Consider the following 72,089-nt stretch of genomic DNA (forward strand, 5'->3'; position numbering starts at 1 on the left):
AGAGGGAAAGAAGGGATTAGTCTATTGGTGCATGTCTGCCATTCCACACTCTCTTTTTCTTTTCCTAATTCTCTTTTTCTTTTTTCTCCTTTTTGTTACTTTAATTCTTTCCCCACTCTTTTCTTTCTTTCTTAGTGCTTACTCGTGTAGTGTTATGGTGATGGTAGTGCTATAATTCTCTCCCAGTGGTTACTACTGTTGCGATGATGATACTATGCACAACGAGGGCCCTTTATAGACTTCCTGTTGTGACTAGTTTTTACCATTTTACCCTTTAATTGCTTTTGTTTGGATTTGGGTGTCCTTCTCGACCACCTATTGGTTTGTCAGCTGCCCAGCCACCACTACTTACCTGTGCTAGCTATGCCACTCCCCATTACTAGACAAAGAAAATTGTTTTGTTTGCTTGTTCACTGTGGTAGTATTCTCTCTTGCTATCCCTTATGGCATGCACTTAGTGGTTCCAACTCATCCTTCCCTTTTTTGGGTGGTATGTCATCCTAGCAAGACATCCTCCCCAAAAGAGTTTAAGCGCGAACCCCAGAATAGGCTTTCCCTTCTCCTCACTGCTAGACCATACCTTTTCTTATCTCTGACCTATAACCCACTACTCCTGTATTGTTTAGGTATAGGTTAGTGGTGCTTGGGCTTTGTGCGTGCTCCATTTCCATGTAGGTCCAAAGCTTGTCTGCTGCTCATGTGTTTGCCATAGACTGAAGGTTCGTCTGCACATTCTGCTACTCATTCTTGACCTCTTATGGCATGAACTATTTTCTAATCCTCCATTCTTTATGGCTTGCTTCCTCCAAGGGCTGAGCCTTTCTTGATTGTGGACTTTTCTCCCTTTTAGCCCACTATTTGTTCCTTCCATTGGCATACCAGTATTCCTGCCATGCCATTTTGTTATTCCTGCTATAGCGCTATTTGATCCATGCTTGTTGGTCCTTTTTCGGGCCTACTGTATACTCTTATCTCAATTGGTTACAATGACCAATATGGTCATTGGGTTTATACTTATGCTACTTTGAGCTTTCTTGACTCATTACATTACTTGTGAGCTCCTTTGGCCCATTTCTTTCTCCTTGGGCTTCTTCGGCCCATTTTCTAATTCTGCATTCCTATAGGCTTTTATTAACTCTTTTGGGCTTCCTTGGACCATTTACCACATCCTTCATCCTTGGGGTTTATGGGCTTTCCACCAACCCTTTACTTTCTTAATTCATTACTTTGGGCTTGCTGTGGCACATTTTTACTCTTCTACATCACATAATGCCCATGGGTTTACTACTTCTTTCTATGGGTTACTTTGGGCCCATTTGCTTTCCACAAGGCCCATTTGTTTACTTTATGGGCCTATGACCCATTATTCCTGCCACTCGGGCTTAATAGGTTTTTTCTCAATCCTGCTAACTCTTTCTTGCCTATATTGCTTGGCTTCTTCCTGCTGTTGGGCTTTTCCAAAATGAGCTTCAACATGATTTAAGCCCATTAGTCACCAAACTTTCAAAATTTCACAAAGATCCTTCAAGTCATAAAAATGTATTTTTGGTCCCAAACTTTATCAAAATAAAAAGATTTTCTTTAAAATTAATAAAATTGTTAAATGACATTATTTTTCACATTTTATTGAATTTAAGCCCTTGTTGTTTCTTTGTCTTTTGCATGAAAAAAAAAATTGCTTGGACAGGGCTCGCAATACTATGCAATGTTATGGAATGAGGTAAGCCTCATTAAATTTTTGTCATGTAATTTGCTTTCCTAGTAAATGCAATGCAATCGCATGCTTAGTTATGCTTTCTAGTCTTGTTTTCTAGAATAAATTGTTATTGTGTTCATGCATTTTGCATATGCTTGCATGCTCATGCATTTGCCATGTCATCTCATTAGATAAATTTATGTGTTTATATAATTACATGCTCATGCATTTTCCCATGTCATTCTCTAGGGTAGATTGTACAAGTTTCACATGGTCAATAATGGACCAAATGCCAAATTCTATAGTTATCCTTTATATGTTGAATCTTTGGACTAATTTTGAAACAATGTGCTATCCTTTGAGATAGGTGTTGTAGGGTGTCTAACCAAGATTTTGAATTCTATTAGTTATGGAGATTGTTTCAAATTGTCAATTGGAACAGAATATTTTGATATCGATGCATATCAATGCACTATTTCGGGATTACACGCTATATATATATACACAAAGTTTGGCTACAAACTTGGTTGTAACCTAAGACTACAATTTTACTTAATATCTTTTTATTGAATGTGAATTCTGACAAATCCATCATTGGATTACATTTTCTTTTTACATCATTTATATTAAATTTCCAAAAGATCAAAATTCAATAACTATGTCATCAATCAATTATTAAAATTCCAAATTTTTGTAGTCTTAAATTATGCATCATTCATTTTTCATTGAATGTACACAATTTTATTAAATCAATGCACTTAAATTTATTGAATCTAGACAATCTGTACATCATATGTACTCAATCTATAATAAAATTTATAAAATTCTATTCATTCAACTCATCCATTTTTCCCAGAATGTACACAATTCTGGGTGATCAATGCACTCAAATTTCTCTAAGAATTTAGACAATTTGTATATCAAATGTACACAAATTTTTGTTGAATTTACTCAATTTTGTACATTCAACATATCCATTTTTCTCTAAATGTATACAATTGTTTGTTGAATTTACAAAATTTTGTACATTAAGCATATCCATTTTTTACAATTTTGTACAAAGAGCGCATTCATTTTTTTATAAGAATCCATGAAAATTTTGTTACATCAAATGTACACAAATTTTTTTTTTTTTGGTTGAAATTACTCAATTATATACATTTAAAGTATTCATTTTCACTGAATGTATACAATTGTATACTATGAACGCTCTCAATTTTTTTTAAGAACACATCAAATGTATAAAATTTGTAATTGAATTTATATATTTAACAGATCCATTTTTTACTAAGTACACACAATGCTCTACATGAACGCACTTAATTTTTTTTTTTTTTAAGGATATAAAAATCTTTAAGTTAGGATATTGGGCAATAAGGAAATTCCAAAAATAATTAATTTGGAGAAGATTAGGGCCCGTTTGGTAGAGGAGTTTGAGTAATGTTATTTGTATTTTTTTGAAATACGTGTGGGTGAAAAAATGTGTAGAAATGTGTGTAATTAATGTTGTTAAAAAACTGAAATTGAGTTATTTAACAACTCTACCAAACGGGGCCTTAGTCTATTAAAAATGAATGAAATATCACATTTCCATAAGTGAGCTACGTCAAACGAAATTGGAATAGTTAATTTAGAACATATCTTGGGGCACTTAAAAATAAAATCTTTCATAAACAATGAGAATCAAATCAGTTTTAAGTTATTTTCAAAATTAAAATTCGGAAAGATAATGGTTTTAAATAAATTAAATGCTAAAATATTTTTTAATAAAAGATATAATCAATTAGGTTTAAATTTCAAATTTGATTCTAATTCATTTTAAGTCAACATAAGTTTTGAACTCCTCTCTCTATCTAACTCTACGTAGTCTTTGATAGTAAAAGTTACGTACTTACCTTTCCTTGTGAGTTTTCAACCTCTCTATTCTGCTTTCTTATTAGATTAGAATCTCATAAAGTAGCTGTTTCCAAACAGCAGGCTCAATTTAGCATTTTGTTCAGATAATTTGAAATCAAACCATTAATGTCTCATTTTGTCAATCTTTCTAAGTTTAAACATTATGCTTTGTTACTGATAATGGGCTCAAATCCTGACAAAAGAGATCAAATGAACCACATACCCTGCCCATGCAACTTGTCATGGACTTAGGAGAATCTTCATATTTGGGGAATAAGATTGGAAGCTCTCAATGTCGCATGTAGTTGCACAATTAGAGCTTATCTTTTAGAACACTTCCATTAGCAATTTCAATGTTTTTTTTTTTTTTTTTTTTTTTTTTTTTTTTTTTTAAAAAAAAAAAAAAAAACTCTGATTAACCTTTTATATTCAAGTTGAAAGATTTTCCTTTTCGTACTTGGGAAAGTCAAGTATCAATGTCTGCCTCCATTACCTCCAGGAAGCTTTAGGGTATGTTTGGTTAGAGGTGAAATAGGAAGGATATATATATATAATTAAAAAGAGAGAGAGAGAGAGAGAGAGAAGTGGAGAAATGATGTTTAAGTTCTATCTTCCTATTGGATTCTTGACTCCTTATGTTATGTTTCAGTAAGGGCTTTAGCCTTTAAGTCTTTCAAAGAGCAGGTTAAAACTGTTGTGTTGGCCCGAAGTTCCAAGGCATTTTGATTGTAATCTTCTTCTTACTTCATGGAAACCATGGATTAAATTAACTAAGTAAATCAAGTTCAATTCCTTCAACCATTGCAAGGTCAATGTTCTGATATCAAATGTAATGAAAATTTTGTAAAGTTGGACTCTTAGGAAAATTAGTGGTAACTAGACCGATTTGAGGTAGTCGCCTTCAAAGAAAAGAGAATGAGAGAAACCAATAGGTTGAAAGGAAAGAAGAAATGTATATGACTAGTTTCTTATTGAGGTTCAATAATATTGACACATATTTATACAGGCTGGTTTACATCGAGTTCCCTAGCTAGTTTACTCAAACTCGTGAAATTAATTGAGAGAGACAACTAGCTAACTCACCAGCCAACTAATTGTAATAAATTCTTAAATCTTAACAACCCTTTACAACACCCCTCACCCCCTTCCAACAATTAGAATTAAATATTACAACATTTGGACTCATTAAAAAAATTCATCTATAACCTACCTATCCTACTTTGTGCACTCAACAAGGAGTTCTATCATCTATGAAATTTCAATTTCTAAAGGTGGGGAGGCCCGAGTAATATTGTTAGGAATGTCTATAGTGTTCATGTCTTTCCATCTTAAAGAAGTCCAACTATGTAAGTCTGGCATAGATGAACTTGAAGCCCTCGGTGGAGTAATGTGCAACATGATATGGGAAAGAAACAACTGGACAAAGTTTTAAATTTGAATGATGATGGGGTTTGGGTTCTGACTAGTAACAAGATAAGTACTGGGATGGATTTCACGGAAAAAGATGTCGACAATATGGAGGCAGAAGATTGTGAGGTAATTGTAGTTGATAATGATCAAAAACCAAAATTTTTGACTGGAATAAATAAACAATCTCTTGAAGAATTATCTGTTAGAAAAAGTCTGAGAAAGTGGAAAAAGCATCTTCGTGGGTCTAATGAAGCGGCTATTCCACAACCATCTGAAAACTCACAAATTTCTAATAAAAGATTGTCTGTACATTATGGTAGTGTTGATGGTGAAGATCAAACTCTTGTAAAAAAGAGAGCTATGGAAGTGTGTGTTGCCTTAACTCAATGCTCCATAGTTGAGGTTGGTCTTCAACCTTTCTGACTAAAATGAAAATTCTTAACCTTTTAGCGACCTTCATTGTTTGGTGAAGGAGGAAGGTTCAAAGAATTTTATTTATAGAGAAAAAAAAGCAAAAAAAAGAAAAAAAAAAAAAAAGAAAGAAAGAAAGAGAACTTGGTTTGTGTGATGTTGAAAAGTTTGAAGCTTGCTTGGGGAGGTCTAGCTTCGCTTTGGATGGAGGACAACACTTCACTGATGGACTTTGGCATGCTATATTACTTATCTATGGAATTGTTCGGATGGAGTGGTACTACCGTACTACACTATAGCTTGAAGTTTTTATTTAATTTATTTTCATTTAGGCTGCGTTTGTTTTGGGTGAAAACTACTTCTAGAAATGCTTTTCTGTAAATGCGGGTGTTTAGTTGCGCATGGAAAATAGCATTTCCGGAAATTCATTTCAGTTGACCCACAGTCAAGGGTGAAATTCTTTTCCCCTTTTATTTTCACTTCAAAAGCCATTTTCTAGAAAACACACAGAGAGAGAGAGAGAGAGAGAGAGAGAGAGAGAGAGAGAGAGAGAGAGAGAGAGAGAGAGCACGAGCTGCTAGCTAGAACCGTCGCTCCAAGCTCGGAGCAACCGCCGACAACCTTCGACCCACGAACTGACGAACCCATTGCCTTCGACTTTCGACCCAGACCCAGACCCATCGCCTCCTCAATCTTGCCGATCCACGAACCTCAACCTCGTTGTCAACCTAGACCCAAACCCATCGCCTCCTCGATCTCGCCTTTCCACGAACCTTGATCTCGTCGTCGACCCAGACCCAGACCCATCGCTCTCTCTTCCTCGATCTCTCAGTTTCTTTTTTTTTTTTTTTTTAAAGTTTAATTGTTGTTGTTGTTGTGGTGGTGTGGTGGTGATGTTTTGGTGGTTGTGGCTTTTGATTGCCGAAATTTGCTGCCGGAATTTATTGTTGAATTGGCTATGATGTTGAAATTTTTTGTAATAAAATTTGTTTGGATGCTGAGAAAATAGCTGAGAAAATGTGAAAAATTTGTAGGAAAATAGCATTTTCAAAATAGAACCAAACACATGAAAATATTTTCCACAACAATTTTCATAGTACAACCAAACACTTGAAAATATTTTCCTTTTCCAGAAAATAACATTTCCGGAAAATATTTTACAGGAACCAAACGCAGCCTTAGTTCCTTTTTATGACTTTTTTAGTAGAGCTATTCTAGTTTCTTGCTAGTGTTGCACAAGAGAAAGAGAAGGCTATTGTTTGAATTGAACAATGCCCCTATTTCTCTTCCTAATTCTATACCTTGATTATGAATAAAGTCTATTATCGTTTTCTCTCAAAAAAAAAAAAAAAATCCACTACTACAATTATACATAGTTTTTTTCTCCCTTTGTTCTTCATTCTACATATCTCTCCATCTTTAACATTTTCTCTTTCTTCTTCTGATTCTAAAAAACAAATAAAATCCTACACATTTATTCCCATAATCCCACTAATTTCGAAAGAAGGCAATTACTCAAAACTCAATTAGGAAGGTATGAACACACCATTTGTTTATAATAAAATTCATTATATTGCTTTCTCTTTCTCTTTATCTCCCTTTCTTTAATCGCTCCACAAAAAGAGAGCCTGAATTGCATGCACAAAATGCGTGTGATGTGGCTAGTGTGTACACACACACACATAATATATATATATATATATATACATATTTTCAAGTTACTCTACTAAATATATATTTTTATTGGGTGCGAGTTTTAATAAATTCACTATTAAATTAGATTTTTTTTTCTTATCCTTTACATGTTTAAAATATTTCAAGATAATTGGAAATCAATAATTATGTTATAGATCAAATGTCTAAATTTTAAGTTTTTTAAATTAAAATTCCGTTTAAAAGATGGATTTAGATTTTTAAATCGAATAATAAATAATATTTGATTGACACAAAACTTAACATGCAAATTAAAAACATGAAGAACATATAATCTAACGATGATATTTTTGAAATATTAATTTATTTAAAAAATTATTAGATAATATAATTTTGCTTAAAGTTATACCAAGTGTAACAGTCCAATCAATATTTATGAATTCAATACTTAAATTTCAGCTTCTATTTGATACAATAAAAGGAAAGAAAAAAACCTTTGATGCATGGGTTGATTGATATAAAACCGGGCCAGCTATTGTTTTGAGACCCGCTCCAATTCAAACCGGGCCCATAACCCGCCCTCGCCCCTTTTTCCTTTCCAAAACGAACTCGCTCAGAGCAGAATTCAAAAAGAGAGTGGCAGCAGCAAGCAGTAAGCAAGAACCGAAACGACGGCGTAGTAGCAAGAAAACACAAAAAACAAAACGACAATGTCGCATTTCTGGAAGCCCGGAGCCGAGAAGCCTCGCATAGTCGACGACGAAGAAGGCGGAGTTCTGTTCTTGTCCACCGCTGCCTCTTCCTCTTCCTCTTCGGGATTCGGCTATGGAGGCATGGAAAAGCAGAGGCAGAGGCTTCCCGTGTATAAATACCGCACCGCGATTCTGTATTTGGTTGAAACTCACGCCACTTCTATTATCGTTGGCGAGACTGGTAGTGGCAAAACCACTCAGATTCCTCAGGTTCTCTTTCTTTTTTTCCCTTTGCTTTTTTTTTTTTTTTTTTTTTTAATAGTAATAGTGAATTCAATATGTTGATGGTTATTTTTTTTTGGTGAAATTGGCAGTACCTTAAAGAAGCAGGTTGGGCTGATGGTGGGCGTGTTATTGCTTGCACTCAACCTAGGCGTTTGGCTGTCCAGGTTATTTACTTTTTAATTATTGTGGTTTTTTTTTTTGTTTTTTTTTTTTTTTGTTTTTGTTTTATAAGATTGATTATTCAATTATCTGAAAAGTACTTGATTTTTCTTTCTGCACATAACTAATTGAAGAATGATGGTGTAATTTTAGAACTAGTGTCTGTTAGGAAATGGTAAATTCAAATTATGGGTAAAATACTATTTTGGGTCCCTAAATTTTAAACTTTAATTAAGTTCTTTGTTCATCCTTAAACTTTGTAAAGAGTTTTTTTCAATAATTTAGGAATGAAAAAAGATATTTTTTTAAATGTTTAAGTACAGAATTAAAATATTTTTAATAGTTTAGGAATGAAAAACAAATTCTTAAAGTTTAGGTTTAGGGTTGAACCACGAACTTTTGGTAAAGTTTAGGGACTAAAATTTTATTTTACCTTTAAATCATTTAATCAAAATTTCGACACTTTCCTCACACGTGGGGCTCAAACTCTACCTTAATAAGTGGGTCTCAATATGTGGCATTTTTAACTTTTTATATGGGAATTAGAGTAGAGACATGGTTCGAACTAATAGTCTGTTTGGATTGAGGGTGAGTAGAGTAGATTTGGCCCACAATTAGCCTATTTTTAGCCAGCTGTACTCTGCTCCCCTCCACTCCTCCTCTTTCCCTTCTCAATCCAAACGGGCCCTAAGGATCACATGCTTTTATACCATGATAGATTGTTAGCTATGGTAAGAGCTTAAACTTTTCAGAAATGGCATATTTAATAATTTAACATATATTATTTACACCAAACAATCAAAATGAGAAATGAGAAAGGATCTTCATCAATGAAACTTCTTGTCAGTGAGGTCCTTCTTGCATTGCATCATGACAATAATCAAATCGTAGCATCTGTTGGTCAAACTATCTATATTGTTTATGCACGATAATATTATGCCTAATTAAGGAGTGCAGTTGGAATAGTGTGTATATGCATCATGACATGCTAGTTCATTGGCTGAGTGGGGGAGGGAGTATGGGTATGCTACTATTTCTATTGTGCTATAGCAACCTTTAATCTTTTTGCTTCATCTGGTGGGAGATAAAAAGGTAACTTTGATAGGATAAATAGGATAGGATAGGATAGGATGCATGATGCCTAATGCATGATTCTCAACAGAAGTCCTCAAGAAGGAGAGTGTATCTTCATAAATGTGCAGAAATTCAAGGAAAGCTTATTCTTTGCAATTAAGTTCGGACTTTCTAGTTTGAACATTTAACATCAGTTTTACCATATGAGAGGGTATTTGCTTATAAATATTTGCTGTATTGCCTCATAGTCAGTTGCTGCAAGGGTGGCTGAAGAGATGGGGGTCAAGCTTGGAGAGGAAGTTGGCTACACAATTCGATTTGAAGATCTTACAAATACAGTGAGACCTTTTACTTTCTTTTCAAGTTCTCACTAAATCTTTTATAGGATAATCTTCTATTGTGATAAAGCATAATCTACATCAGAATGCTGTATCTTGCACATATCATATGATTCTTAGAAAATTTTTGGTGTTTTAAACTAGAATTTGTGCAACAGCTTTTGTTGTTTTTTAGTTCCTTGTCATGACTGCTGAGAATTTCCATGTTTTGGCAGCACAGAATACAACCATGATAAAGTTTCTAACGGATGGGGTGTTACTGAGGGAAATGATGGATGATCCTCTTTTGACCAAGTATAGGTATTGAGTACACTTCTAGAAATTTTTATTATTCTCCTTCATGTTTTCAGCCTATCTTTAAACTCAATCTACTTTCGTTCCCTTGTTCCTTGCGTATTGGTTCTGTAAAAATTTTTGGTTTTAAAGATTAACTTATGTTGGTCAGTTTTAGCTGGTCTGCAAACGTTCATACATGTGCATTAAGATTTTACATGCAAAAACCAACTACTAAAATTAGCGATGAAAAAAAATTATTCGATTGTTTGTCGCTTGCACTTGCTTGTTAGTCCAGAAAGTAACAATAATTTATTAGTTTTCTTTTTCCTTTTTGTGACCAATTCTAACTAATCTATTGAGGATGCATAGCTGACCCCATAAATTTGGGATTAAGGCTTGTTGTTGTTGTATACCATGTTCAGCAAAACTATAATGGTCTGTCTTTTTAATAACTGTTGTTATAAATGTTGTTGTATTATTTATAATCATATTTCCGTAATATTTTCCCCTTCAATTTCTCTACTGTTTCAGTGTCATAATGGTTGATGAGGCTCATGAAAGGTCCATTTCAACTGACATATTACTTGGTCTACTAAAAAAGGTACCACAGGAAATTTTGAAAACTAAAAAATTCCCCCCCCCCCCTCCCAATATATATATATATATATATTTTTTTTTTCTCTCTCTCTTGAGTTTATAACCTTTTTGTACATTTTATTATTACTTACTTCCAGATTCAACGCCGTCGACCTGAGCTGCGCCTGATTATTTCCTCTGCTACAATTGAAGCAAAATCAATGTCTGCTTTCTTCCAAGCCAGGTTTTCTTCTAAGACTTAGAGTGAAGTTAGATTCTGCACTGGCTTGCTTTGGTTTATGTTGCCATGGTTCTGGTTTACAAAAAACATTCCAGTTAATTAGGTGGAATTTGAATTTCTTGTCCAATCCACCCCAAAGAAAATCCCTTAGAATATTCTTTCAATCTTTTTGCCGCACCTACAGATAGTGGGAATAGAGATAAAAAAAAAAGTTGGGCTAGATAGTGAACTTTTGATAAGAGTGAGTCTCCTCCTTTTTGATGAGTGCTATTTCTTCCAGCCAGCCAGTTGACTATGTGTTCTCTCTATAATGGGATCCTAGGTTTGCCTTGCCTTGAAGTGAGCTCCCAAAGGCATATCCAAGTATTACATAGGAAGGGATGAAACATGACATCCAAGATCACTTGTAAACTCATCAACGCTTAGAACTTCTCTAATTGGCACAAGTTCAGATATTCTCAAACTAATCCTTTTCTATAACCATATTTTCATTTCCAATTAATTTTTTTTTCTACAACTCATTTTTACGAACTAGGGCAGGTTCCACTCATTTTATGAACATCCTAGAGTCAATGATCTAACCTTAAAATCCAAAAATCCATCAAAGTATGATATTTTACACAATCAAATGAATCAATTGACTTAAATGCTTCTAATCTTGTAAAATCCCTAATTTCTAAAACCCTAGACTATAGAAATTTTAAGAAATTAGTGTGATTAGGAAGAAATTTGTACCTTTGAGGCACTTTAATGATCTTGGCTCCAAAGATTCAACCTTTACTCTTCTACCCTTGTAACTCTTAAGAAAGACCCTCTCCAGAGTCCTCTATGAGTGTACACCAATTTTGATGAGTTTGGTAACTTACAGGGGTAATTAACTATATTTTTCTAAAAGAAAATAGATATTATTATTTTTTGATAGTTAAAATTTTTTTCTGAAAAAGACTACTTCATGTACAACGGACATGAAGAATCATAAAGAATTACAACAAGAAAAAATTGTATAAAAAAAATGTGGGGGCTCTATGAACAACACTATGGAATTACTATTCAGAAAACCCCACGCACGAGACCAATAATATAAGGAGCTAGTGAAGGTTGCTAACAACTGAACCCTTGTACTTTTCACATCTTTGTAAGTGTGTTGATTGCATTCCATCCATATAGTTCACATCAAACATAATAGAACAAGGTACCAAATATTTGGTGAATGATTACAAAATCAATTCCTCCATTTAAACATAAGGTCGATGACCTTTTTCAATAAAACCTTTTTCTTTTTGATAAGTAAGTAAATTTTACTAATAAAAAAAAAAAACAACAACCTGTTCTCAGGAAGTGTACTAGCAGTGTATCAAGATTACAAAAAATTACAAGAATCCAAAAAATCTAGTAAACTAGAGAAGGGATGACCATTCAAAGTTGCCCACTCATATAAAGTGGAAAGGGGTCCAATTTAGTACTATAGATTTTTAGAGTACCTAGATAACTTTTGAGTTTTTGTTAACCCTTTTTGTATTTTTATTTTTTCCCTGCTTGGCTTTTTCCTTTGTATACTTCCCTTGTACTAGGGTTGTGCCCCTTTTGCACTTTTCTTTAATGGATATTATTGCTTATAAAAAAGTTCCTGTGAGCTATAAGATTCTTTTTATTGTATTTTATTGGCTCTTGGCTTGTACAAAAAGTTATTAAGTGAAAGTAAAAGTATGCTAGTTGTTACTGCCAAAGCATGCTTCCTATTGTTATTTTTCATATTCTTTCATTAATACATGTTATCACCTTTATCATATTCTTGTATAGGTTCATATTTTTTTGTTCCAAAATTATCTTGATTTTCCTTTTTTTGTTGCCTCAACTTAGGTTGACCAACAGTAATTGTTTTCCTTAGTATGTGGCCAACAAACATAGTCTTTTTTTGACTATCTGAATTGAAAAAAATTATTATTATTATTTTTCTGTAACTAGCAAAAGGCGTCGAGGATTAGAAGGTGAGGAGCTTGGACCAAGGATGGAACCTGCGATCCTATCAGTTGAGGTATACCGTACTGCCATTTTATGTCTCTCTCTCTCTGCCCACCCTCCTTCCTGGTTTTTCTAATTTGGAATACCAATTCATTTAATCATTATTTTTGTTACAGAACTACAGTAGTTTTCTTCAGGTAACATTATGATTTCTTATGGATATATCATTGTAATCTGCTTAACTTTAGGGTAGAGGGTTTAATGTACAAATTCATTTTGCTGAGGAGCCGTTTCGGACTATGTTCAGGCTGTTGTTTCAACAGTATTGTCAATTCATAATCAGGTACTCATAATTTTCTTAAGGTCTCTCTCTCTCTTCTGTCCCTTTCTCTCTCTGTTTGCTATCTTTATATTTTGGATTGGTAAGTCACACTGCACCCAGTGAGTCTTGAACCTACAATCTCACCTATACCTGTTTTTATTGGGGAGGAAGTGCAAATTTTAGCTAGAGCTCATTAGCTTTAAGGATTTCTTGTACACTTGCTGCATACTAGAGTGTCCTTTCAAAAAAAAAAAAAAAAAAAAAAAAAAGAAAGAGGAAAAAAAGCAGAAATAGTACATGTTCCAATTTAGATGTCTAACCAGCTCTCTTTTCTTCTTAAAGATCCTTGATTCTTTGCATTTGCTAGTTTTTCCTCCTCTGGTGCCTTAGGTGCGCCCTTCGTGTAAGCTTCATGTCAGTTGGTGGTGCATCCTTGGAATGATTCCTAATAAATTCCTAACTGAAATTTTATGGTGTAACCCCTTGCTACTTCATACATTAAGTTGTAGCATCGATTTGATCTACCATTACATCACATATGCAGCAGATCTACATTGAATCTGTGCTAGTGATGTATGCTTAGGGTGATGCTCCTACAGCAAGGAACTACATAAGAAAGGTCATAACTAAACTGTAAACTGGAGGAACCAAATTATTTTCTCCCCACAATTCATTAATCTTTAATTTTACAAATGAACTGTACTGTGTATTGACTTCCTTACCAAGGATTCATAAGTCCTTTGAACTTATTTATTTATTTATTATTATTTTTATTGAATGAATTGTAAATTGATGTACCATGTTATATTCCCTGAAAGCTTGTTTCTTCTTTATTGACCATAGTTATTTATCACTGTCCATGTCCATGTGTTTCCCAGCTGCTACTATACATAGAACCTTGTAGGCAATGGTTTCATTTTTTTGTGGAATTTACTAATAAAAAAATTATTGTGAAAGTTGATGAGAGGCTGTCCTTTTTTTTTTTTGAGGATTAACTTCTTAATATGCATAGAGAGTGGTGTATTGTTTCACGAATATTTATTGTCTAAATTATATTTGTTGTTTTTAGGAACCCATGGGTGATATTCTGGTATTTCTTACTGGTCAAGATGATATTGATACTGCTGTCAAGTTGCTTAATGAGGAAGCTCAAAGCAATGGAAAGAAATCTTCAGGTTTGAATGACAAAGCAATTATGTCTAGACTTTGTAGTTTCTACATGTATACATCCTAAAGTAGTTGTAATTTGCTGAAATACACACACAAGCTATATTTATAATGTGTACATGTTTGTGTCTATATGCAATCATGCGGCCATGTGTATGTGTGCGTGTCTATATGTTGTGATTTATTAGATGCTCCATGATTTGTAGATGGTTCTGTATTTATTAAATACAACTGAAGTTTTGTGTCATAATATCGTAACTGATCCACATCCTCTGCTGGTATTGTCCATTTCTTATTATTATTTTGTTTCCTCCCTCTTCCTTTGATCGGTATTCACATGATCATATTACAATACATGATACCATGGTTCATGAACCACTGGAATTGACTTGTATTAACAAAGAACAGGGGAGCTTGCTCTTTGCACTGCATCACTTGTTTAAGTTTGATTTTATTGAGTTGGCAGTATTACATGTTTATCTTGTAGATTAGTATTTAAGATTATATTCTATTAGACATAATCAAAATCATTATGAAAAGTTTTGTTGGACATAATCATGAGTCAATCTACATTTTCAGGATTAATTGTTTTGCCTCTGTACTCGGGACTCTCACGTGCGGAGCAGGTTAGTAATATATCAATATGGTGTCTTTGTTTGTCAAATTTCTGATTCACTGACTACCTTTTTGCTTTCTATAAGGAGTTGATTTTTACTCCAACTCCTAGAGGGAAAAGGAAAGTAGTGATATCAACAAATATAGCAGAGACATCGTTAACTTTGGAGGTAACATCTCTGCCCTCTAGAGCAGTTTTTGTTGGATGTGATTAGTTAAAAGCAACCAGGAAGTGCATTGTCATCCAACCTTATGCTTCTATTATGTGCAGGGAATTGTGTATGTTGTTGATAGTGGGTTCTCAAAACAGCGATACTACAATCCGGTAACGAATTTGTTGTTTGAATGTTTAAATTTATGTAGTTGCACTTGTATGATTAGTTCTCATACTATTTTTTTTTTTTTTTTTTTTTTTTTTTTGAGGATTAACTTCTTAATATGCATAGAGAGTGGTGTATTCTTTCACGAATATTTATCGTCTAAATTATATTTGTTGTTTTTAGGAACCCATGGGTGATATTCTGGTATTTCTTACTGGTCAAGATGATATTGATACTGCTGTCAAGTTGCTTAATGAGGAAGCTCAAAGCAATGGAAAGAAATCTTCAGGTTTGAATGACAAAGCAATTATGTCTAGACTTTGTAGTTTCTACATGTATACATCCTAAAGTAGTTGTAATTTGCTGAAATACACACGCAAGCTATATTTATAATGTGTACATGTTTGTGTCTATATGCAATCATGCGGCCATGTGTATGTGTGCGTGTCTGTATGTTGTGATTTATTAGATGCTCCATGATTTGTAGATGGTTCTGTATTTATTAAATACAACTGAAGTTTTGTGTCATAATATCGTAACTGATCCACATCCTCTGCTGGTATTGTCCATTTATTATTATTATTATTTTGTTTCCTCCCTCTTCCTTTGATCGGTATTCACATGATCATATTACAATACATGATACCATGGTTCATGAACCACTGGGATTGACTTGTATTAACAAAGAACAGGGGAGCTTGCTCTTTGCACTGCATCACTGGTTTAAGTTTGATTTTATTGAGTTGGCAGTATTACATGTTTATCTTGTAGATTAGTATTTAAGATTATATTCTATTAGACATAATCAAAATCATTACGAAAAGTTTTGTTGGACATAATCATGAGTCAATCTACATTTTCAGGATTAATTGTTTTGCCTCTGTACTCGGGACTCTCACGTGCGGAGCAGGTTAGTAATATATCAATATGGAGTCTTTGTTTGTCAAATTTCTGATTCACTGACTACCTTTTTGCTTTCTATAAGGAGTTGATTTTTACTCCAACTCCTAGAGGGAAAAGGAAAGTAGTGATATCAACAAATATAGCAGAGACATCGTTAACTTTGGAGGTAACATCTCTGCCCTCTAGAGCAGTTTTTGTTGGATGTGATTAGTTAAAAGCAACCAGGAAGTGCATTGTCATCCAACCTTATGCTACTATTATGTGCAGGGAATTGTGTATGTTGTTGATAGTGGGTTCTCAAAACAGCGATACTACAATCCGGTAACGAATTTGTTGTTTGAATGTTTAAATTTATGTAGTTGCACTTGTATGATTAGTTCTCATACTCGCATCATATCTTGAATGTTTCACCTTGCAAAATTGTTTCTTGTAAATGTATCAATCTTGCCAACTCCACTTGTGTCTATGATTGAGTGTTGTATATTTTTCTCACAACCAATTCCAGGCTTGAGCAGCATAAATTGTCACTTTTCATGATTGGATCCTATATAGATATATGTTAGGGTGTCCCCTTCTAGGAATGTGTTGCATTGGATTCCCATATGTAATGACAAGTGGGTTAGGGTTAACAAGGGTGTTACCCGTAAGCGACACACTACATAGGCACTTGGGTGTACTGAGAAATGGGCAAGGTTCCCTCACATTGGTGAATGGTTTTGGATAGAGAAGTTAATCCAGGAGAATAGGAGGATATTTAACAGGGAAACTAATGGAAATAGTAGATACTATAATTAGGAGGAGAATAAATATGGTGTGCTTGCAAAAAATTAAGTGGACAGGGGATTAATCTAAAGGAATTGAACATACATATATCAATTATGGTCTTCAAGAAAAGATAAAAATAGATATGGAGTAGAGATAATCATGGATAAAATTCCTTAAGAAGTTGTTGAGATTAGGAGGATAAGAGAGAATTTTTTTAATATAACTTATCCCAGGAGAAGAAACAATTAACATAGTGCATATGGTTCTCAAATAGGGTTGGAAGAAGCCATTAAGCAAAATTTTTGGAAGGACAGGGATGAACTAATTCAAGGGGTACCAAATAGGGAAGTGTTTTTATTGGAGGAGACTTGAATGGTCATGTTGGAAAAGATAGTAGTGATTTTAAAAGAATGAGTTAGGAGATGCTATTTTTGACTTTGCAATGGCATACGATCCGATATTGGTGAATACTTGGTTCAAGATGATTCACACTTAATTCCTTTAAAATTGGGACAAACGTTGGCCAAATAGAGTTTCATCGTTACTTGAAAAGTTGATGGTAGATATTACAAAGATTGCAAGACTAGAAGAGAGCATAACCCATAACCAATCAACATAGGTTGGTGGGACTAGACATTTGTATTAGAAGATGTTGGAAAATAAGAGATATTTGACATGGAAGTCCAAGATTTAAATGGTGGGGTTTGAATGAAGAGAAACAAGTTATTTTTAAAGATAGAATGATCAAAGAAGGTAAGTATGGCCTAGATGAAGCTCTTGAAAAGATGTGGAATGAAATCAAAGGTTTTATTAAAAGAGTGGCTAAGGAAGTATTTGGAGAATTGAAAGGACGACGAGTACCAACTAAGGCCTAAGGAGATTTGGTGGTGGAATGAGAGTGCAAGCAACCTTTAAATTAATGAGAGAGTTATAGAAGCTTGCCTAGATGTAGAGACAATGCCACATATAAAAGTATAAAGTGGACTGGGTTGCAATGTTAGGCTTTTGTTCTTTTTTTTCAATTCATGTTATTATGGACTTTTGTACTTTGCATTTGATTTGTATTGTCCCTGATGTACTTCCTGTATACTCAGGTGACACGCTTCTTTTTTTAATTATTTTTTATTACTTATATAAATTTTTTTATTTTATAAAGTGTTGCAGAAGGAAGCAATAAAGGCTATTCTGGAGGCTAGATTTTACGCTTATGATGAGATGTATAGCAAGTTTGGGGATGATGGATGGAGAAAAGAATATTTATAAACTTGCTATGATAGGGGAAATGAGAACAAGAAACTTGGAGTGTATCAAGTTGCATTGAGGATGAAGATCAAAAGAGTGTTAATAAAGAAAGATGGAAGAGTTAATATTATTTTTAATGGATTTTATACAAGAAATTCAATTGAGGATAGAAAAGATAGGTTTGTTAAAAAAAATAGGATTATAAAAATAAATGGCACATTGTCGTGGAATTTTATACCTATATACAAGAACAAAAGATATAAAAAATATACAAATTGTTGTGGAATTTTGCTTATGAGTCGCACTATGAAACTTTGAGAAATAGTGATTGCAATTGAATCTAGTCAAAGAAAAGATAAAACAATATTGGATAATCAATTTGGTTTTATACTTGGGTTACCATGGAAGCAATTAGATCTCCATATAGTTTTTATTGACCAAGTGAAAGTGTATGTTAAAGCACTTTAAAGGTTTTGTGACAGGTTTTAGAAAAGAATAGAGTTTCTCTAAAGTATATTAAGGTTAAGGATATTTATTTGACTGAGTTGTAACTAATGGGAGAACAAGTGAAAGAATCACAAGTGGGTTTCCTATCACAATAGGTTTGCATCAAAGACCCCACTTTAAGTCCATATTTCTTTTCGTTGGTTATGGATGAACTTATTATATACATTCAAGAATCATGATGAAGTCTCTTGGTGTATGTTTTTTTTTTTTGTAGATGATACAGTCTTAGTGGATAAAACTAGATGCATAGTGAATGTAAAGTTGGAAGTATGGAGGGATGCTTTAGAATCTAAAGGTTTTAGGTTAAGTAGGTCTAAAACAGAGTACATAAAGTGTAAGTTTAGTAAAAGGAGAAATAAAGAATTCAAGATGAATGGGTTGTAAAACTTGATAGCTAAGAGATACCAAAGAAGGGGGAGTAGCTTGAGATGGTTTGGTTATGTGCAAAGGAGATCGATTAATGCTTGAGTGAGGAAGAATGGTTTGATTCAAGTCAAGGGATTGAAAAGAGGTAGAAGACCTAAAATAACGTTAGTAGTAGTAGAAAATGACATGTTAATTAAGGAAGTTACAACAATTATGATTTTGGAATTGAGAGAATGATGGAAAAAATAAACGTGGTTGATATTGATTAGTTTATAGAGAATTCATTGCTGGTCCCAAAAGTTTTAATAATAAGGCTTTGTTTTTGTAACATGTCCTATAGCTTTGGAGTTGTGGAATATGGTGTCCAGCTATTTGGCCTCCATTGGGTTATGCCAATGACAGTCATTGATATGTTTGCGGCTTGGCAGGGGTCTTTTGGGAAGCATAGAAATATTTCTTTTTGGAAGGCTGTGCCACATTGCATTATGTGGTGTCTTTTGGCAAGAACGGAATTCCAGAAGTTTTGAGGGGTGTGATCAGAATATCCTAGAAATTAAAGCCTTCTTCTATCCGTATTTTGTTGGATTGTGGTGCTGGTTTTCTCTCCCCCCCTTGTTTTTCTCTCTTACACTTTTTTGATCATTGTATTTTGAATTGATTGTACTTCTCTCTTAGCACACCACCGGTGTACTAGGTTTGTTTTTTACTAATAAAATTTTTCATTGCTTATAAAAAAAGAAATATTTCTTTTTGGAAGGCTGTGCCACATTACATTATGTGGTGTCTTTGGCAAGAATGAAATTCCAGAAGTTTTGATGGATGTGAACAGAATATCCTAGAAATTAAAGCCTTCTTCTATCCGTATTTTTTTGGATTGGAGTGCTGGTTTTCTCTCTCCCCCTTGTTTTTCTCTCTTACACTTGTTTGATAATTGTATTTTGAATTGATTGTACTTCTCTTTTAGCACACCGCCGGTGTACTAGGTTTTCTTTTTTTTCTAATAAAATTTTTCATTGCTTAAAAAAAAAGTGTTTTTTTTTTTTTTTACTGGGGGATTAAAGTGTGGATTATTGGTCTTGGTTTAGAATGAAGTAAATCATCTTTAGGTTGGGATAATTTAACTTTTTTGAATTATTTATAGAAACATGCTACACTATAATTTTATATCATATTTTTTCCCATTTGCATGTAAAAATTTTATTGTAATTATGATTGATTCAAATGGCATCTAAAATCATTCTATGTCTGTCTACTCTTTCTTATCATTGAATCTTTCTTTTTTTTTTTTTTTGTTTGGTTTGCTGCAGATTTCAGATATTGAGAATCTGGTAGTGGCACCTATATCCAAGGCATCTGCTAGACAAAGGGCAGGTAGAGCTGGACGAGTTCGACCTGGGAAGTGTTACAGGTACCTATCTTCAAGGCAATATTTTACTTCTTGGGAAATTAGAGTCAATTAACTGGTAAAGTGACCTCATTTATAATCACTATTGTTAGTAATTTATTACTTTAGTGCTCAAACCTTATCACATTCAATTCATTATAAATGAAGCAGTCAAGTGTTGTTACTGTTTCAGAATTACGGATAAGGCACCTCTATTATCATTTTACCTTGTTATGCTTCAGTTTTGCAGTTAAGAATTCATAAAGCATGTGACCACTCAATGCACTTGCACCAAGAAAAGTACCTTTGCCTTTGCTACACATGTACCTTCAACTAACATTATTGAGACAATAACATGCTTTTATATGAAGAAACATTATAATAAGTTAATCTTATGCATTAGGTACAATTGTGTTAATGGGAAATGACTCAGAATGGCCATTTTAGTTAGAGGCAACTTGGTTTGTGGAATCTGTGATTCCCATAAAAGTTCACATTCTCTAAATCTTGGATTATCAAAATCAGTTTCCTGAAAATGTAACATGCCCATGTTTGGTTCACTAGTTGAATTCCTGTCAGGTTCTTTGGAATGTAACATTCCTGCATTTTGTTAGATCTAAACTTTTCTAGGATGATAACAGCTTTTGCCGTAGACTTTCAAAAATACCCTTGTTTAGTATTTAGTATAACAATACGATCTTGCGTTCTAGGCTTTATTTTGGCCCAAGCCTGAAACCATCTCCCTCTTTCTGCTCTGGATCAACAACAGTCATGTATGTGGGCTAACTATAGTTGTCGGCTGTATCTTGGTTGGGTTGGGGAGGGGGGGGGGTGGGTGTGCTGGGCTGTTAGTGGTACTAAAGAGCTTCCACCAGCACAATTAACAAGAAATGGTCTGAATTGGGACAACCTGGATGCACGAAATGGGCAGTTTTGGAATTATTGAAAATAAGAAGTACATTTTAGTTTCTGAACATTCTTCCTACCATTTTTTGAAAAGGAATTTTTAATTAACAAGGTTTGAATGTGGTTATGAGATTTCTACGTTTTGTGGAAGTGTGATACCCATGAAAATGTTACATTTCCAAAAAGTACAGTTTAATCTGGGAGCCATACATGAGAATCTGATCAGATTCCCAGAAAGAAATGGGATTCCACTAACCAAATGGCTTGTAAAGGTTTAGCTTGTAGAAGCTTTCAAAACACTCTTTAATATATTTGTAATGATATGGGTATACTCTTATTTTTAGGTTTACATTATTTTAAACTGAGCACAGTCATGCTCTGTTTCAATTTATCGGTTCACAAGTTTCAAAATCTTCAGAATTTGATTATAACTGCCAATTTTCATAAGCAATTTATTTTATTAGAGTTTACACACTGCTGATGCAAGCCAATTTTCCTTGTAATCTTAGCCTATCATTTACTTCCTTTTTATGATTTAATCTTTTGTGCCCATGTTTTTGTGCATTCTGCCTAAGTTTCAAAGGTTGCTATTTGAACTTGTAGAGATGATATGTTAACTGCATTTCCAGTAATTTGATACATAGTTACATCTTGATCTTTATTCCTGTGGCTGCAACCAGGTTATATACTGAAGAGTATTTTGTCAATGAAATGTCTGCTGAGGGTATTCCAGAGATGCAAAGATCAAACCTTGTTTCCTGTGTGATTCAGGTATGCAGTTTAGTTGCAATAAGTTCTATAAGTCATAGTGTGCAACTGTGCATCCTCTCCTTCCACATTTTTTTTTTTTTTAAAATTTTATGATTCCATAATGGGTTGATGAAACTCTCGTATTGCAATAATTTCTTGTCTTTGAAGTGTTCATTTTTGTGTTGATTATCTTCTGATTTATGATAGTGGTTATAAATTGACATGAAAAAGGAGGGAAGGAGAGACATAGCTTGAACTGGGGTTGACTTCGGTATATGATATAATTAGTTGCTTGTACCACTCCTCTATGTCCTTTATGCATAATTGCTTCAAAGATTAGCAAACTGTCCTTTGCCGATGGTGATGTGGGAGGCACCAGGAAATATTTGTTTTAATTTATTTTTATTTAATTTTGGAAGTCAATTATGGTTTATCAGTCAATTTTTTATTTTAGGTCGTAGTAGTTAAAATTAATTAGTATATTTATTTTCCCGGAGTCAAGGTTTTTGTTGTAATTCAATATTTGGGATTTTCCAAGTCATTTAGGATAAGATTTTCATAGTCAATTACAATAAGAATTAGGGTTTGCCTATGTCAGTTAGAGTTAGGTTTTAGTTTTAGTAGTCTCTATAACCATATTATTGTATTCCTATGGGGATGATCATGGTTTGATTGATTGAAAATTTTGCATAGTTTGGTTCTGGTTGCAACCAACACCAACCCTAGGTTCTAACTACTAGAGGTTTCTCTCTTGCTTGGTGCGGACCCTTAAATTATCTATTCTTCAATTTTATTATTGCATTGTTTTGGTTTTATTCCTGTGGCAAAGGTTTATTCCCTTCGTTGATTATCTTGATTGTCATTATCATGTAGTTTGTGCAACAGTCAGTAAAACCTCCAACATGCTTAAGCTTCAAAGGAGTGTAGTATAAACTTTTTTTCTTTCAATACAAGGGCAAACAATTATATTAAGAAGAATTATGTGAGAGAACTTCAATACGTAAATGATTTATTCCTCCAAGACCAACAAGCTAGCCACCCTTTATCCTTTATTATGGGGGGAGGTGTGTCATTTGAGCCAAAGCTCATTGGATTTTCTTATCTTCTTATTTACAAGGGCCTGAAATTAGTGAAGTGTCATGATGGCAGACGGTTATAAATTGGTTTCTTTATGTCATGTTTTTCTTATGATCTCTGGGCTTTTCTTCAAGCAAGAACTTAATATAGTAATGATATGCCTTGGAAGAGGTTTTTTTTTTTTTTTTTTTTTTTTTTTAAGCAATAGTTTTGATGGTAATTATTTTGTTCTGATGTATCAGTTAAAGGCCCTAGGTATAGACAACATCCTGGGCTTTGATTGGCCTGCATCTCCATCTCCTGAAGCAATGATTCGAGCGCTAGAAGTACTGTATTCTCTTGGAGTGTTGGATGATGATGCCAAACTTACTTCACCGGCTGGATTTCAAGTGGCAGAGATTCCATTAGTATGTTGCCAATAAACTACGTTGTCATGGTTTTTAATTTTTTATAAGCAATAAAATTTTATTGATGAGGTGGATCTATGTTTTCATGGTTGATGCGTGTGATCGCTCATGTGTTTGATCTTCTACATTTTTTAAAAGTATTTTCCCAGTTTGGCATGCCTGGTGTTATATTCTACTGTATCTTGCAGTAAAAATTTTCACCTGGTAGTTGTTATTACTGCATATTAGCCTCCCATTCACCCCCCCCCCCCCCCCCCCAAAAAAAAGGGAAACCTATCCTGGAGCTCTCGCCTTAATTTTTCATGGAATCATTTTATCTCTGTTACTTCATGGAGTAAACAAAGGTCTAAGTTACTTCTTATGACAATGAAACTGAAATAAATGAATACTGGTCAAATGATCTCATGCTTGTTTTTTTTGGTTGCCTTTCATTCTAACCTCATTTTTAAGTGAGCCTATTATCAGTTTCTTATTTTGTTCCATTGCTATCACTTTTCAGTTCATAGTTATTTTTAGAACTATATTTATGAATTGTTTGAAACTAACGCTTATGGAAGCATGAGCCTTGAAAATATATTGTTTATATCCATCAAACATCTGTATGTTGTTACGTATTCTCTTACAATTATTACGTTTTTAATATAGTGTAATCTGGATGAGCTTGTATTATATTTTGGGATGTGTTTGTTGTAGTAGGTTTGTTTCTGACATGGTTGATTTTTACCTTTTTCTTCAGTCAATAAATTTTAAAAATGAAACTTGAATGTGTGTTGAAATTTTCAATGTAGGAACCAATGATCTCCAAAATGATCCTTTCTTCAAATGAACTTGGGTGTTCAGAGGAGATTCTTACTATTGCTGCCATTCTCTCTGTCCAAGTAAATTGTTTTATCCCTCTTGCCTTAGTTGATCTAATATATTATCACTTTCTCTGGTTCAAGGTTTATATATGGTGCACTTTGAATTTTAAGTGACAGACACAGGAAAAATGCTGACTGAGAAAGCCATGTTGGGCCTTGTCTGCTCTTTTCCTTCCTCTAATTATTTAGGAAGAGAAAAAACTGCGGGCCCCATGGGGGTTGTCCCACATTCGTAGGGAGGGAGTTAAAAGGCTTTATCAAGTATTAAGCTATCCTATTAGTTAGAGTACTGTTTTTGGTGTGGGCTTGTGTCTTACACTTAATGACCCTCATGTGCTTTCTCTTCTCCCTAATGAGAGAANTTTCAATTTTTCTGGACAGCACAACTTTAAAAATTCCTTTACTGTACCTCTAGTCTTCATTTACCCAAAAAAAAAAAAAAATCCTTATTCCTCTGTTAGTTGTCAATTTTGTTTTATCTGTATGTTGGTCATATACTTTATCCTACATGCTTTGTTGTGCCAAGAAATCAATCTAATTTCTGAGTTTGAACTGCTGCACATTCAGTCCAACTTTTGAGCCCCACTTCCAAAAGAATACCCTAAAGGTTACACCTTTTGAATGATCAAATTTGAATTTAAATTGAGCATTCACAATCTATCCGAAATGATTGTCTAACATATAAAATTTAGAATTGTTCCATCTCATTGTTTGGTGCTTTGATGGGTGATGGTACTACTGATATCTACTCAATGCATCTTCCGTTACTGGACCAGTAATTTGTTTTTTTTGGGGTTGGGGTGTAATATATGTGATATTTTTCTTTGCTCAGTAATGGTTGTGTAATGAATGCAGGGTGACCATGTGACATTCCTAAATGTTTACAAAGGGTTTCTTCAATCTGGAAAATCTTCGCAATGGTGTCATAAGAACCATGTGAATTACCAAGCCATGGTGTGTCTCTGTTTTTAGCTGCTTTAAAAATTTTAAGAAATATGTTTTTTTTAAAGGTAAATGTTATCACATGCACCTGTAATTATTTGACCTTGACCTCACATCTCCTACTTATTTAAAACAGGAGGAGATGCTATTTGGTCCAAAGACCATTGGCCAATTAATGAAATGGTTTAATTTTCACTTTTCTTAGTTCCATGTGCGAATGTAGCTCTAAATTTACTTGATTTAAGTAGTATTACCTTGTGCACTTTGTGGTTGTGGTTTTGTTTATGTTGATATTGGTTTACATGCTGTGCAGAAAAAAGTGATTGAAATTAGAGGGCAGCTCCGAAGAATAGCACAGAGATTAGGCATGGTCTTAAAATCTTGTGAGGGAGATATGAAGGTAACTTTCCAAGAGATTTACTGATAGAACAATGTCATACTTCCCTATAAAACATTTGTTTGCATTGCAGAGAAAAGGGCAGTAGAACCAACCAGCAATTCATTTTTAGCCACTTGATAGACTACAACATGAAATCTGCATTTTTGTTTCTCTCTATCCTTGTCCCATTGGTCACAGGAAGATGTCATGCTATTCATACTTCTATTGGCTTAAAAGCTTCAGAGCTTTTAACCATTATTAATACTAGCTTATAACCTGCACCATGCATGGTACCCATTTAAAATATATATATATATATATTAGTAAGAGTTTGGCTAAGTAGTAACATAATTATCTAAAGTTGGATGTAGAGAAGGCTTTTGATCATGTGAATTGGAGTTTTCTCATCCTTTTCTTAAGTGCTGTGGTTTTTTTGAAAAGTGGAGGCAGTGGATCTTCTTTTGTTTATCTACTGTTCATTTCTCCATCTTGATTAATGGCTCTTCCTGTGATTTTTTTGGGAGCTGTAGGGGGTGAGACAAGGCAATCCATTGTCTCTATTGTTATTAGTAATTGTCATGAATACGGTGGGTAGAATGTTGGATAAAGCTGTTAATGAGGGCCATATAGAGGGATGTTCTTTAGTAATGTCTCGTCTCCTCTTTGCTGACGATACTCTCATTTTTTGTGACACTGATCTTGATCAGCTTTTGCTACTTCGTATGGTGCTCATCTGGTTTGAGGCTGTTTCAAGTTTAAAAATTAATCTGGGTAAGTCAGAGTTAGTTCTTGTGGGAGTGGTTCCGAACATTATGCTATTGTTGGATGTGTTAGGATGCAAGCAGGGTTCACTTCCTATGAAATACTTGGGTCTTCCTTTGGGTGCTAACTTCAAAGAGAGGATGATACGGAATCCAATTTTAGAGGTGGAAAGGAGACTTGTGGGATGAAAATGTGTATATTTATCCAAAGGGAGGAAGAGTCACTTTAATTAAGAGTACTCTATAGGGCTTGCTTACCTATTTTCTCTCTTTATTTCCTATCCCCGCAGATGTGGCTAATCGTATTGAAAAAATCCAGCAGAAATTTTTATGGGATGGTATGGGGGGAGGACTAAATTCAATCTAGTTAAATGGGTGACTGTTTGTATTCCTCTTTCTTCAGATAGTTTGGGTATTAGAAGATTGATTTTTTTTAATGAAGCTTTGTTAGGGAAATGGTTGTGGTGTTATAGTCTTGAGATGGATGCTCTCTTCAGAAGAGTGATAGAGGTAAAGTATTGAGTTAGTTTGTGGAGAACTATTAGACGGGGTTGGTCTTCTTTGTCATGTCACATTGAATATGAGGTTGGGGATGGAACATGGGTGAAATTTTGGCAAGATCGATTGTGCGGGGAGATTTCTCTTGTTGTATGTTACCCTGAATTATTTAGAATTAGCACCCGCAATAAGGAGGCAAGTGTGGCTGATTTTATGCAGTTCACCAGTGGGATTCTTTAATGGAATCTATACTTTGCCTGGGCCATACAAGCCTGGGAATTGGACTCCTTGACGACCTTTATGGATACCATTTATGGTACAGTAATTAGGGGGATTAGGGAGGATAAGATGTGTTGGAAACCTTCCAAGAAAAATGGCTTCAAGGTTGGTGTTTATTACCGACTTTGGGTGCTGGTGCTGTTACTAGTGATCATCCTTTCCCCTGAAAAATATTTTGGAGATCAAAGTCCCCTTCGAGAGTAGCCTTCTTTGTATGAACTGCAGCTTTGGTTAAAATTTTGACAATTGACAATTTTAAGGAATAGAAAGATAAGGATTACCAATTGGTGTCATATGTGCAAATGTAATGGTGAAATTGTTGATCACCTTTTGCTACATTGCCCTATTGCTGCAGACCTGTGGTCCATGAATCTGTTGAGCTTTTAGCTTTTTGGCAAGGTCGATACTTGGTATGGTTAGATCCCCCATTGCTTGAAGTGGTGCATTTGGGGGGAAATGAATAGCAGGAGTTTTGAAGATACTGAAAGTTCTATGCTTGACCTTAGTTGTTCTTTTTCAGAACCTTGTTGGACTGGTTGTCTGCCTTGAGGAATCTTTCTTTATTTTCTATTGTTGATATATTAGACATATGCAATTTTTGTAAGTGACTGGTTACCCGTTATATCTCCTGTATTCTTGGGTGACTCATTTTTTTTTTATATATATATATTATTACTTTTCAAAAAGTAATTAGTGACAGTCGATTCATAATTCATTCACCTAAAACTTCATCTCTCTAGCATTTAAGAAAACCATCTATGGCTAATCGTATTGAAAAAATCCAGCAGAAATTTTTATGGGATGGTATGGGGGGAGGACTAAATTCAATCTAGTTAAATGGGTGACTGTTTGTATTCCTCTTTCTTCAGATAGTTTGGGTATTAGAAGATTGATATTTTTTAATGAAGCTTTGTTAGGGAAATGGTTGTGGTGTTATAGTCTTGAGATGGATGCTCTCTTCAGAAGAGTGATAGAGGTAAAGTATGGAGTTAGTTTGTGGAGAACTATTAGACGGGGTTGGTCTTCTTTGTCATGTCACATTGAATATGAGGTTGGGGATGGAACATGGGTGAAATTTTGGCAAGATCGATTGTGCGGGGAGATTTCTCTTGTTGTATGTTACCCTGAATTATTTAGAATTAGCACCCGCAATAAGGAGGCAAGTGTGGCTGATTTTATGCAGTTCACCAGTGGGATTCTTTAATGGAATCTATACTTTGCCTGGGCCATACAAGCCTGGGAATTGGACTCCTTGACGACCTTTATGGATACCATTTATGGTACAGTAATTAGGGGGATTAGGGAGGATAAGATGTGTTGGAAACCTTCCAAGAAAAATGGCTTCAAGGTTGGTGTTTATTACCGACTTTGGGTGCTGGTGCTGTTACTAGTGATCATCCTTTCCCCTGGAAAATATTTTGGAGATCAAAGTCCCCTTCGAGAGTAGCCTTCTTTGTATGAACTGCAGCTTTGGTTAAAATTTTGACAATTGACAATTTTAAGGAATAGAAAGATAAGGATTACCAATTGGTGTCATATGTGCAAATGTAATGGTGAAATTGTTGATCACCTTTTGCTACATTGCCCTATTGCTGCAGACCTGTGGTCCATGAATCTGTTGAGCTTTTAGCTTTTTGGCAAGGTCGATACTTGGTATGGTTAGATCCCCCATTGCTTGAAGTGGTGCATTTGGGGGGAAATGAATAGCAGGAGTTTTGAAGATACTGAAAGTTCTATGCTTGACCTTAGTTGTTCTTTTTCAGAACCTTGTTGGACTGGTTGTCTGCCTTGAGGAATCTTTCTTTATTTTCTATTGTTGATATATTAGACATGCAATTTTTGTAAGTGACTGGTTACCCGTTATATCTCCTGTATTCTTGGGTGACTCATTTTTTTGTTATATATATATTATTACTTTTCAAAAAGTAATTAGTGACAGTCGATTCATAATTCATTCACCTAAAACTTCATCTCTCTAGCATTTAAGAAAACCATCTCGCTATTATCCACATGAATCTCTCTCTTTCCTTCTGTTATCCCCTGTTTTCTTTTATTTATTTTAAAAATAGATTACTTAGGCACCCCATTCAAATTAGAGGGAGAAAAATAGGAAAAGAAGAAAAAAAGGAATTGAATGATGGCATAGAATTGTCTTAACCCATTAAGGAAGTTCTCTAAAATAAAGATTTTTTTTTAAAATATGGTTATTTTAGGATGAAAACTAACATAATTACTAATTAGAATTAAGGGATAAGTTATAACAAATGAGATTATACTTCACAACTGCTTGCTAGTGTCACTGGTATACTACACAGTAAAAGTATTATTTTTCATCAGCATCGGCTTGAAACATGCTTGCAACTGTTAATGGCAATTCAGCATTCAAGTTGAAGGAAATCTAAAACCTAGAATGAAATTCAAATGATCTGAAAAGGATGATAACTGATCAATCTAAAATTTTCCTGTGATTCACTTGTTCTCGCAAGCAGCAGCATCCTTGATGGCGTTACCTTTTTAATAATAATAATTTCATCATCATCATCTTCTGCTTATTGTATCAAGATCTTCAATTGTGCTTGGCAATAAATCAATTTTTGAAAAGAACAAATCTGACAAAAGCCAAAAAAGCTCAACCAAATGACTAATAGTAATAATCAAACAGAGTAAAATGATGGTAGGATTAATAATAGCTGGTAATTAGGTGGTATGCTATTAATTATTCACTCTCCAATCTCTAATCATTACTCTTGAAATGGAGAGGAATATTAAGAGATTAATTGAAGGGCATAGACCAGGGTTTTGACCAAACCTTGTAATTGTAGCCTATACATGTGGCATATAATGTGCAATTTTAGGATTGCTAGTTCCATTCAGCATTGGCTTTTCCTCATTTCCATATCATTTTCTATTTAGAACTTAGAAATTGTCATTCTGAATAATTTAAAATTGAAGTTTGAAGATCAAAAAACCTTTTCTTGTTATATTCTGAGTAGTTTGAAATTGTTAATGTTCTATTGTTTTTAATCCTGTCCAGGCAGTAAGAAAGGCAGTTACTGCTGGCTTTTTCGCTAATGCGTGTCGTTTAGAAGTGAGTAATTCCTTATCAGACTAACTATCAATGCACCTTGTTCTCTTTGGACATATGAATTTATGTTCATTCCTGTTAGTTGTAAAACTTCATTATTTCGGCCATTTCATTTCAACACTTTTCTGAGTGATCCCTCTGATAAATTTATGTTCTTATCTTGTCAAAGGCATTCAGTCACAGTGGGATGTATAAGACTGTCAGAGGCTCTCAGGAGGTTTATATTCACCCATCGTCTGTGTTGTTCAGGTTTGTACAGAAACTGGTCTGATATTTGACTTGATACTGTATTAATGAACTTATGGTTTTTCTCTTTTTGGTTATTTTAATAAAGGGAAAATGAAAGATTTTATTTATTTATTTATTTTATGCATAGTTTTTTAGTTGTACTATTATGTAGTAATTGAAATAACAATATTCAAATGTCGCCGCATGCTCTTCACATGATAATTAGTTTTCCTGATCTTACACTGGAATCTAGTGCTACAGAGAATGGCTTAGGTAGGGACCTTGAATTTTGCTAGTTTTATCCTCTTTTGGTATAGGTTGGGTTGGGAAGTTCCCCCTTCTTTTCTTGTGCATACTTAAATAATTAATAAAAGTTCAATTATTGAGTAACAGGAATATGCATTTCTATTAGAATACTTGCTTATGGCAACCTACAGTAAAGAGTAACAAAGGGCAATCAACACACACTTCACTTATTTATTTTATCTTCTCAGAGATTGCTGCTATTTCCAATACAGGGTAGTCATTTTCTCATATATTTGCACAAAGGTTCTTCAATTTCTAGGAAGCTCTTTCACCCCATGGTTTTCTTTCTTTCTTTCTTTCTTTCTTTGTTTTTGTTTTGTTTTTTTTTTCAATCGCACCAATAATTTTTGTATGTATCTGTGTGTTATCATTTGTTTTTGCTGTCTGATCCATGCTGCAACCCTATTGGCTGTTTCTCTTTTTATGCGCTTCATCCATAATGTATTATCATCTGATTAGTACATGTGTTGTGCACATGCTATTATTTCATCTCAAATATGTGTTCATCATGCAGAGTTAACCCAAAGTGGGTTATATTCCATTCTCTTGTCTCAACTGATCGGCAGTACATGCGCAATGTCATCTCCATAGATCCTTCTTGGCTAAGGGAGGCTGCCCCACATTTTTACCAGCATCAACCACACAATGCTATTGGTCACTGACCTTGCTGTTTGATTTGCTTATGCAATGGATCAGGGGGAAGCAATTGGTATGGCCTAGATCAGTAACCTAGGAATTTCCTTGAAAATATATGTATTAATTTTGAGAACTCTAAATTGCCATTTTTATATTCATCTCTTTTTGATATATAGAGTGTAACATATAGGACTAGTTGACATTGGTTTTAAGCTGATCTCTTGTTCATCATAAATATTAATTTTGTCCATAGTAGAGAGAATGAGGTTTGTGCCATAAAGTAATGGTAGTTTGAATGATAACCATATCTTTGGGCGATCCCTTCTTTTTTCCTGAGAGGAAATGGAGGAATTATTATTGCATTATGCTTATGTTTTTATGTGCTTTTTAAATGAGAAAGGGTATTGGGGAACATATTTAGTAAATTGAGCGATGCTAACAATTTTTAAGACTGTTTTACTTGTTTGTATCAAACATTTGAAAACTAGCAAATTGCCATTGAACTTGAACGTGAACTCTCTGTACTACACTTTTTTAAGTACGAAGAATTGCAGGCAATGTAAATATGCATTTTTTCCCCAACTTTGGTTCGGAAAAATGAATTTAGAGCTTATATTTCCTTGAACCCGTTGATCTCTATCTTTTTGCCAGTAATGGTTTCAGCTCTTGTTGTCGCCAAGCTTTGGGGATGACCGATAACTGTTTGTTTGTTTTTATTTATTATTTATTTTTTTTAATATTATAAATTGTGTTGTTCAAGGTTCTCTTGTCCTGATCTAACTTCGATACATCCACCTACATCGTGTAATATTTAGTCAGAACCTACTCCATACCTTGGAAAATTCCTTATGCACAATCTACGATCGCCAATCAAATGGACTGTTTGTTCATTCGGTTGAGTGCAAGTGTGGTAAATTAAATTAGTTTTGTGGCCTCGAATTTGTGTCCTATTTGGATTCATCGCCTATTCACAGAGATTAATGCCATACGGATAAGACAAATTTAAGAAATTTAATAACATGTGCCAGTGCCAGTCGGTCAAGTCAAATTTAAGCAATCTGATTAGGTAGCTCGTGATCTTCCTCAAACGTGCTATAATTAAAAAATTAAATCACCTACGAGTCCCAACTTAAGACTTTGATTTTCAGAAACTAGGCAAGGGAAGGAGGGATAATTTTCCATTTACAAGTTGATAATAGTTTATCTTTACAATGAATTGGACAATCTTTAGCTTCTCATTCTACTCATATTGTACCAAAAGTCTAGCAAGTGTAGTGGTAAAAAGTAATAACTGAGTTTCTGGTCTTTATAGTCCTCATTCCTCTCAATGGCCGATTCATGAATTGCACCAGAAGTCTTTTCAGTAGACAGGAATTATTCAAAAGAAAAACAAAAAGTTCATTGTCAATTGTTGAGCTGAATTTTATAATTACCGCATCACATGTTTTCAATACCTATTTTAGCCAGTGAGTGGTGGGATTTCCTCATTCTTAAGAACATTCACGCTAGCTCGGATTTCTTTGTTGTTAAGAGCATTCACATCAACTTGTATAACAATTTGTCTGATGTGGGCGGTTTTGAGATGTGATTTTGTAAAATAGAAAAAGTACGTTTTATGCTAAAATAGGTAGAAAATTTTGCATAAACTAATGCAAATGCTCTTACTTACTATAGTAACAATATAAATTTATACAAGTTTATATGGACTGATTTATATATATCTAAAAGTTGAAGCATAGTATTTATTGATATTACACTCCAGTTGAACCACATCAGCATCCACATCATTATCTTTTTTCTTTCCAATTTTCCTATAATTGTTTTTAACATTTATTTTTTTAATATTTACAAATTTCCAACTTTTCTTTTTCCCTTACATTTTCATCTCTCCACTACCCTTTACATTAATATCATTCTTCCTCTTTCTCTTTATCTTCTTTTATTTTTGTCTCTTCTTATTTATATTCTCTTATAATAAATTTGTTACTATCATTTCCATTATATGCATAGTATTCCATCACAAAAAAAAGTTGTTTCTCTCTCTCTCTCTCTCTCTCTCTTTCTCTCTCTCTCACTTTTTTGGTGGATTTTATTTTATTTTATTTTTCTTGCATCTTTGCTTTAGGTTGATAATTTTTTATATTCTTTAAAACTCTACTTTGGGTAAATGCGATTTAGTTCTATTAAAATTTTTTTTTCCCTCTTTTTGTTGGTATTTATTGTAATTTGGTATTTATTCTATTACATAGCTTGATTTTTTATAGTGCTCAATTTAGATGTTAAATTATGAGACTTTACTAATTTTTGTTTATTTTTTAATCATTTGTGGTGGACAAAGTATTCTTAATAGTTATATTAGAAGTACTCTATAATGCCATTTATTTAGAGAAAAACAAAGGTTAGCCAAACAAAAATAATCGGATACGTGACAAATTTTAGCTTTTACAATTTTATTTTAATTATTATTATTATTTTATAACAATGCATATATAGACATTTAATTCTTAGATTTTGCTAATAATTGTTTATTTGATAATATTTTTTGGGTGGATGAAATTACAATTTCTGTAAAGAAAATAACCTTAATAGATTATGAACAACAAATTGTTTTCTTAATTGGTCCAGTTAATCATTGTTATGTTTTATTAATTTTTTTAATTATGTTTTTCGGTATTTGGGATTGTTGGTAGAAAAAAAATAAGGTTGAGAAAGTTTGTTTAAAACTAAAAGAATTGTTTTGAAATTTTATATTCTTTTTAATGATTCACAAAATGTTATAAATAACTTTTATTAAAAAATGAATATTTTCGTTAACTTTCCTTTTGAATTTTTGAGAAAAATTGTATTGTTTTCATTTTGGTGCGACAAAATTTATATTTATGATTGTTCCTATATTACATTTATGATTGTTGATATAATAAATAAAAATATGATTACAAAATACATTACTCTTTATTAAATTAGTTTAAATTGTTAAAAAAAAAAATTAATAAAACAACCATAAAAATAATTATCATGTGTAACGTGCGAGTTTGTGGTTAGAGTGAATAATTTTTGGAGTTGGATGAGTAAAATTTACCCTTTATGCTATTATATATGAACTGACGTGAGTCCTCAATCATAAATAAATAAATAAACTATTTATAAACAAAAATTTAAATTTCAAACCCCCACTTTTTTCTTTGGGCAAAATGCTTATGCTTCATCTTTTCAATTAAGACTGTTCAGCTGGATCAACGGGACATGTGAGTCTCAGCATTAAATTAAGTTGTGACTGTTGGGGTTGCAGTCATGAGAATTGATTCCTCCATGATGGCCAATTAGTCAATTACAGAATCAGAGTAGTGGATTAGCTGATTTATAGTAAGTTATCTTGATCTGATTGCTAGACATGTATTTACCAACTAGTGCTAGCTAGCTTCCATTTTTTTATTTGAAAACTAAGGGAGAAAAGTCAGGACCACTACATTTACAATTACAAGTTGCCTGGTTTTGCATGCCCATAAATAAACAGGCCAAGTTGCTCATCAATCCATCTTGAGCTAGTCAATTTCACCAATTTGGCACACAAGTGTCTTCAAGACAATGTTGAGAGTCTCATTTATCATTCTCTTAGTCCTTCTTATAACTCATTTGGGGAATAGCCGTTCCTTCAAAGAGAATTCCAACCTTATATCCGATGGCATAGATCAAATAAGCCATTCTTCAATCCTTGAAATTGATGTTAAAGCAACAACAGTGACTTGTGAGGCCATTTATGGCTTCTTGCCTTGCACATCATCGGTTTGGGGGGACATCTTCATGATTGTTGTATATGAGTTCTTGCTGTTCTCTGCAGAGAAGTATGTTTCAAGTGGGGCTGACCTTTTCTTTCAAATGTTTGGAACTGGTATCTTCGGTGCTAGCTTATTCCACATACTTGGTACAATCCCACAAGTGGCTTTGGTACTTGGTAAGTGTCTTACTGGTTTCTCCTCTCATCGGTGGTGGACTCTTTTCATTGACTCTTTTCTTCTATAAATATTTTGCATAAAAGAACTTCATACTTTTGAATATTGTTACACTTTTTTTTTTTCTTGTTTTGGATATTTGAATTTATAATGTCTTATGATTACTCTTTATCATCAAGATTAGAAACTAATTGGGTTTTGATGTAGGATCCTTTATTTGACAACAATATATTTAACTAGTTGTGTTATCTCAAACCTATACAATTTTTCCTAGTTCATAATCAATAATAGGCAAAACATCTTTAAACGTGGATATCATTTTTATTTTTATTTTTACAATTCATATAGTGACTATGAGTTTTCCAATATCATGAAAAAAAAATTATGAATTAAAACATTATATGTTGAAAGTGATTGTCACCACCAAGTTCTTTTGTTTTCCAAAAATAATTTCTAGTGGACATTCTCTAATATGAAAAAAAGGTGCATATTTCTTCTTTCCCCTCAAGGAAAGGTTGAATATTCCCATTACATCATTCACGTGAAAAATAAAATATTCCCATTACATCATTCATGTGAAAAATAAAATATTCCCACACTACCTAATTTAAAGGGAGTAGACTAGAAACAAAAACTATCTTAGTGCGTGAGAATTAAGTAAAATCATGTAACGATAAATGGATATTTTTCTTTTAACATCTTCCTTTTTCATTATCCAATTAAAGTTCATGTCATTGGATCTGTGTCTTTCCAATTCAATGATACATAATACATTGCATTAGTTACAGATGAGATGACCATTGACAGCTACATGTAATCAGCTTTTTAGGCACCATAATAAAGTTCACATGCTATCAGCTTCTTTCCTAGTAGTTAGCCAGTGTACCATTTGAGGCAAATCCCACTTCACAGTCCATTACCTTTTTTGGTATATTGAGAATATTAGCATTGGGAAATACTAATGCCAAATTTAAGGGAAATTTGAAATTTTAAACCCCATAATCATCTACATTGGGGAATGCTAAACAGGAGTATTGCAAATTTTTTTACAATACTGCTACAGTGCAATTCTAAACATAGAATTACACTATAGCAAGTATTGTAAAAAAATAATAATATTTTATTATGTAGAGAGAGGAGAGAGATGGGAGAGAAAAGATATAATTTTGAGATATATTATTTTATTATGTAGATATATTATTTTAATGAGTAAAAGAGGAAAATAGAAGTTTGGGATATTGAGGTATTGTAAAATGGTATGGTATAATTATAAAATGACTTTTTAGAATTGTAAAATCGAGTAGCATTGGAATTTTCTAATGTTAATGCTCTCATAGTCCATTATTTAGATTCTACATTTAATAATGGTATAATTATATAGGGTATGAAATTATGCTTTTAGCTAACTCCTATAAGAAAGAAAATATACTTCTTTAAGATATTGTGGGGCCAGAGAATTTGGCAACCTTGACCCATTTCATAATGAGCCTAAGGCTCATGCTGAGAAGGAAGGAATGTCCGAGAATGAATAAAAAAAGCTCAAGATCATAGGAGGGAAGAGCGGCACGCAACCTAAAGTAGCCTCCCAGAGCATTCCAAAAAGAAGGACGAATACAATGAACCAGTTATGGGAGCATGGTAGAGGAGCAATTCACGGAGAAACTGTCACCTTCGCATTAAATGTCCACAACTAACGTTTTGGCCGCATTAATGAGGAAATGACTCCTGAACAATGCTCCCTCGATTACCGCAACTCACAGAACGCCAGAGAGGATGCCTGATGGGACAGGCACTCAAGTGTAGACTTGGATGACCAACGGGTGGAAGGTCAAGATCGTTTAAAGAGGATTATATAAGAGGAGAAACCCATCGCAGGAAGGGGGGTGGGGAAAGAGGGAGAGAAAGTATCATAGCGATCTCAAGAACTCTTGCAACCATTGCCACCCAATATATACAAAAGTAGAGCTCCTCGGATTGTGCCGAGGACAAGCTTTCTTCGGTAAACTTAGCTCATTTCTATTTGATTAACATAAAAACCCGTTTTAACTGTTACCCCTCACTAAAACTTAGCTCTTCGGTCCACTCTTTACAAATTTATTGTACTAGGTCCATTGGGCCAAGATCCCATTCATTTTTGGGCTTAGTCCGAAAATCGAGATCCTAAAGATATAGTATACTTTACGATTAGCTTCACGTAGCATGTGTCCACAAGGCCACAGGATTGGTTCTCTCTCTCTCTCTCTCTCTGAGAGAGAGAGAGAGAGAGAGAGAGAGAGAGAGAGAGAGAGAGAGAGAGTCTCTCTCTCTCTCTCTCTCTCTCTCTCTCTCTCTCTCTCTCTCTCTCTCTCTCTCTCCATAAGGTGGCAATATTAGTTATTCTCTCGCTAAATTCCAAAATGGACATTGGACAAATTAAACTAAAACAACCATACCTTTTTTTTTTTTTTTGTTAATGGAAAAACAACTATCCTTAAGATGGGGTAAAAATTAATGTAAATAAGTAAGCTAATGGACTTCCATACCCCTTTCGGAGGGGTTGTGATTGGAGGCAGTTGGTGGAGTTGGTGGGGGAAACCCTAGTGTAAATCAAAGTTTTGATAATAGACAAAGTTTAGGTTACAATTTTACTCAATAAAATAAACATTACTATATATTTTGAAAATCTAACTGTTAAATTACATGTTCTATGTGCTATTAATACACATGTCAAATTTTATTTTAATCGGATATTATTTACTAAATGAGCTATAAATTTATATTTTATGTATAATTTTAAACTATAAAAACTTGCAATTCAAACAATTTATTAATAATATAACTATTGATCTTTAATTTTCTATAAATTTTGCAAGCACGAAAGATATAAGAAGAAGATATAATTCAGCAATTAATTTTTCAAAATTTACATCTAATAAAATGATATTAAGTAAAGTATAACTTATTTTGTAACCTAAAATTACAACTAATTTTATAATTAAACTTTATCATTTAATCATGGCAAAATAGATGGTCCTAGAAGCTTGCCTACATTTCCAAAGTCCGACCCTAGGAATCGTGGTGGGCATGGCAATCAAGATATTTCCTTTTTGGGTCCCATGTATACAATAGTTGACAATGTGAGTGCTATTAACAAAGTTTTGCACACGCCCCAAAATAACAGAAGTCATGACTTAAAATCATGATTTGAAATCGGGACTTCATGGGTTCTGTTGTTTAGGTATGTGTGCAAAATTGTGTGGAATAGCTATTATGCAAGAGTATGTACCCTATTAGCAATCCGAGCCACGTGCAACTCTCTAGGCCGAGTTCTATTTCTATTGAGAAGCCTAATAATAAGCCCAAGGGGTACTTGGACTAAGCTGATCCATATGGATTTTGGCCCTCTTGTTATGAAGCTGATGCTAAATCTAATCCTATTGAATTGGGAAAATGCAGTTTAACACAACTAATAAGATACATGTGCGATTCACATATAATTTTGTTATATTTTATATAAGACAATTTCGGAGAATATTGTACATATATTATAAAGAAAGAGTAAACTAAATTAGAATAAAAAAACATATATATTTTGAGATATTAAAAATTAGTTTAGTAGCTTCATTACACATTTGTAGCCTCTTCAAGGTAAGATTAATTTAAAAAAAATAAAAAAATCATGAAACCTAAAATAAATGCAAAAGGACCATAAAAATAAACTAATTAATTTGTGTTGTGTTCACAGATTGCATACCATGAAATGAAAGTATACCAAACTCTCTCACCGTCTTTTATTCATCGATAATGCAACATTAAGACATGGTGTGGGCGAGTGCATATACATGTGTTGTATAAATGATTTAAAATCATGGTAGAATATGACTTTACATTGTGCACTAAATATTTTCTCTACTTATATAGTTATATACTCACAATAAAAACTATCCAACCAAATTACCCAAATCTAAATCATATTTAAGTCCTTAATTAAAAAAAAAAAAAAAAAATTACCCGTTGGGGTTTTGACTTCTTAATGGTTGTGAGAGGTCAGTATGATGGAGGTAGCGGCCCTTTAGATTTCTCTTTCTCTCTCTTACAAATACTTTGTCAATCTCAGGTCTTTTATTTTGGTAATAGAGAAACAATGCCTTCCATCTAACAATTAATCCACAATATTTTTGTGTCTCTCTATTTTGTGCTAGTGCATTTTCTAGTTAATTATTATTATTAGTCCTTAATTTTTTTATTGCTTTTGTTTTTAATACTAAAATGGATTTTTTATTCTTTTTAAAAAATGGTTGTTATGTACATACACAGTAACATATAAGTCAGAATTTTGAATAAATTATCTTTTTCTTTTTCAATTAAACTTTATTTACCCTACACTTTAAATATTCTTTTCCAATTTAGTTAAAATTTAACTTAAGACCTACCCAAGCCTTAGTTCAATCCTACCTTCCAAAGGAATGTCTCGAGTGGCAATCGTTTCTTATTAACAAATAAATAATTTGACTGGGGAGGAATAAATTGAAATTGATACTAGTTATTTCTTCATACAAACATGTACTTATAACTTATAAGTACAATTTTTATTTATTTATTTATTATTTTCTGTAAAAGTTGATATAATTACAAGATTAGTTACTTTCTCTCTACCTCTCTAATGTCTTGTTTGGAAGTTTCGATTGGTTTTAGAGTATATTTTTTTAGAGGGAAGTGGAGTTGTGTGGATGATTGTAGATAAAGCAGATTGGTTAATTTAGCTTACAAAATAAGTTAAGTAAAATACAGCAATACCTAAAAACTATAAAATCTAAAAGTTTATTAAAAACTAATCCAACTTATAACCTTAAATAAACAGGATCTAAAATAATTGCTTGAGACGGGAAAAATAAAGCAAATAAACAATTCTAACATATGTGTAATATGATGGGTGATTAATATTAAATTACCATGATTGTACTTTTTTGTTTTATCCTTTTTCTCTATTCTTTTCTGCCTTTCTCTTATTGAGTCAACATGGGTTTTAATTATATAGATATTTTATTATTAAGGAATTAATATCTTCACACGTCTTTCTTTCAAAAATATTTCTCTGAAAGCTAAATCTAATAATCTATGATGTCAAGCCTCAGTCGAATCCTATCTCTCAAGCTATGGTCTCAAGTGGCAATAAATTTACCAATTAAGTTTCAATCTTCAGTGAAAAAGAAAAACTCTTTCAGACAATGCTATTAATTCTACCTTTTTTTTGTTTTTGTTTTTTTTTTTCTAGTATACTTCCTTATTTATGGTACTCGAGTAGACGGATTTAAGTATTTCTTTTTCCTAATACACATACATATCATTCATTGTTATTGATCATTTTGTACAGAAATTACTCAATAGTTTTATCTCCAGTCTCTAGTTATTTCTTCATTTTTGTTGTTGGACCACATATTTTAATAAATCGCGCTGTTTTGTATCAACTAGAACTTTTAGAGTAGTAACTTGCTAGTTGATTAGTATGATATCAGCCGAATATCCTGGTTCAAATTGTTCTAGAAACTCCAATCTCATATATTTGAGTATATGTTTGTTTGTAGTGACTGGAGTGACAGCAAGTACAGACACTATTGAAGCACAAGCAAAAATGGGAATGAGTTTACTTGCAGGATCAACAATCATGCTTCTTACATTAATCTGGGGTTCTGTTATTGCTTTCGGCAGCTATGATCTTTCACAGCCTTCGGATTCATCAGACGTGGAAAATAAGAGACCATTCAGTTTATCTGGTTTTTCTCTTCTCTCTTCTCTGACTAATATAAAACATCTTTGTTCAATGTAATTGATGTCCCTTTGCATGTGTGTGTGATGCAGGTTATGGTGTTAGCACTGACGTTGAAACCTACCATACTTCAAGAATAATGATTGTATCCATGATCCCATTTCTCATTCTTCAAATGGCAAAAGTTCTCAATTCATCTTCAGGGAGACGAATTGTAGTCTTAGTTTCTCTCATTGTTACCCTAGCCTTCCTCTTCCTTTACTTCACCTATCAGGTAAATAAAATTACATTAGCATGAGAAATGTTCCCCAGTAAATGAGTCCTAACATATAGGATTTTTAACTTAATAAATGAGAGGTAGAGCGGAAACATGCTTTGAACTCAGGATTGTGTGCTCTAATACCAATAGCACGTTAAATTATTAATAAAATAAATGTGTAATTTTTTTTTTTCCTTTACAAAAAAAAATGGTGTAGGTGTTCCAGCCATGGATTCAGAGTAGGAGACTTGAATATCTGATGAGCAAGCATGTGCAGAAAAACCTACTACTGAGTCTTCTCACTGGTAGTGGCAGACCTGACGTAACAACTATAAGAGAGTAAGCTTGTTAAGTACTACTTTAAGGTTCTTTAGCCACCTATATTTTTCAAGGATTTCTGTTATCTTATCAATTACTCACGACTTCATATATTTGCAGCCTTTTTCACAAAATCGACAAGAATAATGACAACCATATATCACCTAATGAATTGAGAGCATTAATCTTAGGAATACAAATACAAGAAGTAGGTTTGAAGGAGGATGACTATGAAGCAATGGTGATGGAGGAGTTTGATATCCCTGGTGATTCTCATATAACTGAGACTGAATTCATTAAAGGGCTCTCAAAATGGATTAATAAGGCTCAGCACCCTGCTAACAATCAAGGTCATGACAAGCCAAAGTTTTCTAACAGCAATTCAAAGGTAAAAGATTGAAAAATTGTAAGATCTGTTTTAACACTAAGCACAATATATAATTGGATAATATTGCCTTGATCCTTAAGACACAATTGCAGAAATCAACCGAAGAGCAACAGAGGCTACTGCAAAAGAAAAGTACGGGAACTAACAAATCATGGTTGAATTACATTAAGGCTGCTTTTCTATTGATTCTTGGAACTGCTATCACCGTTTTGCTTGCACAACCCCTTATGCAAACTCTCGAAGAGTTTTCTACTGCTGTAAACATCCCATCTTTTTTGGTATCATATGTTGTGATACCCTTGGCTTTGAACTACAGACAGACACTAAAAGCAATTACTTCTGCCGGACAGAAGACAGAAAAAGCTATCTCCTTAACCTTTTCTGAGGTTTACTTCTCCCCCAAACTTATCTTTTCATTTGATCATGATTACTAGTTTCATTTCTAGTACAATGGTGCTGCTTACATCTTATATTCTCATCAGAAAGTTCAATAATTTTTTTGATAAGTCAATCAGAAAGTTCTATCTTTATGATTTAATCAGGTGGTCATATCGCTATTGAAAATTAAACCTGTCCATGTGGTTTAAATATTATTTGCATTTTGCAACGAGTTCCTTGTTTTGCTTTGTAGCATTTACCTAAGTTGGTCTTCATTATTTTAGATCATATTTATTTGACACTTGGAAGGTTTTTGGCAGATTTATAATGGAATATTCATGAACAACATGATGGGTTTAGCCATCTTCTTGGCCCTTGTTTACATACGAGATTTGTCATGGGATGTCTCCGCTGAAATTCTGGTTGTTCTACTTATCTGCACAGCGATGGGACTATTCACCTGCTTCTGCACCAAATTCCCTTTCTGGACAAGTATCCTAGCATATCTTCTGTACCCCTTATCACTGCTGCTCATTTATGTTCTCACTACTTTTTTTGGATGGTCCTAAGTTAGTACTTGCTATACTGCTCCAGGGCAAAAAAAGTGCTTCTGCAAATGCAAAAGAAAATACAATAAATCAAATGTCATAACATTTTTCATAACAGCTGAGGTGACAAATTGTAGTTGATGTACGATGGAAATGATGTTTGTGGTCCTAGTGAAAGTAACGTTGCGTTAATTGGTGGTTTGATTTGAAAGTGATATTGTTTTAATTATAATCTGCCACCTCAATGAGATGTGAAATTTGTTGTCTCTAGCATTTTCGAATGAATAAATATGTATTTGAATGAAATATTCACAATGTTGTGATGATAATATCTCTCTCTCTCTCTCTCTCTCTCTCTTTATATATATATATATATATTATAATATCTCTCTCTCTCTCTCTCTCTCTCTCTTTATATATATATATATATATTTTTTTTTTTATATTATTATTTATGAATAAGAATTTTATTAACAAATTGAAATGTTTACAAACGCACAGTAGTCCAACCCTACTAACCACACAGAAAATCAAACTAAACAACCAAAAAAAAAAAGAAAGCACCAAAGCAAACTACACAGCGGCTTACATCAACCTTTTGTTAACACTATTTAAGCCTATCAAAAGGAAACAAATCAATTATTATCCATAGCTAGACCACATATTTAAAAATCATTTCACTTGAGCTTTAACATCTGATGGAGGAATACCCCATCTGCAGAAGATCAAACTGTTCTTAATTATATTCTTAAAGTTCCCTTTTGCTATTACACTAGACCTTATGATGCAGCACAAGTAGGAAATAGGAGACAAAAGAGAAATAAAAGTAATAAAAGAACAAATCCTAAACTTCACCACCTAGAATTGCCAGCAAACCCTAGGCATCACCACCTAAAGAGTAAGGGCATTTGGCATCACCACCAAATAGAGAAAACAAGGGGGGGACATTTCTCAACTCATAAGAATTAATCTTATTCAAACTCATTTTTCTTCACCATATGAAAAGCATCTAATCAAATTCCTAAAAAATATGATGCAAGAACCAAGATTTTATTTTTTAATTTGCAATTAATTTTGTTTTTGCATTGGAATTTTGAATTTGGTTATTAATATAGACAATTCTAGGGATTTGATTAGATGATTTCCACATTAGTATAATCCATAAAACTATTTAACTAGCACTTCTATAAGGGTGAAAGACAGATGAATTTGAATAAAGATTAATTGTTATGAGTTGAGAATGTCTCCTCCCTTGATTTCTCTATTTGGTGGTGTTTCTCTATTTGGTGGTGATGCCAAGATGCCTAGGATTTGCAGGCAAGGTCTAGGTGGTGAAGCCTAGAGTTTATTCTATTGTTCCTTTTATTCTTCTTTTATTTCCTATTTCCTGTATGTTCTGCATCGACTTGGTATCAAAGCATCCGATCCTTTCAAACCCACTCCAAATTTGTCCAAGCATAAATAGCCACCACACCCCACAAACTCCGACCACCCCCAGATATGCTCACCCAAACCAGAAAAAAAAATGGAAAAAAAGAAAAAGGTCATTGTGTTTCCACCACCAAAAACCCATCCACCACACCATTGAAAAAAACAACCTTCTGCCGCCACGGAAAAACCTCACCTACTAGTAGTCAAGAACCCCACCAACCAAACACTCAACCCAAAAATCTCTATCGTTAATCCACGACATCGTCAAGCCCACAACCCACTCAATGACACTGCAACACCACTATACCATTGGATCTGAAGCTGACGCTGTCACTTTTGCCTAGCGCCGCCACTATTATCCCCTCAGTGCCGTTAGTTTCTCTCCTCGCTTCCTCTTTTATTTTGTTGAGTTCTTTGAATTATTTTAGTGTTGTAAACGTGCTACCTTTTTTGTCAATAAGTTTGTCATGTGTTTTTGAGTTTATTCAAAAAATCAAGAGCCAAAGCAATATTGGGATAGACTTGCACCTAGCCATGTATCTCAATTTGAAGATGAGATGAATGTTCAAATAATTTCTAGTTTTAAGCCTAAGGTGAATTTTTGTTCAAAATCTGGTTCCAAGCCCAAGGTGAACTTTGGTTCAAATTCTAGGGCCAAAATGGCCAAATATCACTGTTTTTCAAAATATTTTGCAATCTACCACCATTTATGAAATATGTAGGGATCTACCACTATTTAGATACTCAAGTTTGAGGAACTCAAGTTCTACATGGTACTCGAGTTCCACTTGAGGTCTAGGAACTCAATTTTCACTTGAGTTTGCCACCACGACATTGGCTGAGCTGGAATTTTTTTAATAAAAAATGCCACCCTAGACTTGAGCTTGTGGAGCTCAAGTTATATGTTGACATAACTTGAGGGCTTGATCATCGGGTATTATAATTAGAAAACTACACAGTACTTGAGTTCCTTAAACTCGAGTACCATCTAAGTATATACTCGAGTTCTTTAAACTCGAGTAGTATGTAAGTACATACTTGAAACACAAACCCCACATCTGTGAGTGATTTTGCAACTCAGTAGTCTCTTCCTCCGATCTCGTTTGAAACACAAATTCCACGTTTGTGACTTAGTTTGTCTCCTGTCAACATTTTTGATCCATCAGATTTAAATTTTGTTGAGAACCTTGATGCAAATATGTAGTTGATGCAAAAATAAATTTTTTGCAAATATGTGGGGATCTACCAAGTGATCCATTATGATTTAATTGGAGAAAAAAAAAAAAAAAAGATACTGAAGTGGCCATTGGGTTTAATTTAATTTTTGTTGTTAACTTTGATGCAAATATGTAGATGAAAACTTAATTTAATTTTTGTTGTTAACGTTGATGCAAATATCCAGTATTGGTGAAAAACAAATTTACAAGTTATTTGGAGGATGTATTCAATTCAAGTTTGGATGTTTATAGGTGAGAACTAATATTTCATATTACTAAATAAACATCATTAGTCATTTAAATAATTTAACTTTAATTTGGACTTATATAACTCAATGTTATGTTGGAAACTTTGACTATTGTTTTAATTAGTAGATAACATTAAAATGCAATCCAACAAGACAGAATATTGAAAGATAAGTTCCGTTAAATTCTCCATGCAAAATGCAAATGACAATGGATAGAACCTTGTAGAAGGTATTGTCGTAGTTAGCACAACAATTGTTTACAAAATTTTAGCATGAATGATCATCTTTTTGTTACACATCAACAACAACGTCTTATGTTAGTCGGTAGAAATTTTTAGAAATCGTCGTTGCTTGAATTTGATAAGTCTAAAATATCTTTGTCATTGTCTAAGTTTGTAATTTCGTTAATGGACTTGATGACTCACTCTTGTGCTTTTCCCTTAAGATGTTTTCTAGCCTTTTGGATTGTGCAGAAATGGTCTAGCCTTCGCTGCATTTGATTGTTCTCCATTTCAAGGTGTGCAAGTACATTTGTTGATTCCTCTCTAGGTAACTTCGCTGAATGTGCTTTTGGAACTCTTAACTAGTGCTACCTACAATACACATCCAACTCACATCGTTTCTCGTACAGCTTTGACCGTGACTATTCGTCTATGGTGGCTTCTATGGTGGTGTTATTTGCATTTAGTTGTCTCGGTTCGCCGACCATGATGTGTCCGATGTTACCAAGTCTATCATATGTGTATATTGGAGCGTTAACAAAATCTCTCTTGTTTCCAACCCATGTTAGCCCATAGTGATTGGTGTATGTCAGTGGTAGTAGCTTTGCTGATGTTTCTGATGATGCACACGTGGAAGTATATCCAAACTTTTTTCTCACTACACAATGTGATTTTGAAGCATTGGAACTCATTTCAAATTCAACCTTAGTTAGTAGTGGGTTTGAAACAAACCATTTACGTATTTGGCAAATTTATGAGCACATCTTTGGGTTGTTAGTGCCAAAGTTTGTGTTTGTGTTATCATGTCAACTGAGTGTGGTAATGACATTTTATAAGGATGTCATGTCTATCAATAACGACATATTTTATTGGAGTTTAGACTTTGTCATGTAATGCTGTGTGAACCTTCACTGCATTTCTCATGGCACATATTGCATCGTACTTTAACAGAGATGTCATGTCTATTATTGGAGTACGGAGTTTGTCATGTAATGCCATGTGAACATATAATTCATTTGTCATGTCACACTGGCATTGTGTATGTGCATCATGTAGTTTACCTTACATGTTAGGTGTATTAATAACAACAAGTTTTAATCAAGTTTGGACTTTGTCATGTAATACTACATGAACCTTTACGTTATTTCGCATGTCACATTGTGCGTTGTGCATTGCGCATTGTGTAATTTATAATACCATTAGATCCAATTTCCATACCTATAGGCTTTAAGGTTAACTTAATATAGTTTAATGCCTAAAATGATAACATTAAACAAGGCATTTCCTACAGTTAGTTAGTAATTTTTAGTAAACATTCAAAACTATAAAATATATTTATAAATAAATTGAACACCGTCAATAATATGAAATTGTAGCATAAAACAATAGAATCTACTTTATTAGATACATTATTGCATTTTCACTTAACAATAGAATCACCCAGTAGCTTCAATTTACTCTGATAAATACGAATTGACCACATAATTCGAAGAATAAATTGAAGAATTAATATTAGCCAAACCAAAATAGATTTATATAGAGAAAAAAATTACAAAAAGATATTAAAATTTATTATCTTTTTAAAAAAATGATTTTTACTTTACCTTAGGCAATACAATTTTGAATTTAAGCAGCAAATGGATTTATCATTAGAAGTCATTCTACACATAAGGCTGAAAGAGAAAGTCAACCTCAAATAGATATATCATCAAAAACTGTCAAAATGCTAGCTAGAAGCCACCCTAGTTCAACAAAAAGCTCTCAAAAATCGTTTAGCAGAATGCATACATGACCTGCACTAAGCCCATTTCCATCTAGTAAATAACATAAACATAACCTTCATATTAGTTACTTATATAATCCCATTCAGAAAAGTATTGTGTATGTAAACAGTAAGTATACAAAAGCCTACATACCTAATAGTAAGTGGACCAGGGGGTAGTGCCTGTTGTGGATGCCTCATCACTGGACATATGTGTGGGAACCTAGCATATGCCCACAATTGCACCAATAGCAGTACACCGCCAATTTGTTTCATAGTATTCTTTGACGCCTTACAGAGATGTCTATATAGCCAACTTAGTGTTGCACTACCCCAGCTATACTTCTTGCCATTGCTAATTGGATTAAAAAATTGCAAATACATGACTGAGAGCCATTCGCCAAACTTGTCTATAAACAAAATACCACCCAACATCTCCAGTATGTAATACCAAGCGTACCGCTGCACTTGCAAGTCAGTGGCGTTAGCCGAGAGAGGATCACTAAATTGTGAGAGTGAGACTAAGAGTGAGAGAGAGAGATTGAGAGTGAGACTAAGATTGAGAGCGAGAGCGAGAGTGAGAGGGAGAGTGAGAGTGAGAGTGAGAGCGAAATTAAGAGCGAGAGTGAGATTGAGATTGAGAATGAGATTGAGAGCAAGAGTGAGAGTGAGAATGAGAGCGAAATTGAGAGTGAGACTGAGAGTGGCAGATGGGGTAGGGCATATAACATGGTACTCGAGTGTTATAAACTTGGGTATGTAGTTACATAGGTTAATAACATGGTACTTGAGTTTTATAAACTTGAGTTTTTTCAACGCAGAACTCGACTTTCACAAAATCAAGTTCAAGGTAGCATTTTTAATTTGCAAAATTCCAGCTTAGCCACTACCACGGTGGCAATCTCAAGTGGAACTCGAGTACCGTAGGGAACTTGATTTCCTCAAACTTAAGTTCCCTATTAGTGGTAGATCCTTTCATATTTCCAAAATAGTGGTAGATTGATATATATATATATATATATATTGGTAAACAATGGTATTTGGCCATTTTGGCCAAATTCTAGTCCTAAGTTCACTCCATTGCTATCTTCCATTGAAGTAAAACATGAATCCATAGAAATAGAGCACAAATACACTGTAGTAGAAAACAAACTTGAGAATCTCATGAAATTAGTTCAAGATTAACCGTACACATGGCCAGTCTCTTGAAATTGGAGCAAGCACTAAAATAGGTCTTGGATTTGGAAATCTATAGAGTATTTATCAAACTACTTGATCAAATAGAGAGAAAAAAAAGAAAAAGAAAAAAGAAAAGAAAATATAGAAGAGAAAAAGAAAGATAGAGAGAATGATGAAAGAATTGCAGATATAGATACAGATTTGTTGGTTGTAACATTGGTGTACTTTTTTATTGATGAAGCAGAAAAGTGCAAGGAAAAACAACTTTATTATGCTGTTAATGGAAAAGTAAGCCAAAGTCTTAGGAAAAAAGTTGGTTGTAACAACCATTTTTTTTTTTTAATGAATAAGCAAAAATTTGAAACATTTTTTTTTCTTTCTTATAAAATAAATATTTTAAGAGTAGTGCTATTAACACCACTTTTACAACAAAATTTAAGCGGTAAGTTGTTAAAGGTAGGAAAAAAGTGATGTTAGTTGTAGGTCTTGATAAAAACTAGTTACAACTTGCCACTTAACTTTTATTGATAAATTATTGTGAAAATATTGTGAAAGTAGCAATAAAATGATCATATTCAAACTTATATCGATTGGGTTTAAACAAAATTTAGGGTTGGGGGTTCAAAATTTTATTTTAAGGGCTCAAAAAAATATATTAAAAACCATATATATATATATATATGTATGTATGTGTGTGTGTGTGTGTGTTGGCCAGGTCAGTGGGTTCATTTGAACCCCTTGGCCTTAAGGTAACGTTGCCCCTAAGAATGTTCCATAAGGAAGTGTAACATTAGAGGGTGCACATGATGTGGAAGTTGATAAATTTGATTTTGATCAGCCTTTCATGGTGCACGAAGACAAATAGTTTGCTAAAGTGGAGAGAGTGGATACCATGGTGCTTCTTGTGGTTCAAGATAATATTGTGATTCCACACATTGATTTTGTCATTCCAAATTTTTTTATTGATGTGATGGAGTGAAAATCTTCGTTTTTCTTCATGCTTCCAAAGTTGATTATTATAATGAGGTAAGTACTACATATTGGAGTTGTAATCCTACTTCACTTTAAAACTTGAGGTCAAGTTTTCTCCAACCAGAGGAGTATGATGTAGGGAACCAAGATTTTATGTTTAAATTTGCAACTAATATTGTTTTTGAATTTGGTTATTAATATTGTGGGGTTTTAGGGATTTAAATTAGATGTTTTCCATATTGGTGTAATCCCCTAAACCCTATTTAACTACTACTTCTGTAATGGTGAATGACAAATTAACTTGAATAAGATTAATTATAATGAGTTGAGAAATGTCTCTTCCTTGTTTTCTTTGTTTGGTGGTGATGCCTAGGGTTTGCAAGAGGTTCTCAGTGATGAAGTTTAGGATTTGTTCTGTTGTTACTTTTATTTTTCTTTTATCTCCTATTTCCTACTTGTGCTGCATTAACTTGGTATTAGAGCCAGATTGTGGATGGATTGTGTGAGATTGTGATTTTCCATGGTTGGGAATATTTATGTTTGGCTTTTAGGACTAGGTTTGGTGGCTTTCTTTGGTTTGCTAGAAGTTGGATCAGATGCTCTAATACCAAGTTGATGTAGAATAGTAGGAAAATAAATGATAAAAGAGGAACAAAAGGAACAACCAAACAAATCCTTGGCTTCACCGCCTAGAACCTGCCTAAAAACCCTAGGCATCACCACCTTGGGGTGTTTGGCATCCCCACCAAACAAAGAGAAACAAGGAGGAGACATTTCTCAACTCATAATAATTAATTTTATTCAAATTCATTTGTCTTTACCATTACAAGAATGCTAGTTAAATAGTTTTAAGGATTATACTAATATGGAAAACATCTAATCAAAACCCTAAAAATCATCAACATTAATAACCAACGCTCTGTTTGTTTCGCTAGAAAAATTTTTGTAAAGATAGTTTTCCACATTTTCCTGTATTTGATAGTACAAAAAAAATTGGTTAACGGAAAACCCTAATAAAAATAAAGCTTATTTTCTATAGTTTGTTTTCCAATTTTTTTTCTTTTTTTTAGAAAACAATCTTTCTTTCACACATTGCATCTCTTATAAATATTATTTTCATCTATAGCCATGGGAAACATAAATTTTTTCCACCTTCTCTCTCTCATGATAAACTTTCTCACTTTTTCTCTCTTCTCTTTACTTTTTTTCTCCTCACACCCTCACTGCCACAAACTCTTGTCTCTCTTCTTCCCAAGGATCTCTCTCTCTCTCTCTCTCTCTCTCTCTCTCTCATCCATGTTTTTCTTCCTCTTTGTAACATAGTTCTCTAATTAGATTTTTTTTTTCTCCTCACTGATCAGTCAATAGCATCGATTTGCAAAGGAAAACAGATTTGCAGCAATAATTATTTCATTCTTCTCTACCAAAATCTCAATTCTTTGCTTTGAATTTCAAGCTTGATTTTCTTTTTTCTCTAAGAAATTTTTGGTTTGATGGATTCCAGGCAGAAGTTATTTCTTTTTCGCACATAAAAGTGCCATTTTTTTTTTTTTTTTAAAAACTCACCCTGTAACAGAGTACCGCCGGTTGAGGGAAGCAGGATTTTCAGAGAGAAACACCACCATCTTCTCCTCTACTCTCTATTTCATCTCCGTGTCCCAGGCCTCATCGCCTCTTTCTCTATTTCTCTCCGTGTCCCAGGCTTCTCTGTATCGCTAGGTTTTTTTTAGTTGCAAGCCCTTTAACCGTTGTTCTGTGGATAAGCGGCTTGGTGTTTTTTATATGGGCCTGCGTTTTTTTCTTCTTTGTATAGGCGGGTTGGTGTCTGAAAGGGAGCCTCTCCAAACGCACCGTGCGGCTCTTTTAAGTTTAAGTAACGTACGTGTCAGTTTCTTAGATAGCCTTTCTTGCTAACGTGTCAGCACCTTATTAAAAGCTTCTGCTATTATATATAGTATTAGATATGGAAAGCATCTAATCAAAACCCTAAAAATCATCAACATTAATATCCAACGCTCTGTTTGTTTCGCTAGAAATTTTTTTGTAAAGATAGTTTTCCACATTTTCCTGTATTTGATAGTACAAAAAAAATTGGTCAACGGAAAACCCTAATAAAAATAAAGCTTATTTTCTATAGTTTGTTTTCCAATTTTTTTCTTTCTTTTTAGAAAACAATCTTTCTTTCACACATTGCATCTCTTATAAATATTATTTTCATCAGTAGCCATGGGAAACATAATTTTTTGGCACCTTCTCTCTCTCATGATAAACTTTCTCACTTTTTCTCTCTTCTCTTTACTTTTTCTCTCCTCACACCCTCACTGCCACAAACTCTTGTCTCTCTTCTTCCCAAGGATCTCTCTCTCTCTCTCTCTCTCTCTCTCTCTCTCTCTTATCCACGTTTTTCTTCCTCTTTGTAACAAGTTCTCTAATTAGATTTTTTTTTCTCCTCACTGATCAGTCAATAGCATCAATTTGCAAAGGAGAACAGATTTGCAGCAATAATTATTTCATTCTTCTCTACCAAAATCTCAATTCTTTGCTTTGAATTTCAAGCTTGATTTTCTTTTTTCTCTAAGAAATTTTTGGTTTGATGGATTCCAGGCAGAAGTTATTTCTTTTTCACACATAAAAGTGCCAACTTTTATTTTTATTTATTTATTTTTTTTAAGGAGAAAGAAAGAATGAAGTAAAAAATGAAAATTTTAAACATAGTGCCTATATGGCTCTAAATTGCTTTTACATGGGACAATCTTTATGGTAAATTAATAATATTGTTATATAATGAATGATAATTGTTTAGGGGAATTGCATTTATTGGCAGATACATTATGGAAATACTACGCAGTGATGATATATTATGCAAATACATTATGCAAATACATAATTTAGAGTAATTAATATTGAAGACTTGTGGTTGACTATAGTAGACAATTAGTGTACTAGTAAAAAGAGTAGACAAATAAAAGTTATTGTTATTTGTACTTACTGATGTATTTTTCTGTCAATTATATATATATAGATATATGGTTGATATATATATATATATATATATAGATATATATGTATGTATGTATGTATGTATGTACGTACGTACGTAAGTACGTTATTGTCCATATATATGAGCAAGATAAGTAGTAGAAATCATGAAAATTTGACAACTAATTTTGATTGTATCTATGTATTGTCAAAATTTTAGTATGAAAACCAAATTCATTCTTGTTTTTATTTTATTTTATTTTATTTTTTACATAATACACATGAATTAAATTATATAAGAAATATAAATAAAAAAATTGCATATCAAACACTAGAAAACATTCTCAAGTTCATTTTCAAGGTTGTTACCAAACACTGTAAATGAGATAGTTTTCTAGAAAATGCTCTTTGGAAAATTAACAAATTTTCAGAAAACATTAATGCTAAAACAAACAGAGTGCAAATTCAAAAACAAAATTAATTGCAAATTGTGGGCATAACTATTTTCTCCTTAAAAAGAGAAGGAGGGAAATACGCCTAGGCCGAATGGACCGGGGTGGAGAAAAGATGGAGTTGCCACCTAGATTAGGTTTAGGAACCATAAATATAGCACCTCTTACGTGAAAGAACTGATCTTACTCTTAGAGTATGGGTTCGGAGTTTAGGTATGGGAATGGGAAGGTATTAGACACCTAATCCCACCCGACCTATGGGTCAGGTTCCACTCATTGTGTCTTACTTCTTAATCTCATTAAAGACATGTTCAATATTGCATTCTAGTCTCACACACACACTAGCATCCATCTAAGTATACAACATGGCATTTTCATCCTAAAACCCTAGCATACATCTATCATACATAGCACCCACATGAAATCTAGTACACACCTACCATAAATCTCATCATACATATCCAAGGCAGAATCATAGACATGGAAGCATTGAAACAAACATGTCATGGGTATCTAAATATATCATTCAACCAAGCATGTTCATATCTCTCATCAAAGCACAAGATAAATGTATGTTCATGTGAATCCATGCCTTATCTTGCTTATCTTACTGTATCACAACACCTATGGATTAATGCATGGACATATGAATGCATGTTCATGGCAAAGCAAAGAAAACATTAAAGGGAAACTATAGTCTAACATGTTAAATGCAAACAAACAAATAAACAGAGAAATAGAACCTCAAAAACATAAAATAAGGTAAAATAGATGCATATGAGATAAACAAAATAAAGAAACAGAAGCAGAAAATGTTGAATTAGGGTTTTTGGGCCTGAGTATGTGTACGCATGCATAGGGCTTGCGTACGCAGCCCAGTTGTATGCGTATGCATACTTCGAGTATGTGTATGCATGAAGAAAGAATGCATATGCATACACACCCTAAAACCCTAACCCAAAAACAGAAACATAAAAAAATATAGCAGAACTTAAAAACTATAAATCTAACAACCTAACATGCTTTAAAACAGAAGGCTACTAAATCCTAGGCTACCTAAGCATATTAAAACATAAGCACACAAAAAACAAAAAGAAAGTAGAATTAAAATAAAGAAAAGAAAAAGAAAAGGTTAGAACTGAATGCCCTAAACACAAAGCTTTTTAAGCTTGATTTTGACCGTTCCTCTCAGTCAATCTATTCACAACCAAAACAAAATTGATTGGCAAACTTCAAAACTCAAAGATCAAAGCCAAAAAAAGGCCCTAATTAGAAAATATTGACTTGAGGTTGTTTTGTGAAAAACTCCCACTTTGATTCACTATTTCTAGTGAATTATGTGTTTTCCCTAAGGATTTTTTGTGTGTTTTGAAAAGGTACCATGTATGCCGTTTTATATTGAGAAAAATGGGGTTTGGAACGACTCCCAAATGAAGTGGGATTCATTCCAAACCTCAGCTTTAATGCATAAAACTTTTTTTTTTTTTTTAGTTTCTGAAACCCTAGCATTTGTACGCATGCTTGTGTATGCATATGTAGGTCTGGAGCATGCACACACATATGCATGTCTACCTACGCATGTCCTAGGGTTTCCATGACCTTTATTTTTCAAAACTAGTTTTATTTAGCTCATAAAAGAGTTATATTTTCTAGAAAAACCTTCCTTAAGTCAATTTCAATCTGACTGGGCCCTAAACCAACCTTGGGCTTTAGAATTTTACAAACCTTGGTTCCCTTCATCATATTCCTCTAATTGGAGAAAACTCGATCTCAAGTTTTAACGTGAAGTAGGATTAGAACTCCAATATGTAGTACTTTCCTCAATATAATAATCACCTTTGGAAGAATGAAAAATAACGAAGATTTGCAGTCCATCACATAAGTAAACTTTTTTGGGATGACAAAATTAATGTGTGGAATCACAATAAAATCTTGGTTCCCTTCATCACCTTATCTCCCCTAGTCTATATTCTTTATTAAGCTTTCTTCATTCAGAATTTGGTCCCCAAACCAGCTTACAGATTAAAGCATTGAGACCCACTCCACCTCAGGCTTATTTATCAAGTTCTTCATAAGGGCTTTCTATACTCCTCCCGGAGAAGCCACACCTGAAAATGAGTTAATTCCTACAATTTTGTGTTTTGTCTACAAAAACAAACACATTGGATCATCCTAATATCTCCATTGCAGCAATCTGTCTCTATCTGGCAACCTATTTTTAAAAACCAATCACATTCTAGTAACTTTTGTTCATGTGCAAATTTATTTATTTTTTAATCTCCTGTATAATTTATGGAAGCCACAAAAGAAAACAAACTATAAAATTTTAATGATTACAGAAACAAACTTGACATCATCTCTCTCATATGTTTAGGAAGTCTCTCTCTCACACGTCACCCATCTACTCCCAACTCTTTTCTCAAATTCTTGATCACATGGCTTCATTATTTTATACCTCTTAATTAATCTGTTTTTGACACCTTAAACATTCAAGGCATTGACATTGAAAATGAGACTTGCAATTCTTGGTAAGCTGCCTTCTTAGAGTTTGAGGCTAAGATCGATGTCATCCCCTTCTACCTCACCTCTCTCATTGTTTAAGCTAAGTGTTAATTCTTTACTACCCATCTGCTCCTTTGATTTTACCAAGCCATGAAAGGGTCTTTTACCATCTGACCAACCCTGTCCTGGCCTTTGATGTGAGACCTCCATGCTTTCCTTCAAAATTATAATTTACAAAAGAAATAAAGTATAAACACACCAAAATAACACAGTTAATATAACATAAACTATATTTAATCAAACACGAAAGGAATTGCCGTTAGCAAAAGAAATGAAGTAAGGAGGTTTATATTCACCCATCATCTTCTTGTTCTGGTTTGTAGAGAAAGTTGTCTGATATTTGACTCGATACTGTATTAGGGAACTTATGGTTTTTCTCTTTTTGGTTTTATTTTAATAAAGGGAAAATGAAAGATTTTATTTATTTATTTTATGCAAAGTTTTATAGTTGTACTATTACATAGCAATTGAAATAACAATATTCAAATGTCACCACATACTCTTCACATGATAATTAGTTTTCATGATCTTACAAACTGGAATCTAGTGCTACAGAGAATGGCTTAGGTAGGGACCTTGAATTTTGCTAGCTCTTTTATCCTATTTTGGCATAGGTTGGGTTGGTTGGTCGGGAAGTTCCCCTCCTATTCTCGTGCATACTTAAATAATTAGTAAAAGTTCAATTATGGAGTAACAGGAATATGCATTCCTATTTTGCTCATGGCAGCCTACAGTAAAGAGTAACTGAGGGCAATCAACACCACTTCACTCATTTATTCTCTCTTCTCAGAGATTGCTGCTATTTCCAATATAGGGTAGTCATTTCACATATATTTGCACAAAGGTTCCCTCAATTTCTTGGAAGCTCTTGCACCACATGGTTTTCTTTTGCTTTCAATCACACCAATACATTTTTGTATGTATCTATATGTTCTCATTTGTTTTTCCTGTCAGATCCATGCTGCACCCCTATGGCTATTTCCCTATTTGGGTGAGAATGAGGTTAATTTGTCCGATAAAGTAATGGTAGCTTGAATGGTAACCATATGGTACCCCTTTAGGTGATCCCTTCTCTTTTCCTGAGAGGAAATGGAGGAGTTATTATTGCATTTTGCTTGTGTTTTTTGTGGTCGTTTTAACTGAGAAAGGGTGATGGAGAAAATATTTAGTAAATTGAGCGATACTAACAATATTTTTGGACAGTTTTACATGTTTGTACTAAACATTTGAAAAGTAGCAAATTGCCTTTGAACTTGAACTTGAGTGTGCGTGTACTAAACTTTGAGTATGAAGAATTGCAGGCAATGTAAATATGCATTTTTAACTTTGGATCTGAAAAAAAAAAAAAAAATAGAGCTTCTATTTCATCCATGCTTTCCTTCAAAATTATAATTTACAAAAGAAATAAAGTATAAACACACCAAAATAACACAGTTAATATAACATAAACTATATTTAATCAAACACGAAAGGAATTGCCGTTAGCAAAAGAAATGAAGTAAGGAGGTTTATATTCACCCATCATCTTCTTGTTCTGGTTTGTAGAGAAAGTTGTCTGATATTTGACTCGATACTGTATTAGGGAACTTATGGTTTTTCTCTTTTTGGTTTTATTTTAATAAAGGGAAAATGAAAGATTTTATTTATTTATTTTATGCAAAGTTTTATAGTTGTACTATTACATAGCAATTGAAATAACAATATTCAAATGTCACCACATCCTCTTCACATGATAATTAGTTTTCATGATCTTACAAACTGGAATCTAGTGCTACAGAGAATGGCTTAGGTAGGGACCTTGAATTTTGCTAGCTCTTTTATCCTATTTTGGCATAGGTTGGGTTGGTTGGTCGGGAAGTTCCCCTCCTATTCTCGTGCATACTTAAATAATTAATAAAAGTTCAATTATGGAGAAACAGGAATATGCATTCCTATTTTGCTCATGGCAGCCTACAGTAAAGAGTAACTGAGGGCAATCAACAACACCTCGCTCATTTATTCTCTCTTCTCAGAGATTGCTGCTATTTCCAATATAGGGTAGTCATTTCACATATATTTGCACAAAGGTTCCTCAATTTCTAGGAAGCTCTTGCACCACATGGCTTTCTTTTGCTTTCAATCACACCAATACATTTTTGTATGTATCTGTATGTTCTCATTTGTTTTTCCTGCCTGATCCATGCTGCACCTCTATGGCTATTTCCCTTTTTGGGTGAGAATGAGGCTAATCTGTCCGATAAAGTAATGGTAGCTTGAATGGTAACCATATGGTACCCCCTTTAGGTGATCCCTTCTCTTTTCCTGAGAGGAAATGGAGGAGTTATTATTGCATTATGCTTGTGTTTTTGTGGTCGTTTTAACTGAGAAAGGGTGATGGAGAAAATATTTAGTAAATTGAGCGATACTAACAATTTTTTTGGACAGTTTTACATGTTTGTACTAAACATTTGAAAAGTAGCAAATTGCCTTTGAACTTGAACTTTTTTTTTTTTTTTTTGAGAAACCTTTGAACTTGAACTTGAGTGTGCGTGTACTAAACTTTGAGTATGAAGAATTGCAGGCAATGTAAATATGCATTTTTAACTTTGGATCTGAAAAAAAAAAAAAAAATAGAGCTTCTATTTCCTTGAACCCGTTGATCTATCTTTTTTCCAGTAATGGTTTGCTTCTTTTGTTGTTGCCAAGTTTCGGGACGACCAATTATCATCTTGTAAAACAAGATTGGTCCCTTTCTTCTTGTACATAATTTTCTGTTTTCCTTTTGCTGCTTGTAAATATTTTGGGTAAATTATAACTTACCCATATGTGATTTGACTGAAATTTAAGTTATTTATCTATGATTTAAAAATTAGCACTTTGTCCATGTGAGGTTCACTCCGTTAGGCTTCCGTAACTCTCCTCTGTATTTTCATCATTAAAAACACAAAAACATAAAAATCAAGATCTAAAATCATATATATATTTTTTGCCTAATTCATTTATTTGATGGAGTAATTTTCTCTTAATATAATTTTTCTTACCTATCAATATATATATATATATATTTTTTGTGAAAATTGTTTTTCAAGGATCTCTTGTCCTTATCCAGCTTCAGTACATGAGTCTACATCGTGTAATATTTAGTCATAACCTACTCCAAACCTTGGAAAAATCCTTATGCATAATCTACGTCACCAATCAAATGGACTGTTAGTTCATTCGGTTGTGTGCAAGTTTGGTAACATGTATATATCAATATAATTTCAACATCTTTAATAAATTAAATTATTTTTGAGGCTGCGGACATTCTAAAATCATGTGCAATGACTAAACATTCATGTCTTGTATTTGTGTACTATTTGGATTCATGACCTATTCACAGAGATTAATTATAACATGTGCCAGTGCCAGATGGATAATTCAAGTTTAACTGATTAAGCAATCTGACAACGTAGCTCTTGATCTTCCTTGAACCAGTCCCAACTTAAGACTTGCTTTTCAGAATTCAGAAACAAGGAGAGGGAAGACAGGAAAATTCTCCAGTTACAAGTTGACAATAGTTCATCTGAACCATTTTACAACGATTTGGACCATCTCTAGCTTCTCAATTTTTTTTTTTTTTTTTTTCATTTTGTACTAGAAATCTCTCAAGGATAGTGGTAAAAAATAAAAACTGTGTTTCTGGTCGTTAACGTCCTCACTATGACCGATTCTTTATTGACAGGATTTTGTTTCTATTTTTTATTTTAAAAAGGCTCATTATCAATTGTTTGAGCTAAATCATAGAATTATAGCGTGCATCACAAGATGTTTTCAATATATCTTAGCTAGCTAGTAGTGGGATAAGGTCTTCCTCATCCTTCAAAGTCAAATATTGAAAAAAGATTAAAAAAAAAAAAAAAAAAAAAAAAAAAAAAAAAAAAAAAAAAAAAATAGGTTCCAAACACGGAGATTTATTTGGCAAAGGTCAGTTTTCTGTGATAAAGTAGCAACCGGAGAAGAGCCCAAAGGAGTTTCCCAAGAAGTTTTAATCACCGTTTCACAAGATTTTTCCTTAAGCCACATTGCTTCAAATCTGAAGGGACGACCCTTTCGATAAAATCTCCTAACCTCAGAATCCGAAACCAGTAGTAGTGGTCTATGATCCGAATGAAATGCCTCCAAATGGTGCACACGGGTAGTGGGAAACTTTAGCATCCAATCCACTGTAGCTACACCTCTATCTAATCTCACCCAAACATTATGTTCTCCTGGTCTACGATTACACCATGTAAAAGGGAAACCGGAATAACCAATGTCTTTAAGACTACAAAAGTCTAAAGCATCTCGAAACCCCTGCATTTGACGCTCTGGTCTATCAAGCCACCCTTGTTTTTCTTCCGCTCTCAGAATTTCATTAAAGTCCCCAATACACACCCATGGTAGAGAGAAACGACAGCTTCAGTCACGTAGTAGAGACCAGGAATCTTCCCGGCTGGCAGAGTCTGGGTTTCCATAGAAACCTGTGATCTGCCAGGCGTCATCCATCCCTAGGTCAACTACTGCATCGATGTGGTTGTCAGATGAAGTCTGAACATCTAACTGAATATCTTCTTTCCAAAGTAAAGCCAAACCGCCACCTTGATTCGGCCGTGGAACAACAAACTTGTGAGCAAACTGAATTTTCCTGCGAATTTTCTCAATAACTTCACTATTAGACTTAGTTTCCATGAGGAACACCACCGTGGGATCTTTTTTACCAACTAAGGTAACCAATTCATCAACTGTCTATGGGTTCCCAAGCCCATGACAGTTCCAGCTTAAACAACTCATTGGCTCTGGCGGAGCTGGCAACCAGCCTCCGCCTCACAGTTTTCCTTCATGATCACCTCCCTAGTCTGCATACATCTCCTTTTCACTGGTTGTGGCTCATCCAACTCCATCAAGGGTCTACGTTCAATACTAGTAGGACTATTAAAATTTTCCTATTGTGGATTGACCTCACGGGCCAATTTTTTCCAAGTCCGGATGGTTGCTTGTTCAGGTTGGTTAGTTTGAAAATTGGACAGGTCCTGCAACGGGTTTCTGGCACTTTGGGTCCCTAGTTCTCCCTTTTTTCGAATAGGCTTCCCATCACCCTGTTTCAGGTCAGTGTGGACGTTGGATTGATGTGCTACCTTCTGAGCTTCATGGCCTAACTTAGCTACTCCTTCAGACAAACCCTCAATCACCTTTTCCTTCTCTTGCCTTAGAATCGAACCCCCACATGCAAAGGCCGAAGAAGGAATAGCAACTACATGCTCCACAGATGGCTCGGCTTCCACTATCACATCTGAAAAGTTTGTTGGTGAGCTAGGACTCATTACATTGGGATCGACAGCTGGATCCTTTGGCATTGAAGGACCTTTCTTCCATCTTGAAGAACCACGGGAACTACCTGCTATCACAATTACGGATTTACGAACCGGTTTGAACTGATCAGCCCGCATCCATTCACCAAACTGCTGGTCCTCTTTTCCAAGTTTCTCTCTATCCTTTAGCCAAGTCTCACAATCTTTCTCAGTATGGTTTACCCTCCCACACCAGTAACAGAAGTTTGGGAGGCGTTCAAACTTCAAGAGGGCCCAACCAATATGCTTACCTTCACTCTTAAGTTTGCAGCAACGAGGCAGGGGTTTAGTGATGTTCATGGCCACCCTAACCCGAAGATATTCGCAACCCTCTCCATCGTCTTCTGGGTCCGCGACTCTGATCGTAGACCCTATGATGTTACCTACTGCTGCCCCAGTTTCCTGCGTTAGGCTCTTTTCTGGTACATTATGGAGTTGCACCCAAAAAGATGTCACAGAGAAATCTAGGGATGGTGCTGATTCCACGGATTCAGTTCTTTGGAAAATCACTAAACTTTTATCATATGACCAGGGTTCAAACTCCAAAACCCTTTCAAGATCTAAAACATCATCAAACTCAAACACCAAAACATTCCCTCCAACATCCCGAATTTTCAGTTCACCCACAGGTTTCCATAAGGGCTTGAAGGTTCATGCTACTGCTTCTGCGTTAATGAAACGTTTGGTAAGGAATTTACCTGCAAGACGATGGACACTTTCATCTTTGTTGCTTGGGACATCAGCCCCGTGCACTTCTTCTTCAGAAAGAGTAAAACGTGACCACATATCATCCCAGGTTGCCATAGTACTCCTGCTGAAACACTCCGTCCTACCTGTCTCGTGAGAACAAGAGGGAAACAAAGACCTAGACTAGGCTAGGGACAATAATTCTACACGAAACCAGACTAAACCCTAGCTAAGGCAAAAACCCTAGCAGAGAGAAACCTGGCGGCGTGAGAAACATTTTCTACCCAAACATATAACTATTTTATTTAGTTGAGGTGTATTGGACAACTCAAGACTTAAGAGTTAAGACTAAATGATTTGTATTATTTGATATTTAGTTATTTATTTATTAGAATTGACAATTTTATGTTCAACAAGAATATATATAAATTATTTTTTAAGAACCCCGAAACACCCTGAAACGGTACGCCGAAATTGGCCAGTACCGAAATATTCCATTCCACTGGACAAACCGAAACGGGGTCCGAAACGGTATTAATAACAATGGTTTTGCGTGCTCATCTAAAGCATTCTTAAACTGCTAACTAGCTCCTCAATCCATCTTCAGCTTGTCATTTTAACCATTTTTGCACAGAATTTTCTCCAATACAATGTTAAGAGTCGCTTTTATCATTCTCTTAGTCATCCTTATACCTCATTCGGGAAATAGCCGTTCCTTCAGAGAGAATTCCAACCTTATATCCGATGTCATAGACCAAATAAGCCATTCTTCAATTCTTGAGGTTGATGTTAAAGCAACAACAGTGACTTGTGAGCCCACTTATGGCTTCTTGCCTTGCACAACAAAGGTTTGGGGGCAGCTCTTCATGATTGTTGTATATGAGTACTTGCTGTCCTTAGCAGAGAAGTACGTTTCAAGTGGTACTGACCTTTTCTTTCAAATGTTTGGAACTGGTATCTTCGGTGCTAGCTTATTCCACATACTTGGCACAATCCCACAAGTGGGTTTGGTACTTGGTAAGCATCTTACTGGTTTCTCCTCTCATCATTTTGAGGTGGACTCTTTTCTTCTATAAATATTTTGCTTAAAAGAACTTCACCCATTTGAATATTGTTACACTTTTTTCCTAGTTTTGATTGATAGTACAAGATTTGAACTTGTGTCAATCTTAAATTTTTCTTAGTTCTCATAGATATGATAACATTTGAATCTTGAACATTCACTCTACGATGATTACTCTTTATCATCAAGCTAAGAAACTAAATCATTTTTTTTTTAATGTAAGATCCCTATTTGACAATAATATGAGCTTATTTGGTTGTATTGTTTAAACAACACAATACAACACATATTTTCACAATACTTCTTCACCTACACGTATTTGTACAATACTTAAATAACATTACTAGAACAATATTACCAAAAGGATCCTATAATTTACAAGTTATCCATCTTTTAACTTACACAATTGTTTTATATGACGGAATGCTTGTATTTGATTTTAGAGACTCTTAACTTTGTAGCTCATTCCTTAGCCCAATGGGCTTATTCTTAGGACAGGTTTTGGGACTCCCCCTTCTCTGTTGTTTCTGCGTTTGTAGAGGGAGGAGTTGCCGAGTTGGTTGAGTCCCATCCCTTTTTTTGGTTTCTTTTTTTTTTTTTTGTTTGGTGTTGGTTGTGTTGTTTTCCTTTCTCTGTTAATGCAATTTCTTATTCAGCACACACACAAAAATAAATAAATAAATAAATAAACCTACACAACTCTTCCTAGTTAGAATCAAGAAAAAGCGAAATAACTTGATATAATTTTCGCTACAATAATATTAATTCATATAATTTATTATTATGAGTTTTCTAATATCAGGAAACAAGAATTAAAGCATTATATGATTAAAGTGATTGTCACCACAAATTCTTTTGGTTTTCAAATATAATTCTAATGGACATTTTCTAATATGAAAAACGTGCACATTTCTTCTTTCCCCACTTGAATATTCCCATTACATCATTCATGTGAAAAAAAAAAAAAATTCCTACACTAATTTATAGGGAGACTAGAAACTATAAATGAAAATTTTTGTTTCAACCCTCTTCCTTTTTCTTTATTCAATTAAATTTCATGTCATTTGGCCTGGGTCTTTCCAATTCAACGATACATTGCGTCAGTTACAAACAGATGACCAATGACAGGTACACGTAATCACCTTCTTAGGCAACATAATAAGGTAAACATGTTACAGTTTCTAGTCGTTAGCCACTATACTAATTTGAGGCAATTTCCACTTCATGGTCCATTACTTTTTTTGGGACATTCATCTTCCATATTTAGATCTACACTAATTTAATATTATGATATAAAGGTATGATATAAAGCTTTACAATCCGCTTTGCGTTGAATATAAAACTCCCGTACGAAAGAACATATACTTCTTTAAAATATAGTATATACTTTAAGATCAACTTCACGTAGCATGTGTCCACAAGGCCGATTAATTATTCTCTCTTGATTCTTATAAAAATTAAAAATTCTCTCCATTAGGTGACAATATTAGTTATTCTCACTCTAAATTCCAAAGTGGACACTGGACAAAGTATAAATCAACTATACTTAAGATAGGAGAAAATGAAATGTAAATAAGCAAGCTAATTTAATGTGTGAAACAGTGATAGTTTTTTTTTTAATAATAATTTGATAGTTAATGTATTAAAAATCCATACTGCAGTGTACCTTCTTTCTTTTTTCTTTTTCTTTTTAAAAATTCTCTTATTGAGTCAACATGGTTTTTATGTTCTAAAAAAGAAAAAAAAAAGGTTAGTATTTTGACTAAATAAGTTTGTTATTTTATTTTTATTTTTATTTTTATTAAACTTTACTTTCACAACCTTTTTAATATTCTTTTCCAGTTTAGTGGAAAATTGAACTTAAGACCTACCCCAAGCCTTAGCTCAATCCTACCTCCCAAGTCCCAAGTCCCAGGGAATGCCTCGAGTGGCAATCGTTTCTTCTTAACAAAGAAATTATTGGATAGGGGAGGACTAAATTGAAATTGATACAAGTTATTTCTTCAAACAAACATGTACTTAGAATTACAAGGACATTTTTATTTTTTATTTTTTATGTGTCTCCCTTTCTCGTATTGAATCAACAATATGGTATTTACATAGATATCTTATTAATTAGGAATTAATATTTTCACATGTTTTTCTTTCATAAAATTTTCTCAAAATCTATTGTGTGAGAGGGACCGTAAAAAAAAAAAAAAAAAAAATTTTTATTTTTTAAACCGTTAAATGCACTACCTTTTTTCCCCTCTACTTTAGTAAAATGGAACTACAGATTTATCCAAGCCTCATCTTACCTCAAGCGTGGTCTTAAGTGGCAATCGGTTTTTGCTTGATAATTAAAGAAATTAATCTTTACGGATTGAGAGGAATAACTTGAAATTTATACCCCTTAAAAATAAATCCTTAAAATAAATTTAGATTGGAGAATTTAGAAATGGATACTACTTAAAGCAGCATTTTGTTTTCTCGAACACAAGAATTCACCAATTAAGTTTCAAATTTTCAGTGAAAAAGAAGAAACTCTTCAGACGACAAAGTTATTCTACATTTTTTTAAGTATACATCCTTAATTATGTCATTCTAGTAGACAGGTTTAACCACTTTTTTTTTTCGAATATGTATAGTACATATGATTTATAGTTATTAATAACTTTGAACAGAAATCTCTCAAAAATTAGTTATATCTCCAGTCACTAGTTAATTATTTCTTCATTTCTTTTTTGTTGAACCACATAAATAAATATAAATAACGCTAATTTGTAACAACATGAACTTTTTTTAGAGTAATAACTAGTAAGTTAATTATTATGCATGTATCAGCTAAATATCTTTATTCAAATTGTTCCAAAAACTCCAATCTCATATAATTAAGTACATATTTGTTTGTAGCGATTGGAGTGACAGGAAGTACAGACACTATTGAAGCATTGGCAACAATGGGAATGGGCTTACTTGCAGGATCAACAATCATGCTTCTTACATTAATCTGGGGTTCTGTTATTGCTTTTGGCAGCTATGATCTTTCACAGCCTTCAGATTCATCAGACATAGAAAATGAGAGACCATTCAGTTTAACTGGTTTTTTTCTTATCTCTTCTATGACTAATATAAAACATCTTTGTTCAATGTAATTGATGTCCCTGTGTGTGTATGAGTGATGCAGGTTATGGTGTTAGCACTGACGTTGAAACCTACTATACGGCAAGAATAATGATTGTATCCATGATCCCATTTTTCATTCTTCAACTGGCAAAAGTTCTCAATTCATCTTCAGGGATTCGAATTGTAGTCATAGTTTCTCTCCTTGTTACTCTAGTCTTCCTATTTGTTTACTGCACTTATCAGGTAAATACAATTCCATTAGCATGGGAAATAATGTTCCCCAGTATAAGAGTATGAACAAGAGAGATTTTCAACTTTATAAATGAGAGGTAGAACGGAAACATGCTTGGAACTCATGATCAAGTCCTCTGATACTAATGCCATGGTTAATTATTAATTTTCCTTGAAGTTCAATCTATTAGAAAATGTTGAATTTGATTATTTAACAATTATTCTAACTATAGGTAATAAATTTGCTATTTTAATGAAATAAATTTGTAATTTTTTTTTTCTTCACAAAAAAATGGTGCAGGTATTCCAGCCATGGATTCAGAATAGGAGACTTGAATATCTGATGTTCAAGTATGTTCAGAAAAACCTACTACCGAGTCTTCTCACTGGTGGTGGCAGACCTAATATAACAATTATAAGAGAGTAAGCAGGTTAAATACTACTTTTAAGGTTCTTTAGCTACACATATTTTTCAAGGATTTCTGTTATCTTATCAATTAGTCACTACCTATATTTGCAGGCTTTTTCAAAAAATCGACAAGAATAATGATAACCATATATCAGCTGATGAATTGAGAGCATTAATCTTAGGAATACAAATAGAAGAAGTAGGTTTGAATGTGGATGACTATGAAGCAAAGGTGATGGAGGAGTTCGATATTTCTGGTGATTCTCATATAACAGAGAATGAATTCATTAAAGGAGTCTCAAAATGGCTTAATAAGGCTCAGCAGTCTGCCAGCAATCAAGGACATGACAATTCAAAGTTTTTTAATAGCAATTCAAAGGTAAATATTGATAGTATGTTAAGATTTATTTCAATACTAAGCGCAATAATATTGCCTTGATGCTCTCAAGACACAAATGCAGAAAACAACTGAAGAGGAAATAAGGCTATTGGCTCAGAGAAAGGAGAGTAAGGGAACTGACATGGCATGGTCGAATTACATTAAGGCAGCTTTTCTATTGATTCTTGGAACTGCTATCACCGTTTTGCTTGGACAACCCCTCATGCAAACTCTCCAAGAGTTTTCTACTGCTGTAAACATCCCATCATTTTTGGTATCATATGTTGTGATACCCTTGGCTTTGAACTACAGACAGACACTAAAAGCAATTACTTCTGCCAGACAGAAGACAGAAAAAGCTATCTCCTTAACCTTTTCTGAGGTTTACTTCTCCCCCAAACTCATCTTTTCATTTGATCATGAGATAACAATTCCTAGTTACATCTTATATTCTCATCAGAAAGTTCAATACTTTTTTTGATAAGTCAATCAGAAAGTCCTATCTTTATGATTTAATCAGGTGGTTATATCTCCATTGAAAATTAAACCTGTCCATGTGGTTTAAATAGTATTTGCATTTTGCAACGAGTTCATTTTTTTGCTTTGTAGCATTTACCTAAGTTGGTCTTCAATATTTTAGATCATTTTTATTTGACACTCGGAAGGTTTTTGGCAGATTTATAATGGAGTATTCATGAACAACATGATGGGTTTAGCTATCTTCTTGGCCCTTGTTTACATACGAGATTTGTCATGGGATGTCTCTGCTGAAGTTCTGGTTGTTCTACTCATCTGCACAGTGATGGGTCTTTTCACCAGCTTCTGCAGCAAATTCCCATTCTGGACAAGTATCCTAGCATATCTTCTGTATCCCTTATCTCTGCTGCTGATTTATGTTCTCACTACTGTTTTTGGATGGTCTTAAATTAGTATTTGCTATACTGTAATTGGTGTACAATAAAATAATGTTAGTGGTCCTAATGACAGTGACTTGCATTGATTGGTGGTTTTAATAAAAGTAATATTTCATTAATCACAATGTGCCACCTCAATAAGATATATCCTTAGCATTATTGAAGAAATAAATATGTATCTAAATTAAAAATTCACAATGTTGTGAGGACAATGTTTTTTTTTTTTTTTTTAATTTTTTAAGAATAAAAATTCTATAGACAAACTGAAAAGTTTACAAACGCACAGATGTGCAACACTTCTAACCCAAAAAAAAAAAAAAAAAAAAAACAAAACTACACCTTGGACTTACATCAACCTTTTTTTAACACTATTTTAGTCTATCTTTCTAGTCCAAAAAAAAAAAAAAAAAAAAGAAGAAAAAGAAAAAGAAAGAGGAAACAAATTAATTATTACCCGTAGCGGGACCAAATATGAAAAATTCATTTCACCTGAGCTTTAACAGCTGACAGAGGAATACCCCGTTTACAGAAGATCAATCTGTTCTTAATTGTACTCTTGAAGTTCCATTTTGCTGTAACTCCAGGCCTTTTCTCCCCCAGCTTATACTCTTTATTATGCTTTCTTCATTCAGAATTTGGCCCCCAAACTAGCTTACAGATTAAAGCAGTCAGGCCTTTTCCTCTAAACCTTTGCAACCTCAAACAAACTAATCAGCTAACCCACTCCACCTCAGGCTTAATTATCAAGTTCTTCTTCATAAGGGTTTTCTATTCTCTTCCAGAAAACCCACACTCTAAAAAGACTTGATTCCTACTTTTTTATGTATTGTCTACAAAAACAAACACATTGGATCACCCTAATATCTCCATTGCAGCAATCTGTCTGAGTCTTTTTAAAAACCAATCACATTCTACTATTCTAGTAAGTTTTTTTCATGTGCAATTTTTTTTTTAATCTCCTATATAATTAATGGAAGCCACAAAAGAAAACAAACTATTGACTTTTAATGATAACAGATACAAACTTGACCACATCTCTCTCATATGTATTTAGGAAGCATCTCTCAAACGTCACCCACCAATTCCAACTCTTTTCTCAAATTGTCACATGGCTTCAATATTTTATACTTCTCAACTAATCTGTTTTCAACACCTTAAACGTTCATGACACTGACAATGAAAATGAGACTTGCAATTCTTGGTAAGCTGCTCTCTTAGAGTTTGAGGCTAAGATCAATGTCATCCCCTTCTGCTTCACCGCTCTCATTGCTTAAGCTAAGGGTTAATTCTTTACTTCCCATTTGCTCCTTTGATTGTAACAAGCCATGAAAGGGTCTTTTACCTTCTGAGCAACCCTGTCCTGACCTTTGATGTGAGACCTCCATGCTTTCCTTCAAAATTATAATTTGCAAAAGAAAGAGTAAAAACACACCAAAATAACACAGTCAATATAAGATAAACTATATTTAATCAAACACGAAAGGAATTGCAGTTAGCAAAAGAAATGAAATAGTGTGAATTTATCATCTTACTTGGAAAGGAAGCCAGTCAAATTTGGCTAACCCTCCTTCAGGACTTCTTGTGTTGATGGGTGAAGGAATTGCGTTTACAGGGCAGCCAAATGAGAACAAATTATTATGAGACGCTCCATGGTCTGTAATGCACTTCTTTGTGTTGATATCCAAAGGGCCATGCCATCTTGTATCTCTGAGAAAGGTGTTCAAAGAAATTTGAACCAATAATTAATGGTAACAAGTTCAAAAGAGAGACGAGTGAAGATCAAGCTAGACCAACCTGGAGATTGTGTTGCTGGGATAAAGAACAAATGCGCCGCGATTATCACTTGATGATGATTTGTTCTCTCTGGCCGTGCGAGGATCAATCATTGGAGGAACTTGGAAAGGAAATAGAGGGCCAGGGGAGTTGTCCACTGAGAAAGGCTTTGGCCTCTTCATGCCAAGCACCTGTATAACACATAGTAACCACAAATGTGTCTTTTAACAAAATGACTCCATATTCACATTTTCTTGCAAGTGATAAGAAAGAAAAAACATACAATATTCGAAGAGAATAAGTGAAAAGAAAGGAATTAAGTAAGAAGGTAATTGCATATAAGTTCATTTATTTACTTTTATCTCTATTTCATTTTGTTAGTAACCTTATGTTTGGTCGCTGGGAAACAATATAAAAGGAAAAAAAAAGGCCGAACCCCTACTTTTTGTGTATACCCGAAAGTTGTAAACTAAAGAACTGAAAGATATGACTTTACCTACATTATTCTAGTAACCAAACAAATAAAATCAACATCAAAATCAGTGAGTATAGAAAAACAAGATGTGCCCAGAACAACTCTACAACAAATTCTTGATACATATGAAGATAAAATACTAATATAAGACAAGCAAAGACAGAATAAACAGTAAGGAAATCTAACTTGCCTTCTCTTCCTCAGGCCAAATACATGTATAGCTTTGACCAGATCTTTGGTTTGAAGGGAGCTCTATAAGATGATTCAATCCGGCAGATAATGGGGTTGACATAGATGGTGTAGAAGACCCTGGAAAAGTAGGATTTACCTGCAATTCACAAGCTTTTACATTAATCTTCTAAAATGAAATTATATTATATACCAAGAAATAACAACTAGAAAGAGAATGACACTTTTTTTTTTCTCTCTGTTACCATCATAGAAGAATATTGGTAATTTTTCCTTTGCAACAAATTTGATGGACACATTGGATATGATGCATTGGAAATATGTGTTGGTAATACTGGAATTGTATCAGTAGTAGACTTGCAAGAACCCCACGTTACAGGACACTTTGGATTGGATACATAAGGGGAAGGACACACTGGATTGGAAATATGTGTTGGTAACATTGGAATTGTATCAGTAGTGGACTTGCAAGAACCCCATGTTACAGGAAACAAGGCCTTCTCAGCCAGAGACACACTTGCACTACTACTGCTACCATGACCATATGTGGTATCACTAGCAGTCATTGGTAAAGAAGGTGGTGGGCTAAAGTGATCAATATATGGGACTAAACCAACATGTGTATTCAAAGAAGTGGATTCAGGAGAGGCATCAGAAGAGGGATAAGGAGGAGTGGAAAGAGAGGATGAAACCAAGCACGATGAAAAGCCAGTGTCTTTGTTTTCCTGTTCACGCAAAATCTTCTCCAGTTCAGCCACACCAGGTCCTCTTTTCGGAACTTTTTTGCGCTTGAACATTTTTTTGTTTCTGTCAAAACATTGAACAAGTCCATTAATTTTTGTTTAAATATACAACAAAAGGAACCAAACCCAGAAGACAAAATTCAGAAAGTAACAAGATTTCCGCATTTTCAAGATCACCATATCTAATTCAAACCAAGCAACAAAGAATGGTATATATTCAAATGCTACCGTGATATATGGAATGGAAATCTCAGAGGATGTTGGAGTAGAACACAACCACCTATGAGAAATGAACAAGTGGAAGTGGAGCCAAAATATAAGAAGAAGTTTACCCTGGTTTTAAGCTCAGAAAGATCTTAGTGAGAAAGGAAGTATCTGAGTTTCCGGGGTTCTCTCAGTTTATTTGGTTTGTCCGAGAAAAATATAAATGAAAGTGAGAGAGAATTTTGAAAGTGTGGAAATCCAAGTAATATTTGATTCATCAGAATCTTCTCATATCTCGTTTCTTTCGCCCAAGTGTTATCTCTGTACTTTCCTGTGTGAGCGTGTGTGAGAGCTTTTCTTATAAGGATGTTAGTTGTCACAAATCCTTGTATGTTACACTCGAGCCTTGACCAGTTGACCTAATGCATGCATTTTGTATTTGTACCCTTTATAAATCTCTGAGAATATTCTTTGCCATTTTGCTAAAAGTAGTTTTGTAATTTCTCTCGGTTTTTATTGAGTGATATTTAAAGTATTCAGAAGTGGACCCCGATCGTGCAGAAAGACAAATTGAAAGCACTGAAA

The 72,089-nt window shown here is 33.8% G+C and overlaps 3 protein-coding genes across 5 annotated transcripts; all 3 read left to right on the forward strand.

Moving 5' to 3' along the window:
- The first annotated feature begins 7,668 nt into the window (after window positions 1-7,668).
- LOC111999953 (probable pre-mRNA-splicing factor ATP-dependent RNA helicase DEAH9) lies at window positions 7,669-31,745 on the forward strand. The gene is given in 22 exon segments (XM_065781247.1): window positions 7,669-8,028; window positions 8,133-8,207; window positions 9,525-9,614; window positions 9,835-9,914; window positions 10,422-10,491; window positions 10,625-10,710; window positions 12,673-12,742; window positions 12,918-12,957; window positions 12,960-13,012; window positions 14,061-14,166; window positions 14,738-14,784; window positions 14,860-14,943; window positions 15,045-15,098; window positions 20,184-20,284; window positions 21,847-21,937; window positions 23,236-23,400; window positions 24,189-24,341; window positions 25,116-25,214; window positions 25,516-25,602; window positions 30,154-30,207; window positions 30,374-30,453; window positions 31,253-31,745. Coding segments are annotated over 22 exon segments (2,085 nt in total). The 5' UTR covers window positions 7,669-7,776; the 3' UTR covers window positions 31,401-31,745.
- Window positions 31,746-34,718: 2,973 nt separating this feature from the next.
- On the forward strand, window positions 34,719-43,284 carry LOC112018982 (sodium/calcium exchanger NCL2). Of its 2 annotated transcripts, none has more exons than XM_024051521.2 (7): window positions 34,719-35,326; window positions 40,889-41,077; window positions 41,163-41,344; window positions 41,547-41,668; window positions 41,768-42,035; window positions 42,116-42,421; window positions 42,734-43,284. In XM_024051521.2, the coding sequence occupies exons 1-7, from the start codon at window positions 34,960-34,962 to the stop codon at window positions 42,980-42,982; spliced, it is 1,683 nt and encodes a 560-aa protein (XP_023907289.2). In that variant the 5' UTR covers window positions 34,719-34,959; the 3' UTR covers window positions 42,983-43,284. The 2 variants fall into 2 exon arrangements, with proteins under 2 accessions (XP_023907289.2, XP_023907295.2); XM_024051527.2 differs by having other exon boundaries at window positions 34,723-35,326; window positions 42,128-42,421.
- Window positions 43,285-62,571: 19,287 nt separating this feature from the next.
- LOC112018999 (sodium/calcium exchanger NCL2) lies at window positions 62,572-68,239 on the forward strand. 2 transcript variants are annotated; one of them, XM_024051538.2, is made up of 7 exons: window positions 62,572-63,036; window positions 65,975-66,163; window positions 66,249-66,430; window positions 66,720-66,841; window positions 66,939-67,206; window positions 67,277-67,588; window positions 67,883-68,239. In XM_024051538.2, the coding sequence occupies exons 1-7, from the start codon at window positions 62,670-62,672 to the stop codon at window positions 68,129-68,131; spliced, it is 1,689 nt and encodes a 562-aa protein (XP_023907306.2). In that variant the 5' UTR covers window positions 62,572-62,669; the 3' UTR covers window positions 68,132-68,239. The 2 variants fall into 2 exon arrangements, with proteins under 2 accessions (XP_023907306.2, XP_023907314.2); XM_024051546.2 differs by having other exon boundaries at window positions 67,289-67,588.
- Window positions 68,240-72,089: the final 3,850 nt, after the last annotated feature.

Source organism: Quercus suber, unplaced genomic scaffold, assembly GCF_002906115.3.
Source record: "Quercus suber isolate HL8 unplaced genomic scaffold, Cork oak 2.0 scaffold_260, whole genome shotgun sequence".
Classification (NCBI taxonomy): domain Eukaryota; kingdom Viridiplantae; phylum Streptophyta; class Magnoliopsida; order Fagales; family Fagaceae; genus Quercus; species Quercus suber.

Excerpts from the sequence above, each read along its gene's own strand:
- LOC112018982 (XM_024051521.2), top strand. The coding sequence starts at position 34,960 with ATGTTGAGAGTCTCATTTATCATTCTCTTAGTCCTTCTTATAACTCAT. Across the intron at positions 41,078-41,162 it reads GAGACCATTCAGTTTATCTG|GTTATGGTGTTAGCACTGAC; the intron begins GTTTTTCTCTTC and ends TGTGTGATGCAG. Across the intron at positions 41,669-41,767 it reads GACGTAACAACTATAAGAGA|CCTTTTTCACAAAATCGACA; the intron begins GTAAGCTTGTTA and ends ATATATTTGCAG.
- LOC112018999 (XM_024051538.2), top strand. The coding sequence starts at position 62,670 with ATGTTAAGAGTCGCTTTTATCATTCTCTTAGTCATCCTTATACCTCAT. Across the intron at positions 63,037-65,974 it reads ACAAGTGGGTTTGGTACTTG|CGATTGGAGTGACAGGAAGT; the intron begins GTAAGCATCTTA and ends ATTTGTTTGTAG. Across the intron at positions 66,842-66,938 it reads AATATAACAATTATAAGAGA|GCTTTTTCAAAAAATCGACA; the intron begins GTAAGCAGGTTA and ends CTATATTTGCAG.